The sequence below is a fragment of the Drosophila nasuta genome, chromosome 3 (assembly GCF_023558535.2).
Source record: "Drosophila nasuta strain 15112-1781.00 chromosome 3, ASM2355853v1, whole genome shotgun sequence".
NCBI lineage: Eukaryota > Metazoa > Arthropoda > Insecta > Diptera > Drosophilidae > Drosophila > Drosophila nasuta.
Window position 1 is genome coordinate 32,178,835 of NC_083457.1, and position 72,089 is coordinate 32,250,923.

The 72,089-nt window shown below is 34.7% G+C and overlaps 4 protein-coding genes across 4 annotated transcripts; all 4 read right to left on the minus strand.

The window, feature by feature from the left end:
- Nucleotides 1-5,857: 5,857 nt before the first annotated feature.
- LOC132791036 (uncharacterized) lies at nucleotides 5,858-9,566 on the minus strand. Its single transcript, XM_060799818.1, has 3 exons — nucleotides 9,339-9,566; nucleotides 6,552-6,625; nucleotides 5,858-6,368 (listed from the first exon to the last, which is right to left on the minus strand). The coding sequence occupies exons 1-3, from the start codon at nucleotides 9,354-9,356 to the stop codon at nucleotides 6,137-6,139; spliced, it is 324 nt and encodes a 107-aa protein (XP_060655801.1). The 5' UTR covers nucleotides 9,357-9,566; the 3' UTR covers nucleotides 5,858-6,136.
- Nucleotides 9,567-19,468: 9,902 nt separating this feature from the next.
- LOC132793036 (ficolin-1-like) lies at nucleotides 19,469-20,643 on the minus strand. The gene is made up of 2 exons (XM_060802631.1): nucleotides 19,667-20,643; nucleotides 19,469-19,595 (listed from the first exon to the last, which is right to left on the minus strand). The coding sequence occupies exons 1-2, from the start codon at nucleotides 20,611-20,613 to the stop codon at nucleotides 19,487-19,489; spliced, it is 1,056 nt and encodes a 351-aa protein (XP_060658614.1). The 5' UTR covers nucleotides 20,614-20,643; the 3' UTR covers nucleotides 19,469-19,486.
- A 6,566-nt stretch (nucleotides 20,644-27,209) lies between these two features.
- Nucleotides 27,210-55,366, minus strand: LOC132788501 (probable nuclear hormone receptor HR3). Its single transcript, XM_060795953.1, has 9 exons — nucleotides 55,118-55,366; nucleotides 34,714-34,941; nucleotides 33,495-33,663; nucleotides 33,263-33,432; nucleotides 33,090-33,193; nucleotides 32,007-32,153; nucleotides 31,694-31,937; nucleotides 30,500-30,650; nucleotides 27,210-30,432 (listed from the first exon to the last, which is right to left on the minus strand). Exons 1-9 carry the CDS (start codon nucleotides 55,245-55,247, stop codon nucleotides 30,312-30,314), a joined length of 1,464 nt encoding a protein of 487 aa, XP_060651936.1. The 5' UTR covers nucleotides 55,248-55,366; the 3' UTR covers nucleotides 27,210-30,311.
- Nucleotides 55,367-56,030: 664 nt separating this feature from the next.
- On the minus strand, nucleotides 56,031-56,604 carry LOC132788502 (putative uncharacterized protein DDB_G0275565). Its single transcript, XM_060795954.1, has one exon. The coding sequence runs from the start codon at nucleotides 56,497-56,499 to the stop codon at nucleotides 56,245-56,247; it is 255 nt and encodes an 84-aa protein (XP_060651937.1). The 5' UTR covers nucleotides 56,500-56,604; the 3' UTR covers nucleotides 56,031-56,244.
- Nucleotides 56,605-72,089: the final 15,485 nt, after the last annotated feature.

Consider the following 72,089-nt stretch of genomic DNA (forward strand, 5'->3'; position numbering starts at 1 on the left):
CCAGAGTTGCCAACTCGCTTGGGGGACTCATTAAGAGCAAATCCCAAATTAATTGGGTATTAGACACAATGCATTACGGGCTAAGCGAAAAGTGTTGCTCGTCTCTATGTGGTATGTCTGTTGGCCTAGGCTCAGTCAGCTATAAAATGGGCGCAAATGGGCGTGGCAATTGCCATCCCATAAAAGTAAGCAAATAATAAAAACCGACAACAAAAAAAACGACTGTCAGCCGCTTATTGATTCTCAGGCAGTGTAAAAGCAAACCGACTCCTGAAATTCCCAGACCAGAGGCCATTGGGTCGTAAAAACAGTAATAATTCATATATACTATGGCATGCATAAAAGATATACTGTTTCCTATCATATATATACTATATATTGTGGTATAACATACAATTTAAGATTGTGCAGACGGCGCTTTGTTTACTGTTGTAGTTCTTCTCTCTCTCTTCCTTGAATTATGCAGAAAAGTCAGCAAATTCGAGTTTTGACCAATTTTCTGTTTGTATTTCAAAACTGCAGACAACAAAACAAACAAAGAAACTAAAGCACACCCATACATTGAAGAGCACACTCAAACACACACACATTCACAGGCTCAGAGAGGTTCGCACATAAATTGGCATTTTGCTCGACAGCAACAGTGGAAAGTGCTTGGTTTATTATGGGGTCGGCTCTCTCTCTATTTGTCTAGGCACAAAAGCAGACTACGAGTATTTTCGGACAGCAAATATGTATGCTCTTATTAAACGAAAATTTGCATAAATATGCCATGCATATTTGTAGACTAGAACATGATCTTTAAGTTAGACTTTATGCAAATCGCTGCGATTTCTGTTTTAATTGCTGCCCATGACAGTGATTTCCAATTAGAGTTGGTTTTTTATTAAATCAATATTCAAGTAAATAAACTATATACGAATAGGGGTCAGGGGCTTGGCTTTTTATGACTTTTTGGGCAGTTAACGTTATAGCTGGGAATAAACCAGCTGAAGCGACAGTTCGTTAGCACGGGCAAGGAAGTTGGTTAACCCTTTTGTGGCTAAGCCAAGGAATACAAAAAGTATAAGAAAATAGTATTGAAGTTAGTGATAATAAAGAAAAGGAAAGTGGTTTGGGGTTAGAATACCACGAGTCATCTTCCAAAAGCTCACTTCACTGAACTATCCAGCGAAGATTACTTAGAATTTTTAAAAACAAATTAATAATAATACCTTTAGTTTTCTTTGACTACGGCGATTTCAATAAAAATAATAGTGTATCACTTTTTTGTTATTATCGATATTTTCTAGAATATTGAGATACTAACAAGAAAAAATTGTTTAAATATTTAAAAATAAATGCATTAAGCTGTAATAACTAAATTTTGTCTTTTGTTAATAAAAGAATATATCAATTTAAAATGCATATCTGGTATGCACTGCTATTTCAATGTTTGGAGCTGTATGTGTAAAGACTGCCCCAAAAATATTCATTTAATTTAAGCAAATATATAGAAATTGTACTATAATTAATCCACCTACAATTGCCCATAGCATGCAACACTAATATTAAACACATGATCATTCTATTAAACTAAAGTGTCAGCCTAAAGCTAACGAAACACTGAAATTTCATTCCATTTGCCTGAGCTGAGCTATGTTAATATGCCTTCAATTGAAAGTGCCCGTACATAAGTTTTATTTGAATATCCCACATGCTTATGGGCTAAACAATAAGTAGACGTCGTCAGTAGTTTATCTAAGGGGGTTAGCTACTTGTTTTCGTCCTCGTGTTCTCCTCACTGCCCTCCCTCTCACAATCTGTTACAAGCTATGCTCCTGCTGTGCTTTCCTATTGTTATGCGTGCTATGCGCATTTTTGTGTACAAGTAAATGTACTTACGACATGCCTGCGATTTATTTGACTTTTCCACAACACAACTACACTCACTCACACACATACATATGTAGACATAGTCAAGTGTGTGTGTGTGTGTAAATTAACCCAGTCACGTAGCTCGCTTAGGCGGGCCTAATCAAATAAACGCACCAAATTAAACAACAGCCGCAAAAACAACAACAGCAACAAAAACTAACAAGCGACAAGTAAATATATGAGTTTGACACCTCGACAACAGATTTTGTCGACAGAGACGAAGCGCGAGCAACAAAAATGGCGAAGGAAAGAGAGTGAGAGGAAGAACAAGATCGAGTTAAGTACATGTGTAGAAAAACTACTTCAGGCGGCGCTGCAAAGTATGCTATGATTTTTTACTTCGTTATACCCTGTATAGAAAGTGATTGCGTGTTCATACTATTTAAAGAAAAGTTGAGAATTTTAAGGGACAATCGTACAGACTTTTTTTTTTAGCAAAATCAAAACTATATTAGTTAATGCCTGCATTTCTTTATATGTGCCAAAATATCTATATAGTTATTTTCTTAAGCAAAAGTAAAACTGTTTTATTTATGTGCAATGAAATACATTTATATTTTTAGTATAAAAACACATATAAATATTTTTGTTAGTGCGTGTTAGTAGAAACATAGACAATTTTAAGGCACTATGTATGGGCTTTTCACTTTCAGATAAAACTGAAATTATTTTATTTAATGCTGCACATTTTTAAAGTAGCTAAAACTCTTTATGATATAGCGCCATAAATATATAATTTAGTACATCTAATTTAGTATAGAAATGTAGCGAATTTTAAAGATTTCTACTTTAGCCAAAATGAAACTCTTTTGGTTATAACTTGCATCTCTTTATAACATATAAAATATATTTACAATTGCTTTAGTAAGCACTTTGTATGGTGGTAAAATACTACTATCGAATTGCCACTTTTTATATGAGCCATAAGTTGTCATGCCGTATTTTAGTTCACAATAAAAGAATTCAATAAATAGTGATACAGTTGCGCACGAAATACATAACACAAGTTTTTATTTCTCAAATATTATAGTGGCAGATATTTCTTAATACGTTACCTCAGGATGTTTACCGCTTGCTAGAAAGACTCTTCTGTCGCTTGGGGCTACTTAACTTCAACTATTTCAATTTGCCGCCATATTAAGTATGCGCAGCGTTGGGTAACCCTAGAATAATTTTGCCATAGGGTATGTTGCGTAGTCCTGCTAGCTTTTAGTCTCATTAGCAGCTCATTTACTAGCTGGATTTTTCTTCGTGTTGTGCTCTAATAAGTTGTTGCAGCTGACGTCATATTAATTATACGGCAAGTTGTGCGAGGAAGAGACGCCCAAAAGGGAAAAGGAAAAACAAAAAGGAGACGAAGAAGAAGGAGAAATAAGCGATTGGCTCTTGACGTAAAGATTCAATCGGAACTCAAAATTGAGTGGCACTGCTTGAGTGCGTTTTTGTCTGGTGGCACTTGAGTGCGTCTGCCCAAATGAGCCATCAAACCTGCCTGCTGCCTGCCACATGGTTGTGGCACTCACGATGCCGTTGCCGTTGCCATTGCCGCTTGCCGCCCTGAGCAACGTTGCCAACGTTGTTTACATTTTGTTCTTGTTGTTGTTGTTGTTGATTGTGTGTTCGCTTTTTTTCTCGTCTTTCGCATTTGTGTTGCTCGGTTGTTCGGTTGTGTTTACTAGACGGGCAGCACGTGCTGACAGAGCACACCATCCGTTGACCCCCAAAAGCCCAATCCCTTAGCTTCTGCCTGTGTGTGTCATGGATGTTTTTTGTTGTTATTGTTGCTGTAATTGCTGTTGTTGCTGTTGGTGCTTTGGGTTATGCGCCTGTTCCTGAGGCATGCATATTTCATATGGCCATAAGCTGAAGATGTTGTTGCTGCTGCCGTTTGCCTTAGTTGCTTTAGTTGTTGCTGTCTCAGCCGTGTCTCAGGTCGCCACTAATCGCAATTGTTGAAAGGGGGCAGCAAAAGGCAACAGCTTCGCAGGCACATCATTATTTTTAGCTTCTTCGGTTTGCGTTTTTATCGGTCGTTGTTCTGCCCTTCTTCACTTGACATTGTTTGTTACTTATTTATTTATGTGCTTTAGCTTATTCCCCAACTGCTGCACGTTAATTTCAATTGCTGCAAAGCCCAAATTCTTCAAGATTTGCAATTTTCAATTTGTGCCGCATGAGTGTGGCAGTGGCATAATCAACAAGTCTGTTTATCACTCTACAAAGAGCTATAAGCAGACCAGCTTAGCCTTTTGCTTCCAACCAGCAACTGCTGCCGCCTGTTCGCTGTCGACTTTCGCTTTCTGTGGCTTTCGATTTGTTCCAAATGGCAGCAGGGCTGCGTTTCACTTTTGCCACTGTTGCATGCAACACACAGCCGACAAAGAGCGTTGCCAAATTGAGTGCGAATGAAGCAGAATGAGCTTACTATTTCATAAAGTATATATGGTATGTATGGTATATATGGTATATATGGTATTTATGGTTTATATGGTATATATAGTATATATATCTATATCTATATCTATATCTATATCTATATCTATATCTATATCTATATCTATATCTATATCTATATCTATATCTATATCTATATCTATATCTATATCTATATCTATATCTATATCTATATCTATATCTATATCTATATCTATATCTATATCTATATCTATATCTATATCTATATCTATATCTATATCTATATCTATATCTATATCTATATCTATATCTATATCTATATCTATATCTATATCTATATCTATATCTATATCTATATCTATATCTATATCTATATCTATATCTATATCTATATCTATATCTATATCTATATCTATATCTATATCTATATCTATATCTATATCTATATCTATATCTATATCTATATCTATATCTATATCTATATCTATATCTATATCTATATCTATATCTATATCTATATCTATATCTATATCTATATCTATATCTATATCTATATCTATATCTATATCTATATCTATATCTATATCTATATCTATATCTATATCTATATCTATATCTATATCTATATCTATATCTATATCTATATCTATATCTATATCTATATCTATATCTATATCTATATCTATATCTATATCTATATCTATATCTATATCTATATCTATATCTATATCTATATCTATATCTATATCTATATCTATATCTATATCTATATCTATATCTATATCTATATCTATATCTATATCTATATCTATATCTATATCTATATCTATATCTATATCTATATCTATATCTATATCTATATCTATATCTATATCTATATCTATATCTATATCTATATCTATATCTATATCTATATCTATATCTATATCTATATCTATATCTATATCTATATCTATATCTATATCTATATCTATATCTATATCTATATCTATATCTATATCTATATCTATATCTATATCTATATCTATATCTATATCTATATCTATATCTATATCTATATCTATATCTATATCTATATCTATATCTATATCTATATCTATATCTATATCTATATCTATATCTATATCTATATCTATATCTATATCTATATCTATATCTATATCTATATCTATATCTATATCTATATCTATATCTATATCTATATCTATATCTATATCTATATCTATATCTATATCTATATCTATATCTATATCTATATCTATATCTATATCTATATCTATATCTATATTTATATCTATATCTATATCTATATCTGCATCGAAACTTAGTTGTTCGCTTAATTATTTCGACTTTAAAATCAATATAGAAAGGGCTGAGCGTAACCCACAATGATAATATGCAACTGTCTTAATTGAAACTGACATCGCAGACAGACCATTTTCTGCTTTGTTAACTTCAAGACAAAGTGACGAAATGGGCCCAACTCAATAATGAGATTGAAAGATTGCGACATAGAGAGAGGGAACGACTTCAAGTTGACTTTAAGTTGTGCTTAAATTTAAGATTTATTTCGTTTATTTGTTTATTTATTGCACAGAAAATGTTACGCTTACAGTCTAAACAGTGACAAATCACACCCAGATTTTGTGAGTTTCGTCATACGATTTGATCATTATTTTGGTTTATATGTTGCTTAAGGTATGAGTATGTGATGTCTCAATGTTGATGTTTGCTTTTTGTTGTTGTGTGTGGGCTAGTGTGTCACGACACGCCCACAATTTAGCCACGCCCAAAGGTCCGAACCTTAGACAAAAGGATGCCGCGTACGTCGCTTGGCCTTGATGGGATACTCGTAACCCTCGAAGTCATCATCGAGCTCGTCCTGCTCGTGATAATGATGACTGTGACTGCTGCGATGGTGCTTCTTGGGCTCCTTGTGCTCCTTGACCGGCACCGGGATGGGTAACGGCACTTTCTTTATGACCGTCTTGGTGTGCACATGCGTGTGATGCTTCACCGGCACGTGGATACGTATCCTGTCAAAATGAGGATGCCAATGTGAACGTCAATGTGAATGTGAATGTGAATGTGGGGATTGTCAATGCGAATAGTCATTCGGTGAGTATGTGATTCGATATGTGTGAGTGGCTGCTGTGCGAGTGTGTGTGTGTGTATGAGGTAGGTGGACATGTCGTTAAAGGCGTGGCCGTTACACTTACTTAAGCTTGTCGTTTGATGGATGGCCGCTTGTCAGGACAAACATCATGCAAGTGATAAACAGCAAACTTAATGCCTGCAAATATAAAAAGCAAACAAGTCAGTACGAAGTCCGCTCGACTTTCTGATATGCTGTAAGCCTCTCAAGTCTATTCATATGTAATAAAATAGATGTGAATAAAAAGGTAATGTAAGAAAGTCAGAGCTAAACAAATATATGCTGGATAATTGAATTGAAAAAGTCAATTAAGACGTTTTCATACTTTTTTTTTAAAGGAACTAAAATGATCTTAACCTTAGCTATTCACTCCAGGCTCATCTTCGTGTTTTATTTAGCTATTCGTAATGTTTTATAGGACAAAAGAAAACAGGAATATTTAACAGCACACGAGCTTTCTGGGACCTGCCTTAATCTTGAAGACGCGATGCCAATGCGGCGTATGCGCGATAAAAAGTTTAGCGCCTATAAACAGCACAATATAATTAGCATAATGTCTATTTAGCCGCTATTTGGTTGTTTATGCCGTATTAGTAGGACAGCAAATCTGATTTTGATTGCACCACTTTATTGTAGGCGTGTCACAATATCTTTAAACTTCTTGCTAAGGTCAAAGGTTTCGCTTGTCTATCGATTTTCTTGAGAAGATTTTGCAGTGTTTGGGCAATATTCCACCCGAGGCATATTCAATTAACAGTTTTGTTATGAAATTGAAAATTTGAAAACAGCAAATTGCTCTGCTCATCACTTTCCAACTCATTAAATAACACATTGAACAGTTCTCGGCCATGTGGCCTAAAAGTTTTTATATCAATAGGGCCAGAATAACAGCAACAAAACGAAGCAAAAGCAAAAGCAGCGGCAATAGCAACAGCAGCTGCCTTAAGTAATTTGTTTAATAGATGAACCAAGTGCGAGTATTATGATTACATTAGCTTGAGTATTTCACTCAAGACTTTTGCGCTGCAAATTTAAATAGATATTCTTATAGCAAGTGAGATTCAAAATAATTAAGTTATGCTAGAGTTTCAGTATCTCAGGAAAGTGTTAATAGCACGATTGCCAAAAATGTAATATTAAGTTTGTGAAGAATTTATTGTGGTTAACTTCAAAATATTTGTTTTTTTTTGACACACTTAAAAAGATATTAAAATACTCGAATTTCTGCATTTGAATTGCAGAGATAAATTTTGTGTATCATAAAGAATAATTTAAGTATATCAGTTAAAGAGGAAATAAATTGATTAAATGCAGCAAAGATTATAGTTGAGCTATGGAGATTATTATTAGAATTTATTGGATTTAATTTAAAATTATTATATTGCTATTGACACACTGAAAAAATTGTTTTAATATCTGCATTTATGAATTTGAATGACACAGATAATGTATCTTAAGTAATAGAAGGAATAATTTAAGTACAGCAATTAAATGGAAACTACCAAAGCTATCATGGAAATTTGTAATTAATAAAATGCAAAAAAGAGTTGAGAAATGGAAATTATTAATAAATTGATTGCTTCTGTTTGTGAAGTTTATGAAGATGTTAATTGGTTAATTTTTAATTATTTCATTATTTCTAATACACTAAAATATCTGAGTTTATGAATTCGAATGACAGGGATCAACATTGTGTATCATAAAGTATAATTTAAGTAGAACAATAAAATAGAAAATACAGAAGTTATCATGAAAAATTATAAAATTATAGTTGAGTGATGGCAATTATTAAAAATTTTAGTATTTCTGTTTGTGCTGATGTTATTATGGTGCATTGTTTATGTGACAATTGTTGTTGAAAGTTTAATGATAAATTTTGTTCAGCGTAAATAAGAATTTATGTAGAATAATGAAATGGTTCAACACAAATAGTCATTGATAATGTATATTAATAAAATTCAACAAAGATTATAGTTGAGTGAGGAAATTATAATAAATGATGGCTTAAATGATGATTAAATTTTCTGGAAATGACTTAATGAAGTTTAAGCTCATATGAACTTAAAACAATGACTGAAATATGTAGGCGATATATTAAATTAACATATGACGAGAAACATATTTTCCATATGAAAATTTATATTTTTCCCTTAAAACGCTCAAATGAAATAAATTGTAAACAACTGATGCAAGTCTGAAGAGAACACTTGACCAACATTTGCAGCTTGGTCTAATGAAGTGCTAGTTGTGTAAATCACTTCGGAGAGAGAACTTTACAGGGAGTTAACGCTGGACTGAATGCGTATACAAATTGCAGACACTGTAATAAATAACTTGTAAATCATCGTATTGATTACACGCTCGATTAAAGTCAATGAATTTGCTTTGCGACACAATAAAAAAAAAAGTACGACAACATTTGCAATATTTCAATTTGTTTTGCATTTTTTTCTTTGTTTGTTATTGCGGTTTACAATTGGTTGAATGAGTATGCGACTGTGTGTGTGAGTCTGTGTGTGTGTGTTATTGTGTGTACTTTCTAAGCTGGTTTGTGGCTGCTTTTAAGCTCTTTTCCATCTCATTTCAGTGCTGTGCTGCTTAATAATGTTTTTCCCATAATTTATGGGTCCAAAACGCGTTCGACGAACTCTGCAGTCGATTGTTGTTGTTGTTGTTGTTATTATTGTTTGCCGTTGTCGATTTAAATTAAAATAATGCCAAAGGGAGAAAATGTTGTTTTAATTGCCACAGGCTTTCGTAGAAAAAAGGATAATTGTGCATTAACTTTTTTTCGCTTTACATTTTTTCAATTCACTTCGTCGATGTTCTTGGTTTTGTAATTAACACTTACTCCTTGGGGTAATTGCATTTTGAACACGTTGCCGATTCTTAACACGTTGTCGCCAAACTTTAATTTGTTTATTTATTCTTGCTGTGTTTTTTTATTGTCTTGCTTCCTTTAGATTATTGCGTTTTATTTATATTGTAGTATTTGTTTTGGTTTGATTTCGGTTTTTTGTTGTTATATGCTTTTCTTTTGGCAGCTCCAGCTGCTTCAAACGTAGAAATGGAATTGCATTGGGACCTCGCTGTGTTCGCCGTTTAAATATCAACAAAAAATCGAAGAAAAAAACAGCTTGGGTACAGTGAAACGTGCCGCAGCTCCAAATGAAAACTTTAGCAACAAGTGAGAGTGCAACGGAGCGAGAGACAGCTGCCGCAAAGCGCGAGTGAGAGGGAGAAAGAGAGCAGGAGAGTGTGTGAAAGAGATAGTAATAGCAGCAGCTATAATGACATGTAGTTGCCGCATTGGAAGTAAGTAAAACAAAAACATAATCAACACACACCGGCTGCAAAACTTGACCAGGTTTTTTTCAGTTGCGGCTGAGAGGTGAGTAAGGAGCGCGGGGCAGGGGGATTGGCTTTGTATTTGCAAAGTGCGACAACAAGTGCTGCAAAGCGTGGCAGCAATGAAAATAAAAAAATATTGAAGCAGCCAAGTGTCTAGGCGACGCACAAAGACGCTGCAAACTTGAGAGTTTAGTCTTTGCTTAGATTTTAGATAGCGAAATGGAACAATTGAATTAATTAAGTTAAGTTTATCTGCACTTATATAAATTCAAAAACAGTTATTTACAAAATTTGTTGTACTAATTCGTACATTTATTAAACGTTGTATAAGATTATTACTTATATCTTGCAACAAGTTTAAGTTAAACTCAACCTGATTAAATTAATTAAAGCTATCAAAAGAAAACATACTTTTACATATTATATTTACATATGTAGTAACTTAAAAAAATAAAATATTTCCATTGAAAAATGTAGTTTAGATATAAAAATCTATCAAATTTTAGGCTAAATAAATTTGCTATTTATTTGGAATTCTTCAGAGTGTTTTTTTTTCATCTTATTCCAAATTAGGTTAACGAATTCATCAAATTTGAAACTTATCTCAATTTTTGATTTATTTTCTATTTCTAGAAGTATTTATTTTTTATCGTTTTCTAAATTGGGATAATTTTTACATATTAGGCGTAACTTTAAATTAGATTCATCTACATTGTTTACAAAAATGAAGTTTTTGGAAGAAAAATAAAGATAATATTTAATAGTTATATTTTGTATTTTAAATATTCGGTGAAGTATTTATTTTTAATCTTTAGTAAATTGGAATTACTTAACAAATTGAATTGATCAAAATTTTTTAGAATAATTAAATATTTCAAAAGAAAAATAATGTCAAAATCTCAGAAATTTACGAAACAAGAAATTCTACTTCCATAATTATATATTGTAATTAAAAATCTTTTGGTATATAAGTACAATTTCTACAAAATAAATGTATTTGAATTGCTTAAAACAATAAAATATATCAAATCAAAATTGAAGCTCAAAGTGAGAGAATTAAATAAACCCAAAATTCTACTTAAGTGTATTTAAACGAATAATATTATACAAAAGTGTTTGAAGGTGGATTTGGTAAAATAATAAAGAATATTAAAGAATTACACATAGCTCGTCGCTCTAATTATTAAAGTAACATACATTTTAACAATAATTTCTACAAATTATATTTATTTATTTTTATTTCTTTTTTTGATATTCATATTTATGAAGAGCTTTCGAAGTATCCACATTTTTAGCTAATTATTGAAAATCTCTTGCTCAAGTTTTTAATACTACTTCAAACTAATCCTAAGAATCTTAAGAAATAATTGAAAAGGAAGAAAGTGACTGATAAATAAATGCTTATTGATTTATTAAGCTTGTCATTAAGGCTTTTACATTTTTTTGTGATATCGAAGGGAGGAGTTAGTTTCACATAATTTAAATTGAATAAAATTCAATATTTCGCTAAAAGTTTTCAATATGCCGCAACGCATACCCTGCAGCGCATGAAAAGTTTTGACTGATAGTGAAAATACGACTAGTATTACAACAACGATGGCAACGGCAATGGCAACGACGACAGCAACAGCAATAGCAACAGCCACAGCAGTGGCAGCAATAATTTCAGACGCACAACGACGGCGGCAATCACATTAGCAGGCACAATCTCGAAAATGCTCAGACAATGAGTACGAATGAGTAAGAGGCATGCTCAAAGGCGAAGCGTGGCAAGAGCAATGGGAACCGCCTCAAATACATGCCAACCACATTGTGAAAAGCCGCCAAACGTGTAGCAACAACAAGCGTTAGAGGGAAGCAAGAGGTGGGGGGAGGAGGGGAAGAGAGAAAGAGAGGAACAAGCGTCAGAGCCAAAGTCAAAAGCGTAATTGAAGCTTGTGCCTCAGTTAAACGCAGGTTGATTATGTCTACTGGCTTTTCATGGTGAGCCGCGGCGGCCGCAGACAACGAGCAGCAACGAACAACGAACAACAACAACAACAGCAACAACAACAAAGATAACAAACAACATGTTGGCAGCAGCAGGTTCAACTTGCCACAAGGATTATGCAGCCTGTAGCTGCTTCCTGGTTGCCTAAAAGCCCGCAACCGAAACTGTAACCGTAACGTACACACCAAAAAAAAAAAGCAAAGCAAAGTAAAAATACTAAAAACACTAACTGAAACTGAAACCGAAACCGAACAAATCATTTGATTTTCAGCCGTATTCCATTTGCCTTCCGCCCTCCCCCCCTTGTGCGCAACAAACAAAGTCAACGCAAATTGCGAGCTCTATGGCACGTTGAAATATGTCGCCGTTTGTGGCAACATTGCTGCCGCTGTTGCTGCCACAGCTGTGACTATGAAGTACTCTCCTGCCTCCGCCTCCGCCTCCTCCTCGTTCTCCTCATGGTTACCACGTTGTCCGCCCTCTGGAATTGACAGTTTTTTGACTGTGGCAATTTAAATGTGCAACGAGGCTGCAATAACAACATCGTCGTGATATGGCAATTGACTTGATTGGTATTGCAATTCTGGCCAACGGCGCATTTCATTTAATGGCTAATCCATCTAATACAGGAAGCGCAGCGAATCGTATTTGCATACTTAATGAGACGAGCCGCCGCGGCGTCAAGTGACACTTAATCATGTGATTAATCTAGTAGCGATAATCGCTGAGTACGTTGTACATTGAAAGAAGCAAAGTTTGAATTCAATGATAAAGATTGTTATGATAAACAGAAATTGAACTTAATTTTCATGATTAATTTACAAATATAAAATACTATTTTAAAATCACCTGAAAGCTTCAACTTAACTTGATCATAACTGTTTTACAATTGAGTTAGACATGTTCTATTTTAAATGCACGTGTAAGTTTCTAATTGAGAAAATATTAGATGCTAAAAAATGTATAATTGTAATTAACAAAAACAATGTTATAATGGACTTAATTTTAATTAAATTTTATTTCTAAATTGAAGTTGGAAAATACTGTTTAAAAACACATTAAAGCTTCAACATTAATCAACTTTAAAAAGTAAAGTTCAATTACAACTTGATTATTAAAATTATAAACTTAAGTTGTGTATTATTATATTGCTTATATTTTTTCTGAAACAATAAAAAATAACTCTAAACTTTACATTACTAAGCTTTAGGTGCAATAAAGATTAATTTAAATCAACTTAATTTTCAGCAAATGCTAAATTAATTGTTACAATATCTAAAAATAAAGTGTCTGCTGTTACAGCTTGTTTTACGGGTCATATCATTGAGTGCCTTGAATGCACATGAAAGCAGAGTTGCAGGAAGCTAAAGATCGGTTAAAAAAATATAATTGATGAGTGTTAGCGTAAAAGTCATATTTAATCAAATGGAAAAATATTTAAAAAATAAAATTTGTTTATATTTTTATTTATTTTTAAATACAAATCTTAAAAGTAGTATGCTCAAGATTAAAGTGAGCAATTTGGGTGTAATCAATAAATTATCTAAGCTAATTACATGTTTAATTAGCGCATTGCTTTGTGACAAGTTGTTCATGTAGCTTACTTTACAACTCAATTTGCTGAGCTGAGCTCGCCTTAATCCCATTTTTCTTTTTTGTTGTTTGTTGACATGCATAGCTTAGGCCATAAACTGCGACTTGTTAACTGGTTTTAGACCCATTTTTTGCTTATGTCGAGCACTCGAATTGCATAATGTTCACACAACAATGGCCAAAAACGACACTTTGAGTCGGTCAGCAGCTCATCCGCTGCGATAATTCAACTGCAACGTGAATTTTCCGCACAAATTAGCAGGTAAAATAAAACTACAAGTGTTGCGTTTTCTCCACAAATGATATAACGAGTGAAAAATGTTATAATTATATGTGTTTGTTTGAAATGAGTATTATTATAGTATAGTATAGCTATATAATAATTGTGTATACATATACGAGTATTTGATATGATTTATTGGCCAAATGAAAGTGCCGTGTGCTGTTTGTTTTGGTCATTCGGTGTTTTTGTATTTTCGTATTTTTGGTTGGCAAATATATTTGATGATATAATCGAAGACCGATTCATAGCAAAGTCAAAATCCCAATGCTTGAGTAAACAAATTGCGACCGGTTACCGGTAACCGGTTCGTCTCCGTTCGACTCGTTACTCGTTAATCGTTACGTTTAGCTGGTTACCGGGTCCGAGATGCAGATATGGATATAGAGTCACTGCCGTAGTCCCAGTCCGGGTGCAAAATATTTAGCTCTGGATCCGGTTATGGGGCGTATACATAATGGACACATGGCCAAAGTGTAAAAATAAAAATACAATATTATTAATTGAACGTCGCTGAGCTGCATACACGAAAATCGCTTAAGCTTTGACTTTGACTTCGGACCAGGTCATTAGCAGCAAATTAAGTGAATGTGACAACGACAGCAGCAACGGCAGCAGCAACAATAACAATAACAACAACAGCAACTGCGGAAACAACAACAAAACCACAAAGAGCAGAGACTGAAAGCCTTTCAATCAATCGCTCGCTTGCTCGCTCGTTGCCCGTCAATATTTGTGCAATAAAAAACTGGCGCAAGGCCAAAAGGGATTCGCTCGTTCAATCAATTGGGCCCCATCGGTGGAGGCCACATTTGGCTAACCTGTTGGCCGTGCGGCGCCACAAAGAAACTCATGAATCGTAACGTATCGACAGGCGGCAAGAAAGCCTTTCGCTTTTCAGCGTGGGTAGCTTGACAAGTCTTGTGATTTGCGAAGAGTTCAAAAGTGAACTTGCTTGACAGATTGACTTAAAGAATAATATGATAGCTGCCTATGTATATATCATTTAATATTATTATTAAATTTACCATTATGAAGAACTGTCGCTGGAAAACATTTTTGTATTTATCATGCACCAGTATCAAAATTAGATACATGTTATAATATTAATATTCGCTATCCGTAGAAGGATATTATAACTCTGTGCCTACAGGAAATTTTGCGTAACAAGCCGAGTGAAGCATCTCTGAACCCTCAAAGTAAATATATATTCTTGATAAGCGTTAACATGCGAGACGATGTAGGCATGTCTGTCTGTCCGTTTGTCCCTATAAGAGATAGAGCAATATTTTTTTTCGATAGCATTTGGTATGTTTTCACGTAGATCAAGTTTGTTTCAAATTTTTGTATGGGGTCTTAGTTGATTTGGCTGACAATCTGGTATATTGTGCCGTCTCTGGTATATCCAGTCTAAAATAATCGAGAAATTTGATACACTTTTAAACTGCGTTATGTAATTGTTCTCAATTTCTTCAGATACTGTGTCAACAACAAATATTTTATGTACCACAAAACTGCATTTATTATTATTCTGCCCATTGCGATTCTTTCGACTGCACTCAAGCAAGATGAATATAGAACTGAATAATGCTCTTAAATCTACAAATAAATCAGCTCTAAACATTTAATCTGTGTTAATATAAAAGCAATCATATGTTGCATTAATGATAAGAGATAGGCTCTCACAATATTGTCTAATGATCATCTCTGAGCGAGAGACTTCATGATAACGCAATTTAATGACAATTTATTTGAATTGATTAAAAGCTGCTACATCAACGCTTTTATTAATTTAATATGTTTATTGAATGTTTAGATGAGCAACGAATATGTAGAGATAATATATAGCATAACTTTAATATTAAAGGTTCGTATGAAAAGATATATGGAGGATAATCAAAGTTTAACTCACTTTTAAGTATTTGCACCTCTATTGAGACTTTAGAGACTTACAATTTGATACATCAAAACATACCATACAAAAAAGACTTTTCTATTTGAATTATAAAAATAGATGGTAGCTTTAAATAGTTGATCGATTTATTATTCAGAACGTAATTTCTTATCGCATCAATTATATATGTATATTAATGATTACATAACTGAGTCAAATATCGGAGTTTCAGCTCTTCAGTTGCTCACTTCTTCATCGCATCCTTTGGGGCGAATAAGCATCTTAACTTCTTTCAGATTAATTGACTTCCAAGATAGTTTTCGCCAATTTGGTAAATTTAAATTACTGCATAAGAAAAAAACAAAAATTAATAATAATTTGTATTCCATCAAAAATAACAATTTGCAGTATTTACCAATGAGCACAAGGTTTGAACCACCAGCCACTTTCGTAAAGATCTGAGCAACTAAAATAATCATCATATTCGTCGTTTTCGCTATCGTATGTTAAGAATTTCATGTTTTCGCTGTCTCTCATCGCATCCCAAACAATAGTTCCACTGAATTTACCCAAACTCAGTGCGTATCTATGGTCTTCATCAGATATTTTGAAGTCATCATAACGAGCGTTGTAAGTACTTCCATTCACAGCAACCAAATGTATATAAAGTTCGTAACGCTGCAAACTCGTGATACGATGTATTTTCTCGAGCCCGAGGAAGAAATCACTCTCAAGAGAACCGAAACCGTTGCGGTACGTTGCCCAATCCCTAATGAAATTCTCATCTCCCCCAACTCGTTGTTGTATTACAATCCATCCAGGTCCAGCTAACTGACTATCGCATAAAACATCGAAGAAACCTAGACCAGAAACATTGAGTTGGTGAACGCCAGGAGAATCACCAAAAGGAGAGCAACTTGATGGGAAAATAGTCTTGAGTAATAAAGTCGTATTCAATGTTTCAACTTCAGCTTGACATAGCTGATTATCTTTGTCTTTCTTTATTAACATATTTTGACTCTCATCTAATTGGAACTTAAGTGTTTGGTGTTGCTCTGTAATCTTTTCGATATTTGCATTAAGTCTCCTGATACTTTCATCCTTTTCAAATAGAGTAGAATTAAGTTGTTTTAATTGAACTTCAGAAGATTCTAAGCTGCTGGATTTATTTACTACTTCTTTACATTTATCATAAAGTTTAGCAATTGGTGTTAATTTGTCAATAATATTTTTTTGTAAATTAAACACTGATTCCAATTTATCAACTTTAATTTGACAAGTTTGAAAATCGTTTTCCGCTTTAATTACTTTGTTTTTATACTCATCTAATAGAGCTGCCTCCTTCATCAATTTTTTCATGGATTCTCACAATTTCATGATACTTCTCCATAAGATCAGAATTTAATTCATTTAACTTCTTTTCCTTAATTTCTTTGTCTTCTAACTCATTTTTAACCTGCCTAAAATAATCTAGCAAAGGTTTTACAGTTTCATAGGTACAGCATTTTTCTGTCATTTGTCCCTCGGATTCATGTGTCTAATAAGAAAAAGATGTAAACATTCTTAGCACTCACTGTAATACACTTCTTTATGTTATTGTTCTCACCTCTTCTGCAGTAGCTGTGGCCACCAAGAATATTTGAAGTATTATTATGGAAAAAACTGAGATTATTTTTATTCTACTCATTTTGAAAATTTCGACTGCACGCGGTAAAGATGAATTTGAAACTAAAAGTTTAATTTAAAGCGAAGAACTCAGCTCTGAGTTTCTTTGCCATTTTTGAGCTTTCACGTGATCAACGGATGTGGGTTCAGCTCAATATAAGAAGGCGATAGCAAATAGTGTCAATTTCGAGAACTTTCTGTCGCACGTCTTAGAAAGGCTTCTTGATAAGTAAACTAGAAGTGGCTTATCGTCGTAATGGTGACGCAGGTTTTGGGGGCTAAATAAAATACCATATATTTAAAAATTGAATTTTATTTTCACGACTAATCATGAACCTATTCGTTGAGATTACTCGACTATAAAATTACCCTATAAATATATTTTAAATTTACTTGATTAATTTTTATACCCGTTACCCATAGCGTAGAAGGGTAATATAACTTTGTGCCGGCAGGAAATATATGTAAAAGGTAGAATGAGGCATCTCCGACCCTATAAAGTATATATATTCCTGATCAGCGTTACCAGCTGAGACGATCTAGCCGTGTCCGTTTGTGTGCCTGTCCCTCTGGTTCATACAATAACAGCTACAGTATTTACGATTCGTGAAAATTTGATTGCGATCAGATAAAAACAGTAGAAGTAGAAAAAATACTTTTGTATGCTGCTTTGATTGATAGTCTAATATACTTTGTACTCTTTAGTATATTTTGTACTTCTATTTCAATATACCAAATATAGCCTTCACTATAGTTTAGTTTGTTTGCGGTATATTTTATAACCTATTTATTTTAATATACCAAATATATCAATAGCTATATTTTAGTATTTTTATACCCGCTACCCACAGCGTAGAAGGGTATTATAACTTTGTGCCGGCAGGAAATGTATGTAACAGGTAGAAGGAGGCATCTCCGACCCTATAAAGTATATATATTCTTGATCAGCGTCAAAAGCCGAGACGATATAGCCATGTCCGTCTGTCCGTCTGTCCGTCCGTCCGTCCGTATGAACACCTAGATCTCAGAGACTATAAGAGATAGAGCTATAATTTTTTTTCGACAGCATTTGTTATGTTTGCACGCAGATCAAGTTTGTTTCAAATTTTTGCCACGCCCACTTCCGCCCCCGCAAATCAAAAAAATCGAATAACAAGCGTAAATTTAAAGCTAGAGTTGCGAATTTTGGTATATACAATACTACTATAGTAGTTATGATTCCTGAAAATTTGGTTGCGATCAGATAAAAATTGTGGAAGTTATTAAAGAAATACTTTTGTATGGGCAAAAACGCCTATTTACTAGGGGTCTGAGTTGCTTTGGCCGACAGTCTGGCACATTGTCTATGGTATATTTTGAATGGTGTACTATATCGATATGCCAAACATACCATTCGGTATATTTTTAGTATTTTTTTAGATCAAGTTTGTTTCAAATTTTTGCATGGGGTCTTAGTTGATTTGGCTGATAATCTGGTATATTGTGCCGTCTCTGGTATATCCAGTCTAAAATAATCGAGAAATTTGATACACTTTTAAACTGCGTTATGTAATTGTTCTCAATTTTTTCAGATACTGTGTCAACAACAAATATTTTATGTACCACAAAACTGCATTTATTATTATTCTGCCCATTGCGATTCTTTCGACTGCACTCAAGCAAGATGAATATAGAACTGAATAATGCTCTTAAATCTACAAATAAATCAGCTCTAAACATTTAATCTGTGTTAATATAAAAGCAATCATATGTTGCATTAATGATAAGAGATAGGCTCTCACAATATTGTCTAATGATCATCTCTGAGCGAGAGACTTCATGATAACGCAATTTAATGACAATTTAATTGAATTGATTAAAAGCTGCTACATCAACGCTTTTATTAATTTAATATGTTTATTGAATGTTTAGATGAGCAACGAATATGTAGAGATAATATATAGCATAACTTTAATATTAAAGGTTCGTATGAAAAGATATATGGAGGATAATCAAAGTTTAACTCACTTTTAAGTATTTGCACCTCTATTGAGACTTTAGAGACTTACAATTTGATACATCAAAACATACCATACAAAAAAAGACTTTTCTATTTGAATTATAAAAATAGATGGTAGCTTTAAATAGTTGATCGATTTATTATTCAGAACGTAATTTCTTATCGCATCAATTATATATGTATATTAATGATTACATAACTGAGTCAAATATCGGAGTTTCAGCTCTTCAGTTGCTCACTTCTTCATCGCATCCTTTGGGGCGAATAAGCATCTTAACTTCTTTCAGATTAATAGACTTCCAAGATAGTTTTCGCCAATTTGGTAAATTTAAATTACTGCATAAGAAAAAAAACAAAAATTAATAATAATTTGTATTCCATCAAAAATAACAATTTGCAGTATTTACCAATGAGCACAAGGTTTGAACCACCAGCCACTTTCGTAAAGATCTGAGCAACTAAAATAATCATCATATTCGTCGTTTTCGCTATCGTATGTTAAGAATTTCATGTTTTCGCTGTCTCTCATCGCATCCCAAACAATAGTTCCACTGAATTTACCCAAACTCAGTGCGTATCTATGGTCTTCATCAGATATTTTGAAGTCATCATAACGAGCGTTGTAAGTACTTCCATTCACAGCAACCAAATGTATATAAAGTTCGTAACGCTGCAAACTCGTGATACGATGTATTTTCTCGAGCCCGAGGAAGAAATCACTCTCAAGGGAACCGAAACCGTTGCGGTACGTTGCCCAATCCCTAATGAAATTCTCATCTCCCCCAACTCGTTGTTGTATTACAATCCATCCAGGTCCAGCTAACTGACTATCGCATAAAACATCGAAGACACCTACACCAGAAACATTGAGTTGGTGAACGCCAGGAGAATCACCAAAAGGAGAGCAACTTGATGGGAAAATAGTCTTGAGTAATAAAGTCTTATTCAATGTTTCAACTTCAGCTTGACATAGCTGATTATCTTTGTCTTTCTTTATTAACATATTTTGACTCTCATCTAATTGGAACTTAAGTGTTTGGTGTTGCTCTGTAATCTTTTCGATATTTGCATTAAGTCTCCTGATACTTTCATCCTTTTCAAATAGAGTAGAATTAAGTTGTTTTAATTGAACTTCAGAAGATTCTAAGCTGCTGGATTTGTTTACTACTTCTTCTTTACATTTATCATAAAGTTTAGCAATTGGTGTTAATTTGTCAATAATATTTTTTTGTAAATTAAACACTGATTCCAATTTATCAACTTTAATTTGACAAGTTTGAAAATCGTTTTCCGCTTTAATTACTTTGTTTTTATACTCATCTAATAGAGCTGCCTCCTTCATCAATTTTTTCATGGATTCTCACAATTTCATGATACTTCTCCATAAGATCAGAATTTAATTCATTTAACTTCTTTTCCTTAATTTCTTTGTCTTCTAACTCATTTTTAACCTGCCTAAAATAATCTAGCAAAGGTTTTACAGTTTCATAGGTACAGCATTTTTCTGTCATTTGTCCCTCGGATTCATGTGTCTGATAAGAAAAGATGTAAACATTCTTAGCACTCACTGTAATACACTTCTTTATGTTATTGTTCTCACCTCTTCTGCAGTAGCTGTGGCCACCAAGAATATTTGAAGTATTATTATGGAAAAAACTGAGATTATTTTTATTCTACTCATTTTGAAAATTTCGACTGCACGCGGTAAAGATGAATTTGAAACTAAAAGTTTAATTTAAAGCGAAGAACTCAGCTCTGAGTTTCTTTTGCCATTTTGAGCTTTCACGTGATCAACGGATGTGGGTTCAGCTCAATATAAGAAGGCGATAGCAAATAGTGTCAATTTCGAGAACTTTCTGTCGCACGTCTTAGAAAGGCTTCTTGATAAGTAAACTAGAAGTGGCTTATCGTCGTAATGGTGACGCAGGTTTTGGGGGCTAAATAAAATACCATATATTTAAAAATTGAATTTTATTTTCACGACTAATCATGAACCTATTCGTTGAGATTACTCGACTATAAAATTACCCTATAAATATATTTTAAATTTACTTGATTAATTTTTATACCCGTTACCCATAGCGTAGAAGGGTAATATAACTTTGTGCCGGCAGGAAATATATGTAAAAGGTAGAATGAGGCATCTCCGACCCTATAAAGTATATATATTCCTGATCAGCGTTACCAGCTGAGACGATCTAGCCGTGTCCGTTTGTGTGCCTGTCCCTCTGGTTCATACAATAACAGCTACAGTATTTACGATTCGTGAAAATTGGATTGCGATCAGATAAAAAACAGTAGAAGTAGAAAAAATACTTTTGTATGCTGCTTTGATTGATAGTCTAGTATACTTTGTACTCTTTAGTATATTTTGTACTTCTATTTCAATATACCAAATATAGCCTTCACTATAGTTTAGTTTGTTTGCGGTATATTTTATAACCTATTTATTTTAATATACCAAATATATCAATAGCTATATTTTAGTATTTTTATACCCGCTACCCACAGCGTAGAAGGGTATTATAACTTTGTGCCGGCAGGAAATGTATGTAACAGGTAGAAGGAGGCATCTCCGACCCTATAAAGTATATATATTCTTGATCAGCGTCAAAAGCCGAGACGATATAGCCATGTCCGTCTGTCCGTCTGTCCGTCCGTCCGTCCGTATGAACACCTAGATCTCAGAGACTATAAGAGATAGAGCTATAATTTTTTTTCGACAGCATTTGTTATGTTTGCACGCAGATCAAGTTTGTTTCAAATTTTTGCCACGCCCACTTCCGCCCCCGCAAATCAAAAAAAATCGAATAACAAGCGTAAATTTAAAGCTAGAGTTGCGAATTTTGGTATATACAATACTACTATAGTAGTTATGATTCCTGAAAATTTGGTTGCGATCAGATAAAAATTGTGGAAGTTATTAAAGAAATACTTTTGTATGGGCAAAAAACGCCTATTTACTAGGGGTCTGAGTTGCTTTGGCGGACAGTCTGGCACATTGTGCCGTCTATGGTATATTTTGAATGGTGTACTATATCGATATGCCAAACATACCATTCGGTATATTTTTAGTATTTTTTTAGTATTTTCGGTATATTTTGAAAACGATACCGCAATATTTTGCCTTTATTAAAAATGGGTAGCGGGTATCTCACAGTCGAGCCCACTCGACTGTAACTTTCTTACTTGTTTTTAAGCTACAGCTGCGAATAGTGTATACAAAAATAACTATAATATTTATGATTTCTGAAAATTTGATTGCGATCAGATAAAAATTGTGGAAGTTACTACTTACTAGGAGTCTTAGTTGCTTTGGCCGACAATCTGGTATATTGTGCCGTTTATGGTATATTTTGAATGTGGTATATCGATATAACAAATATACAGTTTGGTATATTTTTAGTATATTTGTATTTTGGTATATTTTTAAAAAATACAGCAATATTTTGCTTTTATTCAAAACGGGTACCGGGTATCTCACAGTCGAGCACACTCGACTGTAACTTTCTTACTTGTTTTAGTATATAAAGTTGAAATATTTTAAGATTAATATCGCACTATCTGTAAATGTGAAATGTAATAAATAAATTATTAGGATATCCAAACAAACGAGTGGAAGTCGTTAAATGATATTCGTGAGTGATCGTTAAAAAAGTAATAAAGAAAAATATAGCAAATCGCCCACTGTAATTATGTTGTTGATACTGTGTTTATTACTGCCACAGCTATTGAAAGCTGAAACGCAACTCATCAAGCGCCGCTCGCCTTCGTCCAGCAGCTCTTGGAGCGTAGCGAAAAAGGATTATCGAATTGTAAGTCCCGGAAGCCAATACATCAGCCAGTCTGTAGTCTGTACTCTGTAGTCTGTAGTTGTTGTTGTCTTCATTTCCTTTACAAATAAATTTTCACTTAACTATGTCGGTCGTGTGGCATGCAACATTCAATAAGTTGCATGGGGCAGCAGCAGCAGCCGCAGCAGCATGCTCATGTCGAATCATACAGCATCGCATCGAAGTTGAAACCGGGGGCATTGTTTGCCGTGGCTCTCTCTGTTTGTGACACAATTTTCCCGTTTGGCTCGTAAATTCAATTGACGGAAGCGCGTTAAAGTTGCAACAGCGGCGGCAGCTGTGGCTCCTCGCAAATGTTGCATGGTCCACAAATTTGTTGTCAATTTATACATAATGCATTTGCATGCGAACTGTGAGTCAATAAAGCTGTTCATACGCTCATTTGTTTATTTGTTTGTTTGGTGCTCGCTGCTTGTTGCTATTATTTTTTGATTGTGCACAGTAATTTATGAGCGTGTTAAGGACACAATCATGTCCTGCTTCGAAGCTCTTGCCACACTGTATGTGTGTGTGTGTGTGTGTGTGTGTGTGCTGACAAGGCCATTGGCTAAGCGGCAACTGGTTTTATATCAGCGTTTTGCTGAGCCAAGTGGCAAGACTTATTTGGCAAGTTCAGCAAACTTTTGCTATTGCCACACACAACACAACACTAGAGCAAAGCAGTGCGGCAAGGCACTTGCCTTGATGGCCATAAATTCAAAGCGCTCTCTTGGCCATAAAAACGTAGCCAAAAACTTCAATCCTCTCCCTCGCCCTCGCCCTCGCCTCGCCCTTTGTCATTGTCGACACCTGCAATATATATGTTCGAAACTGCGACTAAACTTATTTTTGTGTGTGTCTGAAATAAACACCACTACAATAACGTACTTACATAGATACGTATTTCAACTCACACACACACACACACTTTCATTCGCATTCTCGGCCACAAATGAACTCAATGCCACTTAGATTTATGGCCAGTCTCCGGTTGTTGTGGCTCTGTTCGCTTATGACCATTTGTGGTAGTTTGTATACACTTGTCAGACTGTGGCATGTGCCTCATACTATATGTGTGTGTGTGTGTGTGTGTTGCAAGGTCACTCTGATGAAGTCAGCTGCTAGTGATAGTCTTTGGCACTAATGTTTACCTTTAAACCTCAACGCAAAACCAAAATTGTAAGATAAACTTTGCATTTGCCTTTTGTTTTTGTTTATTACGTGTTTGTGTGTGTGGCACCTACTTACTACACACAAGTAACTGGTTCAAGGGACACACACAACCACACAAACACACACACACACACTCGCACAGTCTTGCAGCAGTTAAGCAAGCATAAAAGCACGTATTTAACTTGCCTCAAAGCAAAACTGACGTTTTGGTTCTTCGACAGCAGCTTAAATTAGAATAGCTTAATGGCTTTAATTTAAGTATCGAAATTACTGCAAGAAATTTAATTGATTTAAAAATATAATGTAAAAATTTAGCAATACAAAATTGAATATCGAAATTTTGGTTTTAAATTATTTGTATCAATTTGATATTATCAAAAAAAAATACGCAGAGATGTATTTTGAAATTTGAAAAAAGTCTGCAGATATTTTAATCTTTCTAGTAATAAAATTTATATTATTAAACGCTTTTTATTGCTTATGAATATTTTAAAACATACTTAAAAATATAAACTAATATAAAATAGTATAAAATTAAATTTCGAAATCATTCATGATCTAATGATAAAATTTAATTCAACTTTCTGCATTTGCCACAAATGTCATTTTATATTGTTAAAAATAAAGTTTAAATAAAAAGACTTTCAAAATACATTAATATTTTTTGACTATTATTCACAATCACTCAATGGGTATCAAATATAAAAATGAAAAATGAAATAATGAGCATAAAAAGTGGAGTTTGGAAATCATTTGATAACTATTAAACTTTCTAGTAAGTACATTTTTAAAATGTTCGGTCTAAATAATGCATCTTGGTTATTAAAATTATGCAGAGTTTATCATAAAAAGTATGATTTTTATTGAGATTTGAATTTTGAGCAACAAAATTAATTAAGCAACAGTTTAATCTAAGCAAATTTATATATAAGAAAAGCAGAATGAGGACATTTTTATAAAACGAAATTAATTTTTGCAGTGAAACAAATTTTTTAAGCGAAAAACTTTTCTGAAACATTCCGCTAATGCACTTGAAACTTATCTGTGGTATATACTGTTTATCTCTATATATACTGGTATACAGTAAAACGCCTGATAATAAGTGCATGCATTTATTTCCTACTTCCAACTTAAACTTGGTTTCTTCTGAAATTCAAAAATGCAGTTTAAATTTAGAGTTTGACCAACTTGAAAACGAAGCAGAAATTTAAATCCTTTTCCATTCAAGGTAAATGTAGTATATTAAGATGTCCTGCTGCCATTAGCTTCCCAGTCTATTCATATATGTCAATGCTAACTAATTTGTGCTATTCGATGACTCTTTTTTATTTCCTTGTGTCAATCAATCAGTCGTTTGGAGCAATGCAAAACGGTTGCAGTTAATGCAACGTTTCATTAATTTACCTATTAAAGAGGCGGTATAATGAACAATGCCGTTGTCGTGTTTCGTTTCATTTTGTTTTCTGATTGTCCAGTTCAGTGGCAGCAAATAAACAAACGAACAAATTGAAAATGCCATTAAGTACTTAGTTGATAATTGAAAATGCGAAACAAAAGCAAAAGCAAAAGAGCGGACTTATTCCATCCGCCGCTTTTAATACTCACCTAACGACAAGCTGGAAAAACTGCATAATTAAAAAGAGTACAGAGCGAGCGAGTGAGAGAGGGAGATGGAGTGAGTGAAAGAGCGAGCAAGATATTTGAATCTTTTCATTGTTTTGTTTTTCTTTTTTGTATAATTCAGATTACACTTTATTGTTAAGAATGAATTGAATTATTTAGTTTGTTTGTTTTTTTTCATTTTTGCATTTTCATTTTAGTTGAAAGTTTCATACAAAACTCTCTACGAATTGTTTTGTTTTGTTTTGTTTTGTTCTTCGTGTTGTGATTGGGTTTTTGTTTTTCATTCATTTAATCATAATAATAATCATAATAATGCAGTATGACATAATATATATATATGTGTTTGAGTGTGTGTGTGTTTGTGTTGTTGTTGTTCTCAGGGTTTCTATATATTTCTGAAGTATATATAGAGACACAGCTTATGTAGAGATATATATATATATATATAATTCGATTTACCTAGAAAACAATTTACAAATATATAAAAAACGAATTCATCTAGTTAAACTAAGCATATAAAAAACGATCTATACGCATTGTATATATATTCTTATATATACTATATACTTATGCTTCCTTTTTAGACTTGTTCTTCTTCTTCATTTTTAAACGATCTCTTCATTTATTGTTTTATCTGCTTTGCTTTCATTTTTGTCCAGCTTTTTGTTTTGTTTTGTTTCAAATATTCTTTTTCCACTTTCGGCTTTTATCCAGGAAAAAAATGTGTATACAACTGAGCCATAAATATTATATGGTATTTATGTGCTGTGTTCTTTTTTCGTTTTATGTGTGTGTGTGTTTTTTTTTTATTTATGTTCGCGTTTAAAAGCATTTAAAAAACCATTAAACAAAATACACAGGTGAATAGCAAAATAATAGTTCGAGAAATGCGGCGAAAAGCGAAACAAACCGGAAAACTGAAATAATAATTCCAAATATTGCGTATACGCCAGCGGCAACCAGAGTAAAATTCCAAAAAGGTTTCGGGGCTACAGTATGCACTCGCTGTGATGACCAGCAGAATTGTTATTACATTTTTTGAGGGGTTTTCAAACGCAAAAAAATGGAAAGGAAACTTAACTGAAAATCATTTGTAACTGTCAGTGGCAGGGCTGGGCCTACATTTGCATATGTATGGGTGATTGTATTCGTGTGTGTGTGTGTGTGAGTGTCGAATGTGTGTGTGTGTGTGTCTGCAATGTGCAACAGTCGTACTATGGCTACGCTTAATCATACATCATGAATAAATGAAGTTATTCAGCTGCTTTTTTTTTTGTTTTCTTCTTTTGTATATAATTAATTTCAGTTTTTCATCATTTGCTTTTTCTTTTTTTTTACTTTTATTTAAAGTCATTTTGTGTGTGTGTTTGTTTTTGTTGTTTTTTGTTTATAGAGGGACTTGGTTGTTGTTGTAAATATTGTAACATAATTCATATGCCATTATATGCTAAATTTAAATGTAGATTTTTGTTTACTCATGTGTTTCATCATTATCATAATTATTATTATTATTATTAAAAATTTAACCATTTTTTCTGTTTTCTTCATTTCTTTTCTTTTTGCTCATTTTGCACTAAAAACTTAGCATAAAAATTTAACAATATATATATTTATTTCTTGTATATATATTATATATAGATACTTTTCTTTGTTTTTTTTCTTGCATGTTGTTTTCTTTTCATGTTTTCGGTTTTTCGCATCAACTCAACTGCTTTTACTTTTAACTTTTCCACACTGCAAATTTTGCATTGATCTTTTTTTCCCATTCTTCTTCTTCTTCTTCATCTTCTTCTATGTATTATGTATGTTTTTTCTATGTTTTCTGTTTTTGCTGGTTTGAAAGCTGCTCCCTTGCTTTGTATAAATTATAACTAATTCATTATTCGCTATATATATAATATATATGTATATATATACATATGTGTATATATGCATGTATATGTGTGTTGTATATATATAAAGTATTTACTATCATTTATTTTCTTTTAATTCTTAAGGCCAAAAATGTCCGAACGTAAAGTGTGTGTGTGTGTGTGTGTGTGTGTTGCTATAAATGTTTTAAGGCCCAAAACGAAACTGGCTAAAAGATTAATTAAATTAACGATGATGATGGAATTGCAATTGGTACTGTTCTTGTTGTTGTTGTTGTTTATAATTTGTTTATATATTTATACGTGTATATTTAGTTTATTTAATAATATGCCTGCCTGTTGAAGGGAGGAGTTGGAGAGGAGTTTGTTGCCAACAAATCGATTTGGCTAATTGCAATTTAATCTAAAAAAACAAATGTAAATCAATGTACTTATGGTTTGATGAGGTGTCTTGAGCGGGGGCGGCGGTGAAGGGGGCGTGGCGAGGGGGGCGATTAAGACACACCAATTATCACCTACAAAACGAAAGTTTGTGGTTCTTCTTGTTCTTTTTTTTAACGCTACTTTAACTAATGTATGTATGTATATGTGTGTGAAGGTGTGTGTGTGTGTGTGTGAGGGAAGGGGAGTTTGTGCAAGTGTGTGTAACGTCTTTGTGTAGTCAGTCATTTTATTTGATAAATCAAATCGAGAATCTAATGCAATTATGATGACATCCAATTTGCTTTTTGTTTTTGTCTTCAAATGTAATTAATGTAGGAGAAAGAGAGGATGAGAGAGGGGGCGTACGACAAAAGGGGGCGTGGTTAGGGGACTGTCCGGGTTTTGTTGTGGCGTGCGGTCCATCAGTCTGTTTGTTTGTTTGTTTTCATCTCTTTCATTCTTCTTGCTTATATATTTCTTGTTTTTGTTTTTTTTGTTGTTGGTTTTTTTTCTGTTTTTGGTTTTTTATTTCTTATAAGTTTCGCTTAAAACAATAAACTTGTAACTTGATAATTACGATATAATTTTCATCATTTTGTTTTTTGCTGTTTTTTTTTTGTTTTCCATTCTCAATATTAACTTTATCATTTAGTACAATTTATTTATGTATCTTTTATTGTATTTGTATATCAAAAGTGTTTCTGTTCATTTTTCATCTTCTGTTGTTGTTGTTGTTGTTGTTGTTGCTGTGTTTTAGCTAAACTATTAAAGTCTGTTAATGCTTTTTATTTAAATTGTGTATTTTTTTTTTTGTTTTTTTGTTTTATTCTCATTTAAATCTAATAAACCTTGGAACCGGAATTTTTTGGGGGAAAAATGCTATAAAATAGTTAAACGAAAATGATAAAGGTTTTTGCTCCTAAATGTGTTTTTCTTGTTTTGTTGTTGTTTTGTTTTTTGCAACTTGTTTTTTAAAGTGTTAAACGTAATTGTAATTGTAATTATTTAAACATTAAACATTAATCATAATTATATAAGAACACATTTTTCCGAGATATTCGATTTTGTTTTTTGCATTTTTTTCCATTTTTTCGTTTTTTCGCATTTTGTTTACAAAAATTGTATTTGCATTATGTATAAAAAATGATAATATATAAATGATTATATATATTTATATGTACGTAATGTAATTTTATATTTATATATATAAATTGGTTTTATATATATATATTGTATATATAATACACATGTTTTTAGTTTACAACAAAAGGCAGAGACAACCTAGAGGGTTAGAGCGGTGTTTTATATTTTTTTTTTTTAGTTTTTCTTATTTTTATTTAAGGGACTTTGAACTGAGGAGGAGGAGGAGGAGGAAGAGGGGAGCATATCATGATATCAAGCTGAGCTCAGTTTTACAAAAAAAAATGAAATGAAAATTTAAAATTGCTTGTTCATTAAGTACTTGGCTAGAGGGCGGGGGGCGTGGCTATGTTTTGCTTACATGCTTTTATTTGCTTTGCATAACTGAAAACTATTTTTGCATATTTTCGGTTTTGTTTAGTTTTTTTTTGCTAAAATGCATTTTGACTTTTTGTTTTCTTTTGTATATATATTTTTTTTGTTTTGTTTTCTTTTTGTTGTCTATGAAGCGAAATATTAACTGAGTTACGTTTTAAATTTATTAAATTGTATTTGCTTTTGTTTTTTTGTTTTGTTTTTGATGTAATTAGCCTGTGTGTGTTTTCATCATTTGCATCCTTTTGTTTTTTATTTGTTTTTCTAGAAAAAAGTATATATAATATTTTTGAAATATTTTTGCTTTGTTTTTTTGTTTTTGTTTGTAGCTTTTAAGTGAGTCCTCGGCCAGGATCACATCCTTGGTTGTATGCTAGCTTAAATGATGATAAAGTTTTGTTTGTATTGATGTTGCTTGCTGTTTTGTTGTTGTTGTTGTTGTTGATTATTGTTGTTGCTGTTGTTGTTATGCCGCCTCAGTCCTCCAGCTGCAGTGGCTGCTCCGGTGATGTTGCCGTTGCCGTTGTGGTCGCTGTTGCAAGTATCTGCAGCGGACAACCGGCTGCAACATCGGCCACAGAGCCAGCTGATGTGTCCATAAAGATCGGCTCTGGTTATGTCAGATCCTGTTGTGAATCTATTGAGAATAGCTCCTTGTACAGCGCTGGGAACACAACATTCGGATGTTGTTGCTTAAATTTGCTCAGCGCTTCCATGTGCAAAATCGAAATATCGCTGAAAGTGAAGTGGACAAAAATTATAGACAGTTTGTATTGTGAAATCTGTTAATTCAGTGACTAACCGGAAATTGGGTATGTTATTGAGGAGCGTGTCCAGCACGGTAACATCGCCCTTGAGCGGCGCATGATTCGTTTCCAGCTCCTGCCGTATTGCATTCATGCTCAGATTGAAAAGCCTCTGTATTTCCGTATTGCCGCGCACTCCATTGCGTTCTACAAAACAAAAAATGAATATTCATTTAATATATAAAAGTAATTGTGTTTAAAAACAAGTAAGAAAGCTACAGTCTCTACACATTTTCAATAAAAGCAAGACAGTATGGTATTATTCTTAAATTATACCAAATTAGCTTACTAAAAATTACTCCAATATACTAAAGACTATATGTGGTATATTGATATAATTATTCTTTAAGAATATACCCAAAATACAGACGAAAATATAGCAGATTTTCCAACAAAGCAGCTAAGTCCCAACCGCATGAATTATTATCAATTATTTTTCCCATAAGACATTATTTCTTAACTATGTGAAGTATATTAATATACTTTTACGTTCGGAATATACCATATAGGTCATAATATAACCAAAGCAATTAAAACCTGTCATCATCCGAAGCCTTTTCCCATATCGAATTATTTCTTAAAGAACTTTTGCACATTTTATCTGATTGAAACTTCATTTTTATGAAAAATAAATACTGAAGATATTATTGTAAGTATTAAAAATAGATATATCGAAATAACAAAAAGTATATCGAAGAATGTATTTGGTATATCAATATACCAAATATTGGGTTAAACATATTTTGAAGAGTTAAAAATATACCAGAGTTGAATATATGCCAAACAAAGCTATTGAGATTCAACTGCAGCATACTCGTACATGTTTTCATTAAATATTAGAATATTTCTTAAATAAATTAAATTATTTCTTAAATAATTTTTAGGGTTTTTATCTGATCGTATTCAAGTTTTAAGGAATAATACTGTGGCTACTTTTACAAGTACCACAAATCTAATACCAAAATAAATATATTAATAAAAATATACCGAAGGCTGTATTTTATATATCGATATACAAGATTGTCAACTAAAGCAATTGAAACCCGACAGCAGTTATTTCTTAAATAACTTTTTTATCTAATCCCAATCAAATTTTGTCAGTAGTCACTGATACCTAAATTTTCTGTTGTCACAAAATTATAATACTCTTTTACTCTATAAGCAGCAGAAATATTAAATAGTGATCTCACCTGGCCAGAGCAGCACTAAGCTCTGATATAGCGCCAGTTCGGTTTCAGTCAGTTTGAGTTCGGCTATCGATTTAGCCGTTTGGAAAATGCGTGACACCAGACGCATCTCCTCCGAATCGGATGTGTAGAATGCCTCCTGAGGCAGCATCACATCGCCATACAGTACAGCATTCTGTGAGAGATCTAGCAATCTGGACATGCGAACAATCGCCAGCTCAAATGAGCCCGTCTTCAGCAACAATATCTTGAAAGGGGAATTGAAGCAAATTTAATACAATTTCATTGAAGTTTAATATGTATTCTGTTCACTTACCTGATCATCTTGACTGAGTCGCATAAAGCCCGGTATTAGCTTTGCAAATTCGATAATATTCTGTATCATTTGTGTCAGCTTCTCGGCACAGTCCAGCCAGAGCTCCTCTTGGCCCAGATTTTTGTAATAGAGTATGCGCGATAGATCCTAGTTGCAGGAAAGTTGGAATTTATTATTAATATTTTCGGTTTTAGAGAAATGGTAATTTACAAATTTGTATTAATATTTCATACAATAACTTTCCAATTTTTCAATTCTGTAATCTACTTTAAAGATAGCTTCAATATTAATTTCATCTTCTTTTCAATCTGCATAACTGCAGAAACACATTTTAAAAACGATGTCTATAATTCTGTGCATAATATTCATATAGAAACTATTGTATTTGAGCTATAAACTTAACTTCTATGATTTAGAACCATATGCAAAGATTTTGAGGTAAAGAGAAAATTAAACAGATTTAGTATAATGAAAAAGGTTTCAAAGATTCATTACTGATGCTTAATTGAAAATATAAATAAATACTCTTTTATATTCCTGGCCATAAATAGCTCTATTCTTAAAGTATTTTGCAGAACTCAGCTCAATTCTGGCTATCAAACTACAAATTAATGAATATAGAATGCGTTCTAATATTATTTACACAAGTAGCTTCTTATTTGATGTTAAAGCTTTAGTTTTCTCTCTTAAAATTTGTATATTCATATTTACAATCTATATCCTAAATTTAGAAATAGCTTTTCATTATTTTATCAGTAAATTTATAAGTTGCTTTCTACTATTTTATCATCATATTTTTTAAGTATTGTCCACTTTTCAAAGCTAACATAAATACATTAAAATTAATATCAATAGAGTGCCTATTAAATCTCAATAATTCTCTGATTTAGTAGCTTTAAAGGAATATTCGAATAGTTATTATGTGTATTGTAATTCTAGCTATCCAGAGATTTCTTCTCCAACCTGCACTTCATTTGGATTAAAATGTTGTGAGGCAATCCTTAGAATACTTTGTAGTTCAATCCCTGTTTTAAAGTGAATTTCTATTCCTAATGTCAGCTCGTTCTTCCATCCTCATCTCACCTGTGGCTTTCGGAACATGTCATGCACAGATTCCAGTTTGGTATTTGTATTTGCATGCGCCTCCGCCAGAGTTTTGATCAGCACATCATTGATATCGCCGTCCGCTGCAAAAGTTGATCAAAGATTAGGTGATATTCTAATAGAATTGCATTACGTGATTTCATTTGGCATACCATGACTAATAAATTCGGGATCGATCATTGTACTGCGCGGCTCGTATGTGGTGCTGTCCACATAATCGGCCGAGATATCATATTGCATCGTCTGTTGCGGGGTCACCGATGCCGAGTAGCCATAGGGACTGCCATAGCCGACCTCGTTGTTCGAGTAGCCGCCGCTGTAGCTGATGAAAGAAGGAATCAAAAGTTATAGCAATGTACAATTAATAGACAATAATTTGCTTACCTGTTGTAGTTGTTGTGCTGCAGCTGATCGCTGCTTGAGGGCGTCTGTGTATCGTACACTGAGCTATCCGGAGCGGCATCGCTTTGGGCACGCATCTGGGCGCGATGGAAACGCACCTCGTCCTCCACTTTTTCTCGCTGTTTCTTGGACATTCTGCCGAATTTTACAGCTGCAAAGAGGGGGGAATTAGTTGATGGTGAATCGATCGAGTATTTAATAATAGATTTGATAGAAAAGATAATACGGGTTGCTTGGGCCTTCTACGCGCTAGATAACTATTATATATAATATAATGAAAATAACTTTTATAAGTGTTTTTTTATTACAAAACAATCGATAAACTATGAAGGAATGTGCTCGACTGTAAGATATTAGCTAAAATTTTTCAATAATTGCGAAATATTATTAAATATGCTAAAATACCCCAATAAAACTATCATTGGTATACCATCACATTCCAAATATACCAAAGTTTCGAAAATATACCAAATCTACAGAAGGATTTTGCCGTATAGAATAATTTCCAAATTTTTCATTTCATACAAAGATAAACTGTCATTGATATTCTACTACATTCAAAATATACAAAAAATTTAAAAATATACTATATTAGTAACGAAATTCACAGAGGGATTTTGCCGCATAAAATAATTTCTTGAAAAATTTGTAAATTGCAGTTCACGCAAAAGCAACCGATCATTGGAATACTACTACATTCAAAATATACTAAAGATTTAAGAATAGTAATATGGTAATATTACTAGCCAAATCTATAGAGGGATTTTGTCGTATAGAACAATTTCTTGAAAAATTTCTAAATTTTGTAAGCCACCAAAAAAAAACTTTCATTAATATACTACTATTTAGAAAATATACCATTTTAGCAACTAAAACTCGAGGCCTTAAAATAGTAACAACGTTCGTATTAAACAATTTCAGTGTTTCATGTTTCATTCTTGTAAGTCTCTCTATTGTAGTCTCTAAGAGAACGTGTTCTTATGGACGGACAAATAAGATAAATACACTTTATAAGATTAAACATTTCTTCTGCATTTGTCGTCAAAAAGAAATGCTTTTCTTATTTTATTTAGTATACTAAATCTAGTATTTAATACTTTATTTAATAGAAAAGAGAATACTGGCTGCTGGGCAGTATATAAATGTATTTCTCAGATAAATATTGTGTATCTATGTGAATGTGTTTGCATCATCTTCTTACCATCACGACTCATTCCCAGTTTTAGGCACTTTTGCAGTCTACAGTATTGACAGCGATTCCGATTAACGCGATCCACGACGCATTGCTTATTGCGGGGACACTGATAGTTCACAACGGAGCTCTGCGATCGCCGGAAGAAACCTTTGCAGCCCTCGCAGGTGATGACGCCGTAATGCACGCCCGATGATTTATCGCCACAGACTTTGCATGGAATTATTTCAATTTGAGCTGCAAGTAATGAACAAAAAAATGGTTCTTCAATTAATTATTTTGTTTTTTAAAAGAACATATAAAAACGAATTTTACTTATACCAAAAAAAAACATAGAAATATATATTTAACTATATTAATATTGTATTTAGATTCCATGCGAAACTCTCAATTCAAATTGAATCAATTTCTTAGCGCAACATTTCGTTGCGTACAGTTGAGTTCTGAGTACAGTAGTTATTCGTAAAGTGGCAACCATGTGAAACTGATGACTATATTACACAGTAAATGTTGCGATTGTTAAGTGAATTAGGTTCGAGAGGCCTATTTACATTGTTCCCAAATACTTTGTTCCGCCTGCTGTCTATGGTAAACCTTTCCCGCTCCCCACCCTTCCTTGTGCCCACAAAAATGTGTAGGGCTAACTGTTTGGGTATAGAATTATTCAAAGACCATTAACTGTAACCGTATGGCCTCTTGGCCCCCATGCAAAAGTAATGCAAATTGAAGTTGTTCGTGGCAGACAATTTGCTACAATGCGCCATTAGGATTATTGCTTGGGTTTAGTAGGTTGCCCATTGTCGTCGCATAACAATGCGGGATTCGCCTAAGAACTAAGTACTTATTACGCAATAGGTAAGTGTACACTTTGAGAAATTTGACAGCATAAAACTTAGAACATATTTTCAAGATTATAGGATATATTTATAAGAAAATGCGGCAAAAAAATATATTACAAGAATGTCATATTTAAACATTTAAATTATTATTTGAAATAATAGTCTATATATTTATATTTATCATTTGATTTAATACAAAATACAAATGCCTAAGGATTCTTAATGTAACATTTTTACAAAAATCTTTTTATGAAAGATCAGGTGAACATTTTCTTTAAATTCTACTGGAAGTAAAATATCTCTTCATATTAATATTAATATTTTGTGTTACTCTTTCTTTTTTTAAGGTATTAATTATCAAAATATATATACATATGTATATTGATTTGGAGTTTCATTGCTAAATTTTCTGAGAAACAGGTAAACATTTTAAATATTTTTTATATAATTTTTGCTATTTTTCCAAATTTCTTTGAGAAACACTTAAACATTTTAAATATGTTTTAAATATTTTTTGACTAACAGAATTTTTATTCATTCTTCGTTTTCATATTTTAAAATGTTTTTTAATGCTTAAAAGAATCAATATTAATTTTAAGCCTTGTTATAAAAATATTTTTAGTTTTTTTTGTTATTGGTATCTCTTAATATTTATTTTGTGTATTTATTTATATATTTGAGTATCAAAAAAAGCAATTTAATACGTTGAAAAATGTTTTTAATTTTCTTTACACAATAATAATTATATTTGGTAGTTGCACAATTCACACGAATTTTCGGCGAGTGTAACACGACATAACATAAAATGAGTAAAGTACCTTAAGCCACTTGTTCGGCTAGACAATGGGACTGAGAAGCGACTACAGCGCCAGCTTCAGTTCAACTAAATTGTTGTGCGAGCATGTGTGTGTGTGTGTGAGTGTAAGTGTGTGTGTGAACGACAGCTGTTGGGATTCCCTCACAGCAAAGCAACAATCCTTTTCAACGATGATGTAATTTCTGCGCGGCGGCAAACAAAAAGAGAGCAGCAGACGCATAGCAACAACAAAAGGAACAACAACAACTAAGACTGCTGATCAACTGCAGACACACACACACACACACACACACTTGCTCGCACACAGATGCGCACTTGCAGCAGCAGCAGCATCCGCAAAGAAGAACTGGTTCTAGGCAGCGCTTTTGGGCACAGTTGATTACGATTACAAAAGCTACCCGCACTCCGCCCCTGTGCTGCAGCAGCAGCAACAGCAGCAGCAGCATCGCAACAGCTGAATCCGCATTCATTTGCGCTGCTCTCGAACTGAGGCGTATTGTGTAATCCAACGCTTTGCGTATTTACCCACGAGGATGAAAGATGCGCGCTGAACCGAAAGCAGACAAACACAGACGCAGTCAGCACTGGCAGAGCAGCAGCAGCAGAGCGTCAGCAGCAGCAGCAAAAGCAGACACAGCCTCCGCTGCAGTTGAAAAATGTGCCAAGTCGCTTTGTTGTTGCTGCTGCTGCATTGGGAGAAATGTGTGACAGTTGATGAGCGTCAGAGCGAATGAGTAAGAGACGTCTGTCAGTGTCTGTGTCTGCCACTGTGTGTGTGTGTGACTGACTGAAATGTTTTTCAAGTGTCAATGAACTTTTCCAACACGGCAGTATCACACACCATAATACAAATCATACAACAAACACACACACTCACACACTCGCTTATTCTCATTCTCCATTCTCGTGAGTGCGCGATGCGAATGAAAAGACAAAAACATATTGAAAAGAAAGTTCATAGCGTGCGCTCTCTTCATTCTTAAATGCGCTCTCTTAAGCGCATGCGTTATCACGCTCTTACTGTCGCTCTCTTTCCGCACAGAGCAAATGCAAGCGCAATTGAAGAGCAACACTAAACGCAGCGTGCAGTGCAACAGACAACAGTATTTTTTTTTTTTTTTCGGTTATTTTGAAATGTGTGTCGTCACCAGCGGGCGCTGTTGGCTGTAGGGAAGAGGGTGGGGATTGGGGTGTTCGTTGACTTGCTCGTTTTGTATGACTGTTGTTTCGAGCATCGCTTAAAGCGCTTTAAACTTGTAACGTTCTCAGACATTACAAAATGCCTCCTCACAACGAACGAATCACACACGAACAGTAAACGAATGTTTGCGTGTGTGTGTGTGTGTGTGTGTTTGTGTTGGTAAATCTTTATCTTTATCGGCTTAGCATTAGCTGTAAATGTACGTGCGTGCTTTTTTTTTTGAAGGCGGATAAGAAGAACAACAAGCTTTAAACATGTGTGTTGTACAGCATGTTGACAACTTTACCGTTATGCTGTCGCATCAATATGCAAAAGGTTTTGTTGATGTGCACGCTAAGAAGCGTATTTCGACTTAATGGCCTTGCATTTAACTTAGAGAGGGAATTGAAATCCGTCTGTCTGTCTGACTGTTTACATATTTCTCGATAAATCCAAAACTATGCGAGTTAGAAGCATGCAATTTGGATAATACATTTAAAATTACAAATACTTTAAACATAGCAAAGAACAACTCGATAAATTCAAATTTTAAATTTTAATAAAAAGATGTTCATCTTTACTTTAGGTTGTATTTTAGTCATTTTTAGATTTGTATCGCACAAATTTCATGTAAAACTTCACAAGAACTTTAAAAGACATCATATTCACGAACTAAACACGTGTACACAAAGATCCATAAATGCGTAATTGATGTGTGCTCCATTATTTGCTAAATATTTGTTCAATAATAATAGAAGCAGCCCAACAAGTATTCCTACTCATACTCCAATTTCTCCATTGTCTTTTAGAATTTTATTTGCTAAAGCACAATCAAAAGCAAATAACTCTGTGACATACTTTCGAAATGTGACAAATATTTGCCAAAAATTTATTTGTCATCGTGAAATAACTGTTTGTATTTGGATATGTAGGCAGCACCGCCCACAACCAACAAGACAGATATATTACACGCAAGTACTTTTCGTATTTAAATTTATGAAAAAGATGTTCTACATTTACCATAAGCTATGTCTGACGCACTCCTTATGGATTAAGTAATAATTTGTGTTTTTGAAATGTAATTATAAAATATATTTCTTAATTTATTTTCAATTTTCACAATATCACTGAAAATTTAATACGAAAATCGTCTACGAAAATCATGTCTTTAATGTGCATTAATTAAAATATCGTCCATTGATAAATCCATAAATTTGTCGACTTTGTTTTTCCACAATGAAATTCAGCGCATTAAAGAAAACGCTGAGGAAATGAAAAATAATAAAATAACGCATACGCACCATAAGCATTGCCAGCAAAACGAGTAACAGTTAATTAACTGCTGTATGTGCTATAAGAAAAATGAAAAACGACGCAAGAGAGACTGAGAAAGAGAGAGAGAGAGAGAGGGAGAAAAAAGCGCCGCAAGTGCAAACAGCAATTCGCCAACAAGTTTTCCACAGGCTGCGCAAACGATAATTTAAACGTTGTGCAAAAATGCACAATAAAATAAAATTCTGAATGGGCCACAAAAAAGAATCACACACATGTACAACAGCAAAGAAGAAGAAGAGGAGGAAGAAAATGCGAAAATATTTTTGCATATGCAATTTATTTTGCATGCCTGCGGGATTTTTTCTGCTTCTGCTTCTTCGTCTTTGCCTTCCACTTCATCTGCACTCCGCTGCTGCGTTTTCTTGTCATCGTTTCCCGCTGGGTGCAGCAATAACCAGAAGTCAAAATTAATATGTTCTTCTTTATTGCAAATGCAGGCACAAAAGCAACACAAAACAGCAAAAAAAAAAAAAAAAATACCTACATGCAAACAGTATGAAAAATTAATATGCAGCGACATGTGCGAAAAAAGTACGCAGCAAAAAGAGATAAAACAAAAAGTAAAGTAAATAAAAAACTACAGTGTAGAATATACTGCATATGATTTGCAGTTTTCGGCTGCAACGAGTGCGCCATCAAATAAAACAAAAACAATAATAATAACAATAACAAAAGCAAGCTACATAATAGCAGCAGCCTCAGCTCCAAAAAGCAATCGAGACAGAGCAAAGACGTAGACGCGGAGAAGGGAAGAGAGAGCAACAACAGCAACAACACCAACAGAGCAGCGTTCAAATGAAGTCGCAGTCGCAGTCGCAGTCGCTGCTGCTGTCAGCTATTGCACAAGTTGTCACGAAGCGAATACGAGTTCGGCAAACGAACACGAGCGCAACACATTCGCATTCGCATTCGCAAAAAGCAGCTTCGTAAGTGGGTCAGCGAGCTGTGGGGTCAATGCACCGCCTGCCTGACAGGCCTGAACTGCTGCTGCTGCTGTTGTGAGAGAGTGAGCTCATAATAATAATAAAACAGCGCCAACTCACAACTTTACACAAACACACACACACACATAGCTTTCGTGGCTGCTCTTTGCTTGAACGCGCGCGTGCTCTCTTTGCCTGCCTAAGAAAAAGAGAGAGAGAGAGCGAGAGCGAAGCAAGTTTAAGCTTGCGCTCTCTTATGTGTGCTTCGTTCTTTCGCGTCCGCACGTTAAACATAAAAACTCGTTTGATGGCGCACAGCTTTCACAAGTGAAAAGGGAAGGGTGTAGGTAAGCCGGCTGACTGACGGAAAGAAACATACATACACACATACACATAATAAAAATGCCGTTAGAGAGCGACGTCGACGTTGGCATGGCTACGTAATGTTGGCGCTTTCTTTTTGCTCACACGCATTTGCATATGCTATCGCTGTGTGTGTTTGAGGAAGACGCCGTTAGAATTAGTAAAGAGCAGCAAAAAAAAAAAAATAAAGAAGAAAAAAATTCATTCACGCTGCTTCCATGCTTAATACAGCCATAATAATCAGCAGCGAATCATTATAATAATATAATTTTAATTTACGCGCAGTTATGCCACAAAGTCACAGGCCTAACGGTGCTTTGCAGTCAATGGCCTTTTTTCAAGCTTCTTTCTTCGTTCTTTTTTTCGTATTTTTTTTTTGGCAGTTGCTGTTGATGACCAACGCAGGCATTTTTTCTGTAATGTTTACATTTCGCACCACAGAATTCTCTTCCCCGTCTCTCTCTCTCTCTCTCTTTCTCCGTCTCGCTCTCGGTGTGCGTGCCGCTTGCTACGTGCTTTTGTTGCCAACAAAAGATCTGGCTCATACAGCAACCAAAAAAAAAATATATGTTCTTTTTGCCCAAAAGTTGATTGACCCACGAAATTTCACAGCCAAATGAAAACGAAGAAAGAACACAAAAATTTCACACAAATGATGTAATTTTTTTTCATCTTTGCTTTTGTTTTGTGTGTGTGTGTGTTTTAACTGTTTTTAGCTAGCCTTATTATTAGCCAGTTAGTTTGCATTTTCCTATTTTCCTATGCATAATATAATTTTTATTGTTGTTGTTTTAGAGATGAGTGTGCACATGACGTATGCGTTATATATGTATATATTGTTCTCGAGCAACAAAATCACGTATACGCCGCACGTGACAATGAAAACCGATGCGATTGTGTGTCTGTGTGTGTGTGTGTGAGTCTGAGTTAAGATACATTTTCGTCACATGATTCATACGCACGAAATTTCTCTGTCAAAATGTTTGCATACAAATCGAACATTTAACTTCTTCATTTTTTTTTTTGGCTACCACTTCTTCTTCATTGTCATCGTGCGTTGTCCCGACTTTAAGTCGGCATGTGTAGGAGTATCATAAATATTCATTTATTTCTGTGCATAATAAACAGTTAACAAACCGAAAGTTAAAGCCACTTTCTTTGTCTACATCAAAAGCCTTTCAATCCGCCAATTTATTGTATAATATGTGCCTCCTTCTTTGCTTTTTGCTTTGTAATATTTGCTTTTCATTTGAGTGCTTGTATTTTATTCATACCTTGAGGCATTTCAAAAGAATTCGCTCAAGTCGCTCATAATGATTTTAATCCAGATTTTGATCTTTACAATCGCTTTAATTAGGCTTTATTGTGAGTAAAGTGCAGCTGAGCAATAAATGGTTATTTTTATTGATATTTATTTTATGCAATTCTTGATTGTTATTTAATTTAAATTGTTATTTATGTGACGAATTATTTAAGGCTTAGTTGTAAAGTTTATTTATATTAATAAGTGCATGATTCCTAATTTTTATTGATATTCTTTATGCAATTCTTTGTAGTTATTTGATTTAACTTTTTATTTAAGTTATTTAAGTTCTTTGAAGTATTTTATTTATAGTTATAAAGTTTATTTCTATAAATAAATGCATGATTTCTAAGACTCTATCTAAATATATTTATAAAAGCGCTTATCAGTCTTCACAATGAACTTTTAATACATTTCTATCGCTTCTAAAGTAATCACGAAAATCTTTAGTTTATTTTTTCTTTCGATGAGTTTATTTCGTTTATATTATGACTATTTATTTTATTTAATCTTTTTTATGAGCGTTCATATTATATATAATTATTGCTTTGAACTTTTATTAAGCGTTTTTCTTTTATATTTAATAATTGAATTTTATTTTTTTAAAGCATATTTCGTTTGTATTAATTTAATTTAATTTTCAATGAGTTTCTATTAAATTAACATATGCATTTGCATTATAATCTTTAAGTAACATTACAACTGCTTTTATTTTTCTCTGAACTTTCAAAATTCACGTCTCATCAGGCACTATCTATATATATATATATATATGTATATATTTATAAAACTTATCAGTGATCACAATCAGCTTTTAATCAAATTCTACTGCATGACAAATAAGTAAGAAAATGTTTTGTCTATTTTACTTTATAAATATAATATTCATATTATATTAACTTTTAATTTATGTGTATTTATATTATATTTTATTAACAATTATTTTATGTATGATTTTATGAATATTTGTAAATAATGTAATTATAATATTAATTAGCCAAAAGCTAGAGTTTATTTTCATTTATCATAAATATAATTGTTTTATTATTTTATTTATTTTTTTGTATTATATTTGATCAGCAATTATAACTTTATTTTATGCTTCTTAATGCCTCATATTATTTATAATTATAGCTCTAATATTTTTCAGTCTTCAATGTGGTTTATGATACAAAATCTATAGTTTATTTTCATTTATTATTTGTATATTTATTTTGTATATATTTATAATATATTTCATTTAAATTTAGAGCTTCATTTAAAGCGTATTTATGTTGTATTAAGTTTAATAATAATTTTTTTAATTTTACCTTAATTTTATGCGTATTTAAGTTTTATATGATTATAACTTTCATATTTGTCAAGCAGGCAAAATCTATTGTTTATTTGTATTGCCCATTTTTATATTTATTTTTATTTATAATCATTATTATTTATGTTCAATTTCATTCTAAAGTTTGATATCAAATTACGTATATTTCGGTTCAACTCTGATAATAAATTTAATAATAAACTCATCTCACTTTCTCCAAATAATTGAAATGAATCTATTTAGCATCATCAACTCGTCTTTGATTCTATAAACTTTAAATATATTTTGGCCATTGCATTTTCGCAGTATTGTTGTGAGCTGGTCACTGAAAATGCTTTGGAGTGACATAAAAAAAACGAGCATAAGAATTGTGGAAGTACGTTGACTAGTTAAGTATTACGACAGACCCTCTGGAAAACCCTAAAGTCGACAGACTGCAGTCATTGCTATTCTAATGCAAAACAAATGAACAAAGCCGCAAACAATGGCGCAGAGAGCAAGCATAAAACACACAGAGTGAGAGAGAGAGAGAGAGAGAGAGAGAGAGAGAGAGAGGGTACAAAGTGCAGATCGAGGTGGAGGCATGTTTTGCACCCCATAAAAAGTAGGCCCATGCATTATTTATGCACGGCTTCAAAATGCAACAGCGTCGACATAAATGAAACTCAAAAAAATACAAAAAATAGCAAATGAAAAATACAACAAAAAACAGCAACAACAAAAAAAAAAAGAGAAATACCTTGACAACCTCAAAAGCCACACACAAAGCCACGTAAGTTGACTCTTTTAGCATTACTTTTGCGCAACTTGCAACACAGCAGCAACAACAACAACAACAGCGGCAACAAGATTTACACTTAAATAGCCAATTATTTATGGTATTTTATTTGTGTTGTTGTTGCATAGAACCAAAATACATAATGGCAAAAATGCAGTCAATATAATTTCAGTTTTTTTTTTGTTTTTTTCTCAAGTTGAACACGAACTGTGGCCAAAAGCAACAACTGGCTAAAGCGAGTAACTAACTTGGCCTAAACTAAGCACAACGAAAAGCGCGAAAAATTCTTAAAGAAAATGCAACAAATGCAACGCTGGAAATACAGGTTTCGGTTCTGTCTAATTTCAGAGAACAACGCGGCGTATGCGCAATGCCCAATAACAATGAATGCCACAACTGGCGGCGGCAGCATCAATTGTTGTTGTTGTTGTTGCTGTGGAGAGTAACAAAACATGAAACACGAAAATATTCTGCTGTCATCCGCCCAAAGAAGAGACAACAACGAGCAAAAAAAAGTCGTTGACGTTGCATGCAAATTGTAATCAGAAAAAATCAACCGAAAACTATATACCAAATACATATACATATATGTATGTATGTATGTGTATGTGTATATATACTATATATATAGTAGTCGCCGCTAACAACAACAGCAACAACAAAAACAACCGCAGCAGCAGCAGCAGCGTCTATAAAATACACAAAACTAAAAGGCATTCATTTTGTTTTTCCAACTTTGTTGTTGTTATTGCTGCTGCTGCAACTGTTGTTGTTGTTGTTGTTGTGGTTGTGGTTGTTGTTGTTGCCATCGCTTCCATCATGCAACTGTGCGCACTAATATCCGTCCTTGGCTCGTCTGTTCAACTTTGTCCCAGTTTTTTCGCATTTGTTGGCGGCGCTCGTTCGCCTCTAACTTGTCGGCGAGTTGCATTTTTGTGTGTGCAGCGCATACAGCAACAGCAACAACAACAACGTACACACACACACACACACATATATACATACATACTCCAACAAATATATATGTACACATTCGTCTATTCATTTGGCGCGACTCGCTTCACCCAGTGGGACTTTGACTGCTTCTCTCTTTTTTTATGCTCGTCCCACAGCGCGTATGCTTAATCAAGGTAGTTGTTTTACTTTTTTGTTTTGTGCGTTTTACAGACCTAAAATAGCAGCATAGCTATTGCGTTGACATCCAACTAATAGTTGACTAATTACGCACTTTATATGCAGAGGTTCTGGCTGCATTTTAGCACATGAATTTGCAGTGGAACAGAAAGAGAAAATATTGCCAAGTGCAATGCAGAGTTAGCGTAAAAAAGAGTTGTTCAAGTAGTTCTTCATCTATCTTTGGAGTTATTAAAATTGTTCATTATTAATGATCTTAAATACTTCTAGTTTTTAGCCCTTCAACATAAAATTCCTACACAGAATGAAAAAACGTCGTAAAATCAAGAATATAATATTAAATCAAGATTTGTCATTGTCAATGTAGAATAAAACATTCTTGAATCAAGATTTTAATCTTAATATAAGATGTTTTAATCTGAAATTTTAGCATAAAAATCTTGATTTAAAATTGTTTCAACCCAAAAAAACTTATTTCAAGATTGTTTAAGACTTTTTCAATCTAGATTTTTTTACTCTCTCTATGAGTATTTGATTTATTTTTGATTTGTAGATATTTTCTGAACCAAAGCTTTCATTACAATTTCTTATTTTTGACTAAATTGTGCATAAGAAAAATATTGATGTAAATGTAAATTCATAGTTGAATAAATATTTGCCAGTTGATATTTTTAACAACTTTCAATAAACTTTAAAGTCATTACATTTTAGTAGATATAAACAATAATATCAATATAAGATTTTATTACAATTTAAAAAGCTTTCATAAAGTACCCCAATAAATAAAAAGCTAATATTCTGTGACAATTTAAATAGTCTTTATAAAACTTCCTAAATGCATCAATACAAAATAATAGCTTTTATAACAAATTAATCTGTTCATGTGATAAAGATCAAGTTCGCCTTTATACTTTTTTGTTTCAGTTGAAAAACAATTACTTGTAAAATGTGTTTTACTATTGTTCTAATAAAGTGTTCTTCTTATAAATAAATAAAATGAAATAGTTGTTACTTTGGAACTATTATTATAGAGAACTATATTAAGTAAATAATTTTATTTAGACCATTATAAATGAATAAAACGAAATAGTTGGTGCCCTGGAACTATTATTATGGAGAACATTATTGAGCATAAAATTTTATTTAGCCCATAGCTGGAGATCACTTCATGGGGAGATTTAAAAATCGTTCTTTAATGTAAGACTTCAATAGCAGTTATATTGAGTTTGATTTGCTAAGCAGCTGTAAATATTTTATTTAAATTTTCATAATTATTTACTAATTTATTTTTTAATTTTTCTGCAGCATTCACCCAATTTATCTCCCCACCATCATCTCATCTAACAATTCTAAGAACAAGTTCTGAAGTTGCCACTGGGTCTTTTTTTGTTTTTGTGTTGTGTAGTTCGTCGCTGCATTGTGGGGCACATGCAATCTTTTATTTGCTGTCCATACACACACACCAACACACATACACACATACAAGTAAACCACATCTATAGGTATCTCTCTATCTGCATCTGTCTCTGTCTCTGTCTCTTTGTGTGTGTCAAACTCACGCACATTAAATGCTATGCGAGAGTTGCATAGATAAGATACGCAGCAGCAGCTGCTGCGGCGGCTGTGGCGAGTCTGTGGCAGCAACTGTGGCACGACTTCCCTCCCTCCTCTTCCTTTCCCTCTGCCTCCTCCTCTATCACTCTTGTTGCGTGCATGTATTTTGTATGCTCAGCTCGGCCCCGTGGGGGCCACTGATGCATTGCATTTTGTCTGGCCAGATAATTGCTAGAATAATATTATTGCATCTATGCATATGCATGAATTTGTTCAACTACTGCAGCAGCAGCAGCTTCTGCTTCTTCTTCTTCTTGCACTTCTATTCACATTCAAATTGCATTCATCCAAAATTTGTTTAGCTATTTTCTGCATTGCACTTTTTGACGAGGAGGCCAATAGGTTAAACATATGCTAATTAAAAGTGCTGAAAGCTCAGCATAAAGATAAAATGAGCAGGTTTTTATGTTTCTTCTTTGTGCTGTATTCGTAAACGTTAAATCCGAATGAGCTTTCAATTTTTCCCTTTGCACTATATTCTTAAAAGTAAAGCTACGTTTTTATTGCTTACAGTATTTATTTAGCTCTTTGAAAATTTGAATTGAATTAAAGTATTTTTTTTTTATCTTTTTGTCATATTCGTAAACGTTTTAAAGGCAGTTTTAGCTTTCACATTTCCTCTTTGTGCCACATTCGCTATGATTGCCGAAAGGATTCTATTAGCTACTTTAAACTCCTTCAAATTAAATTAAGGTTTTTTCTTGCATCTTTTTATAATATTCGTAAACGTTTTTAAGGCCAACTTTAGCTTTCATGTTTCCTCTTTGTGCGATATTCGCTATGATTGCCGAAAGGATTCTATTAGCTACTTTAAACTCCTTCAAATTAAATTAAGGTTTTTTCTTTCATCTTTTTGTCATATTCGTAAACGTTTTTCTTGCAACTTTAGCTTAATTTGTCATATATTTTGTGTTATTTCTTAATGATTTTCCTATAAGTTATATATTTTGAGATACAAGTTTCGTTTGTCTGTAATTTCTGTATCTCACCCTCTATTCTTAAACATTTCTGATGGCTTGTAATACGCCTGAGTAATTGCTGTAATCACTTGACACGACTTGACTCGACTACAGCTGAATATACTTCAATTCTTTTTCTTGTCTGTGCAATAGCATTGAAGTTGTGGCCTTATGACACACATTTGTGGTTAGCTTATCTCGCAATACTAAGCACTTAATAAATACTTTACTATATATACTTGCACATTTTCCATATATACACACACATTTTCCTACAGCAGATAACTATAACTATATATACTATATATATAGTACAGTATAGTAGTTCACAATCATTAAACAAAGTCTGTAACACTCCAATGCGAGACGCCAATTCAATGAAACTTTCAATGATATTATCATCGAGAATGTTGTTAATTGACGAAATATTATTATATTGCAAGCAATCAATCTGAATGCTTAACTGTCGACACAACTCTATCAAAAAATAACAAAAACCTCAGACATTCAGATAACTTCTAAAGAGAGTGAGAGAGAAGGAGAGAGAGAATTTGAGGTATTGGGTGTACTTAACAATAGAAAATAGAAACTATGTCTATGGCTTATCTTTATGACAAGTGCTACGAGACATTAGCAACAGGTTCAATGACCTTTTCACACACTCAAACCGAAAAGTGCCTGAAGGGTATTCGGGGGTTAGCATAATAATCTCCATTTAACAGGTGAAATTGAAATAGAAAACAAAAGTTGATATTATGTTGAAATTTAATTTTAAACTATTTATTTTATTGTCTTTTTGCTATACTTGACTTAAAGAGTATTTGCTATTCTGTTTGATATTTGAGTTTCATTGTAATGTCTGGCCGCAAACTTAATGAAAATTTCCATATTTATCGCGCACAAAAGAAAACAAAAACTAATGTGGTTTCCAAAGTAGTTTCTGGGACAAAAGCGAATGAACTTGCCGAAAATTTGCTCTATTTGTTTGCAAACAAGTCGAAAGTTTTGAAAATATTTGCATGTGCCATATATCAATTGGAATTTCCATAACCCAAGCAGCAAAAACCGACAAAAAAAAAACAAAATTAAATTCCTATTCCCATATTTTTTTTCTAGCTTCAATTGCCCAGTTTTCCCCAAAGCACACATTACAAACAGCTGTCGGAGTAATGGGAATTTTCCTACATAATTGTGTGCGTGAGTGTTTGGGGAGTTCAATAATTCCATCGCCCTTACCCCACTGTACAAATATTTGAGACATTTGCCGAAAAACTTGCATATGGCGTGAAAATCAAATTAGCCAAACGGTAAAATTCAAGCGGCTTCTAGATTGTTTTTTCTCTCTCTCCTTCTCTCTGTCTTTGTAAATGGAAATTCACGCAATAATTGTCAAATGCAAACAAAAGGGCCAAATTACTCGCACAGTGTGGCAAAATGCCAAAGTTGCTGCGCAATTATATGCAATTACTTTAATAAGCTATCGCTATGCAGATGGCGTTTAACAAATTATTTGTATTTATTAGTTATTATTTAATCACTAGTTGCAGTTGTGTGTTTGGTTTGTTCCACTGTGTTAACTAATAACAACACAAAACTAACGCTACTCTCGTGCTCTTTTGTTCGCTCTCTTTCTCGCTCGCTCTTCATCAACTTATGCGTAAATAATAATAATACAAGTTGTGAGCTTCTGCTGCTGCCGGCAGCGGCAGAGGCAGCGAAGTAGACAGCAGCAGCATCGTCAAGCCATAGAAAGCATCGCATTCTACATGTGTGTGTGTGTGAAAGCGAATTCGATTGCTAGCCGCCGTCTCAGTCACCCAGCCCCTGCCTCTGGCAACTCGCATGTTGTAATATGCGTTGCGATGACGTCGACGCGTCAACGCTCCCGCATAACATCGACAGCGACAGCACACACACATATGCACGCACGCACTCACGCACTGAACGAAAGCAGGCGTTGAGAGAGTGGAGTGTGAGAGACCATAAGAGAGTGGGAGCTCGACAGAGAGAGAGAGAGAGTAGCTGTGTGCTTTCTTGTGTTGGCGCGTCTCTGCGTGCGTGTGCGTGTGCGGGTGTGTGTGTGTGAGTGCGTATGGATCTGTTCGGGTGAATGACCGCCGAAAATTAAATTTTTTGTCGATTTTAGACTTTTACTATGTTGACGCTGCGCTGCCTCGTCCGCTGCTGCTGATTGTATTGTGCTTTGCTTGCTGAGAGAACTACACACATACAATAGCGAGAGAGTGAGAGGGAGTGATACAACTACAATGCGTTGCTTTATAGTTTGCTGCGGCGTTCGCACTATCGCGCTTAGTGTTTATGGCTGCGTTGTGTGTGTCGGGTGGAGACTGATAGAGAGGGAGGAAGGGAGGGAGCGAGCGTTCGCTAGCTGGGTGGGTGGCTAGGGAACGACCTGCAAGCTATGTGCGTGTGTGTGCCTAGACTACACAATCAGCAGCAGCAACAGCAACAGCAAACGCAACGCAGGCATTTCACTCGACAACAACAACGTTGAGCGACAACTTTTTGTTGCTGTTGCTTTGTTGTGTGTTTCTCTTTTGAATTTTTGACGGTTTTCGCTTGCACTGTGTGCCGCAAGGGCCTGCCCCCGCCTCTTAGAGGGGGGTGGTAAGCGAAGGGGGGGGGGGCTTATGATCGCCAGCCACTTTCGACAACGAATCTTGCGTTGCTTCTGTTGTTGTAGTTGTTGCTGTTGCTTTTTTTTTGGCCGCTTTCTGTTTACGCCGCATTTCTTTCACTTTGTACCGTACTATCTGTTTGCTGTTTCTGTTTCACATTTTATTGTCGTCGTCGTCGTCGTCGCCGCTCTTTTCTTTTCTTTCTTTTTCTTTCTTTCGCTTTTTTTTCTTTTTTTGTTTCTTCTGGCTGTATATTTTTATGAAGTACTGCCAAATGCGAGAGTCGAAGAAGGGAGAGGGAAGGGAAGTTGCCTGTTGCCTTTTTGGCAAAACTCAAAGTGAAAATTTCAATAAAAAAAAAACTTGCCATCACTTTTGCTGTCGTCGTCTTTGTTGTTGTTGTTGTTGTTATTGTTGCTGCTGCTGTCGCGGAAGTCATAAAGGCAAATCGCATGCATATTTCGTTGAGTTTTGCGAGCGCTTTAGGGCCTCCCCTCCCCTTCCCCCTTCTCTCCCTTCAACTTCTCCTTCTCCTACTCCTTCTTGTCTCCCCCTTCCCATTCCAACCTTCCCCCCTGCGGCGTGCACACGCAACGCACGCAGCTAAAAACAGTTTTAGTAGCAGCTTTTTGATGGCTTTTAATTGTTCGACTTTTTCGTTTTTTCGTGGTGGGGAGGGAATCCGAAAAAAAACAACCAACAAAGTGAAAACAAGTCTCAAATGAAAATGAGGGAAAATGGGAAAAACTAACATTGCGTATTAACGAAGTGGCAAACACTCTAGGAAATCTTCGCTTTTACGACCGTTACAATAACAAACAGAAAATAAATATAAAACTTAAGGTCGCTTGGCTTGAGATTTTGGCTGGGAAATGCAGATGAAAACTACCTTTAAAAATGACATAAATCTTTTCCAAGTAAACTGCAAACTCGATAAGTGTAAAGTCATTTTAATGAGTGGGAATTTTTTTAATTTGTGATGCTCCGAGAACACAAAAAGTTTTAAGTTGCTTTTTTCCAATGAATTTCCTAATGCAATTATGCATAACTGCAGTTTTTATTTCAGGCAACGCATTTTTTCCAATACTTTATAATAATGCAAGTAATAAAATAGTTTTTCAATAAAAACTGTTAAGTTTTCAAACTTTTCAATTAAAAACTAATGCAAATTTCATAATGGCTTTTTAAGCATTACTCAAGAGCTTAAAAATACCTCATTGAATATTTTAATGAAAACTGTTAGATTAACAAATTGTACTTTAATATATTTATCAATAAATTATGTTTTAATAATATTCGATACATTTTAAAAGCTTTAAATAGTAAGCTAACATGATAAAGCAGCTTTTTAATGAAAACTGTTAAGCTTACAAAAATGTGAAATGTTTTAATATTATTCGACATATTTTAAAATGCTGAAGCAGCTTTTTAATGACAACTGTTAAGCTTACAAAGCTCATTCTAATGCTCAATTAATGCATGTGATCTTAATAATGCAAAGCTTTAATGCAAAATGTGCCGCTTAGGAATTTCCCCAAGCGTTAGTTGAGGTAACAAAGTCAATGTTTATGCTTGTAGATATTAATGTGAGATTAATGCGTTCTCTAATTAATGAGTGCTCTAATGTAGGCATATTTTATAGCTTGTATATCGCTTGTAAACGCACAACGTCTAATGCTAAATATTTAGTTTAGGCCCCGCAGCTCACGCAACTTTTGTGCTTTGATTGACTTCCAAGGGTGGTTTGCCTAATGGGGTGTGAGTTGGGCTAGATGATGGGGTTGGCGTTGGCGTTTTGGGGATAAAATGACCATTTGCCGATCCAAAAGGTTTACACAGACACAACACACACAAGCACACACAAGCACACCCAGGAATAGAGAAGGCGAGAGAGAGATTGAGGGCTGGCGATTAAGATTTATGACGGGCGTCCTGCGTTGATAGCCCAGAAATACGCATTAACCATAAAACCAAAAAGCCTGACAAATGCTCATTATTCATTTGGGCCGCTGACCCCGCTAGCGAGAGGTCAAAGAACGCAATGTTCTGACCCCGCCAGCTCTCTGATAAGCTGGCCCCAGGCGACAAAATTCGAAAATGGGCGACCAAAAATGCTTCAAAACGAGGCGAGGAATAGCTTAAAGTTTAGCTGCATTAATTGCAAGCATATCAATCAAATTTAGTACAAATATATATCATTATATATATATGGATTTCATATCCTATTTGCTTCTTAAGCATCGCAGCTAAAAATAGTTTTAATTTGACAACGCATCGTGTAATAAACAATAATAAAATGCATAAAAATGTCAAAGAAAACGAGAAAATTAAGAGTGACAAACATTATTTTTTGTGTACAAAGAAAAGCGAGTGTACTCGACTTTGAATTACTTCACAATTTAATATTTCGTGAAATTTAAAGATGATATAAAAATAGTTCTATTTAGGTGCATACAAATTTCAATGAAAACGTGAAAATTAAGAGTGACAAACATTATTTTTGCCCACAAAGAAAAGCGAGTGTGCTCGACTTTGAATTACTTCGCAATCTGATATTTCGTTTATTGTGAAATTTGAGATATAGAAAATTGATTTGTAAGGTTTATCAAGATGTTTATATCGGTTTCTATTTTGATTGTTAAATTTAGTTAGAAAAGCGTTAAGAGAACTTTTATTATGTTTATTCCTCAGCTTTAGAGTTTTCATGGAATATAGAAATATAGAAAACATGAATTAGATATCATCAAACAAAGAAATTCATATAAGGCCGCAATTTTAAAAGTTTCTTAAGACAAAATGTTTCTTTTTATAATATTATTTTTATAATTTTCCTTTTTTTTAATTAGTTGGATTTTTTATTATTTTAATTTTTTTTTTGTATATTTTGTATATAAGAAATACATACATATAAATACCATATTACAGGGTACACAAAAGTCTATGCCCTCATCGTAATTCGCATTGTATATTTATATAAATTTATTATACAGCCAAAAATTAAAAAAAAGAAGAAAAGAAACGCAACAAATAAAAAGGCAAAAGAAATTGTTGGCATTACAATATCGCTTTTTATTGCTGGCGCGCGAATTTTAATTTGCCAGTTGCTTGAACATATACGTGAGTATGTGTGAGTGCGAGTGTGAGTATCTGCACCTATTGCAAATGTATCTACAAGTCGCACAAATGTATCTGTGAGTCAGCGATGGCAACACAAATGTATATACAACAACAACAAAAAAAAGGGTCTCTTTTATGAAGGCTTATTGGAGGTGACTCGTCAGCAAACTGATTGCCATGTCGAATTAGTTTAATTGTTAATGCAAACACAAAGCGCAACAGAGATAGCAGGAGTGTTGAAAAGAGACAGAGATACATGTGTGTGTGTGTGCAATAATGTTTCGTAATTCAGCTGTTGTTATTGGCTTTGCTTTGACTGCGTTGCGTCTTTCTTCATTTACGAATTTCATGGATTTCCCTACAATAATTCCGCTTGCTGTTGAGAAACTCAAACTCAACTCTCAAGTGACTTTCACTGCCAACGATGCGACGGCAGCAACAGCAGCTTAATTTATTTCGGCAACCTGGCTTCCTCTCGCTGCCAAATCGGCTAATCAAGGCAGCCAAGCTGAGCAAACTGACTGACTGACCGACTGACTGACTGACTGAGTGACTAACTAACTTAATATCAAAGCAGCCACAGTTTAAGATTGCTAACGTATCGTTGATTTCATTTGGAAGCTAAGCCTTTGATTGGTGAAATGATTAAAATATATATTTTTTTGAGTATTTATTTTGTTATAATTACTAGAGTTATTTTATGTTATATTTCATTCCATTTCTTATAGTGTACATTGTTCTTTAGTCATTTACAAGGTATCCACAGTTTATCAGAAGTTAAGCTACAATTTCATTTTAGCGGAATTCAGTATATATTAAAGTATTTGAAACTTTATCCTCTTAAAGGAAACTATTATCTTTTACAGGATATCCTGATCCTGAGTTCAAACTTAATTTTGGTTTTAGCGGAATTTAAATGTGAGCTTTCTATGTAGCTGTTATTTGATCATTAAATTTATTTAAATATTTATTAAAATATTTTAAATCTTAATGAAATTCTCAAAGGGGAAACTTTTATTTATTACAGGGTATCCTGATCAGTATTCAAATTTTATTTTGAATTTAGCGGAATTAAAATTTGAACTTTAGTTGTAACAGAAATTTGATGACTGAATAGAATAGAATTCTATTTCTTAGTGAAATTCTTGAATAGGAATCTTTTATGTTTTATAGGGTATCGCTAACTGATCAGAATTGAAAACTTATTTTCCGTTTTAGTGGAATTCAAATTTAAGCTTTCATTGAAACTGTAATTTTATTATTGAAATCATTAAGATAGAAATCATATACCATAATTGTATTTTATTTCTTAGTGAAATTCTCAGAGTGAAAACTTTGAACTTTTACAGGGTATCCCCAGCTGATCAGGACTCAAGCTACACTTTCGTTTTAGCGCAATTCAAATGTGAGGTTTTATTGAAACTGTATTTTTATCATTGAAAATATGAATGTAGAATTATCGAATTTTATTTCTTCTGGAAATTCGGAAGGAGGAAACATTTATGTTTTACAGGGTATCCCCAGCTGATCAGGATTCAAGCTAAACTTTCATTTTAGTGCTATTCAAATGTGAGATTTTATTGAAACTTTAATGTTATCATTAAATATATTATCGAATTTTATTTCTTCTGGAAATTCGGAAGGAGGAAACATTTATATTTTACAGGGTATCCCCAGCTGATCAGGACTCAAGCTACACTTTCGTTTTAGTGCAATTCAAATGTGAGGTTTTATTGAAACTGTAATTTCTTTTTTTATGAATGTTTACTTTATGGTTTGTTTATGCTTATAGTAGTAGCTAGTTTTAGAGCTGCAGCATTTGGAAAAATCTTGTATCATTTTTTTTTGTTGTTGTTTGCGGCTTACATCATCAGCTATTAAAATTGCAATTTTTTTCATTTTATTGCGACTATTTCAACTTTAGCTATCTACCGAAATGGCAATAAACTTTGAAAGTAGATTTAAGCCCTTTTATTTGTAGATTACCAAAAGCTTTCTTATCTTTAAAGATGTATAACTAAAAAAAAAAACTCACACCCTTAAAGTAAGCTCTTATTGCTATATTGATTGATTGATGGATTGATGTGTGTGTGTGTTTACCTTTAATTGAACCGCTTGAGTTATTTTGTCCCGCTGGCGATTGCACGTTGCTTTGACCCAAGTTATTTGCGTGTGCTTCCAGTTTTGAAGTGACGCTGCTCCACATGTCAAACATACGTTGCGTATACATAATTAAAAGGACGTCTAAGCGCGCTTGCCACCAAAACTTGTACTTGTTATTTATTTAATGCGTGTCTTCAATTCGAATTCGAATTCTTGATTTCTTGATTTCTTGATTTCGAATTCGTTTCTCGTCTTTAGCTTGATCCTTTTCGTACACACACACAGCTACATAGCCCGTAGATGTGTGTGTGTCAACTTAATTGCAATCGCTTAGATACAAAAAAAATGTTTGCAGCAATTTTCCAGTTGTTGTTATTATGTAACTAGGCTAAAGTAAACGCTTTTCCGATTTGTTTTTCTTGGTTTTTGTTTTATTTTTTTTATTGTAGAGCTGCACGGCGTAGGATTGCCCAAGGATGGGGATTATTTATTTATTTATTTGTTGTATTTATTTTGAATTTTTATTGCACTTTGAAGTTTTGTTTTTATTTTGTTGTTTATTATATATGTGAAATTACTAATATCACAGTGGGGGGGCAGGGGGCGTGTTCTTAGCTGCAGTTGCTGCTTCTTCTGCTTCTTGCCAATCTATAAAGTTTATATGTATTGTATAGGTGTATATAACTATAGCTATATATAGATATATATATATATATGTATATATATGTTGTTTTGTGTGTATATATAGTTCTAATGTTCTGTCTTCAGGCCTGTAGGTACTAAAACTTGTTTATTTTTTTTATTTTTATTTTCTGTATTTAACTATTTGAATAATGCTGCTGCTGCTTCTTCTTCTTCTTCTTCTCCGTTCTTCTTTGCTTTGCTGATTATTGGTTTATTCCTTTTTGTGGTTGTAAACTATTTAACTATGTAATAAGACACTTGTTCGCGTATATATTTATTTTAGAAATGTTATATATATATTTAACTTTTTTTATAGCAATTTTGTTGCTGCTTTGAATTTTTGTCGTTTATGAATTTGCTGCTTCCCTTTTCAGCGGCTTTTTCAGCACTTGCAAAATGGTGAGCTGTCGCTTGTTGTTGTTGTTGTTGATTTAGCACTTTCACTGCGATTTGGTTGCTGTGATTTTTAAGTTGTTGTTGTTGTTGTTGTTGCTGCTCTTCTTCTTGCTGCTACTGCTGTTGTTGTTGTTGTTGTGAGTGTTGCTGTTGCTGCTGCTGTGATTGTTGGCAATGCTGTTGTTGTTGTTGTTGTTGTTGTTATGCTCATTGTTTTGTCGATTTCTCTGTTTTGTTTGATTCCAAATCAAAATTTCCAAAAATACGAAAATTTCACGACAATTAATTCCGGAAGACATTTAGGGGCATTCTTCAAAACAGCATTTCAAGTGAATTTTGTTGGTTTTCTTTTACGTTTTTGTTGTTTTTTTTTTTGTAATAATTACTTTGCAAAATTTTTTGAATTGTTGTATTTTGTTTATTTAAACACTTTGATGTATAAAATGGTTTGGCCCGTTATATAAATGCTTTTGCTGCGCGTTGTTAGCCATGGCCAATGCATGGCATTCAGCATATTGTTAATTTAGTGGGCGTGGCACAAAACACTGCCTGCGAAATCGAACAGATCAATTAGTGGGTGTGTGTGTGTGTGTGGGTCAAAAAATCCTCCACACTCCTCTCTGTATGTGTGTGTGTTTGCGTTATGTGTGTGTGAATGAATTTTTCCAATAATTGAATTTGCCTTTAAACAGGGGGGGAACAAAAACAGACATCAAACAAGCCAAACAGGACATGAAAACTGTGTCGGGACGAGCAAACTCAAAACCCAGCCCCCTTCTTCTCCCCCTCAGCAACAACCCCAACCACTGCCCACAAACAAAAAAAAAGTATAAAACAAGCAAATGCATGAGAATGTAACATGAACATGAAAAATCGATATAGAAATGAGATTTAAGGGTGCTAGACAGCCAAACAGTGGCGTCTAGCGTGGGGGAAGGAGAGGCGGGAAGAGGGGCCCGCCTAGTCATAATAGCAGCATAGGCTGGAGTGTGAGTGCGACGAAGAGGAGGAGGAGTAGGAGAGAAACGAGCATGGAAATGCAGTTCACGAAGCAGCAAACGCAGCAAAAGCAAAAGCAACAACATAAATCTCACAACGAAAGCTCAGTTCGTATGCGACCGAGCAAGAGAGTGAGAGAGAGCTAGACGAAATGGGAGAGAGGGAGTGAACGCAGCAATAACATGTGCGTGAGAGTGTGAGTGTGTGCTTGTAAACAGTGAAAAAAGTTCTATGACCCAAAGCTTCAGCATGCCGGCAAACGGGCAAAAGCAATGAATATAAAACATTTTTACTTCTTCTTCTTCCTCCACAACTAGCAACAACAAGGAGTTGGCAGAGCAAGCGAGACAGCCACATAGCTTAGTCAGGCGGCGAGTGTGGGTGAAGTGGAGAAAGGGAGACGCAGATCGAGAGAGAGGGGAGGTTAGTTTATTGGAACTCCAAATGCGGAAGCCAGCAAAACGCAGACATGCAAATACGTCACCAACAAACTATAGTTGTTGTTGCTGTTGTTGTTGTTGCTATTGCTATTGTTGCCGTCGTCACCAAAGCGACAACAACAGAAATTGTGCCAGCAGCGACAACAGCAACAACAACGAGAATTGTAACTAAAGCAGCGCCAGCATTTTATATTGTTGTAATGGAGAAATTTACATATACAAAACGAAGCAAGCAGAACACCGACGTCGCAGTCGCAATCGGAAACAGTGGGAAGCGCTAGGCAGCGCTAACGGGGCAGCAACAGCGTCAAATAAACTGAAAAGAAAATGAAAATGAATAGCAACAACAACAACAGCAACAAAAACAAGAAGAGCAGCGAATGAAATTCGAAAAAAAAATTCTCTCAGTGTGCGAGCAGCGAACACGAACACGACAACGAACTTACTAACGGTACTAAGCCGGTCAAGCCCGAAAAAGGGAGGCGGCAAACACAGCGAGCACAGAGCTCCAACAACAACAACAGCGACAGCAACAGCAATAAGAACTGACGACAAAGTTACATGCTGACTGCGCTGCCCCGCTGTCGCAGTACGTTGACGCCGAAAAAGACCAATGACCTATGCTAGAGCCACACACACAAACACACACAATCATACAAGCAGACACACTTATACATGTGCATAGGCGCTGCTGCTGTCGCTGCTAGGCTTTTTCTGCTGTCGCTGCTGCTGCTGCTGCCGCTGCTTCTTCTTCATTTCTTTTTTGTTGTTGCTGCCTTGCCTTTACTTTTCCCCCCCTCGTTCGCTCGCCCGCTTGGCGGCTGCGTCTCTAGGGTGGTTGTTGGGCTGGCACACTTATAGACGACACATAGAGTGTGTGCTTAGCAATGTTGTTCTACTAACGTTAATGCAAACAGTTGACGCTGACTGCGACGCTGACAGCACCAGCAGGAGTGTGGGAGTGCCAAGTGGCGAGAGGAGGGGTGGGGTGGGGGGTTGCACTGTGGGCGTAGACAGCGCTGCTTTAGGTGCTCTGAACTCAACTGAACCGAACTCGACTGGGTGACTTACTGTGGGGAGTTTTTCTTTTTTTTGTTTTTTTTTTTTACCACCAACTGGAGTCGACTGCCAACTATTTAGACGACAGTTGCAGTTGCAAAAAGAAACTGTCTAGTTTTATAATGACAACAACAACAACAACTACAACTATAATAATGTCTGATAATCATAACTGGGCACAATGGCCAAACAATTTGCATTGTCTTCTACCTGGGGGTAATGGGCGGGAAGGCGTGGCTGCCACACAATGTGCCCTCCCCATTATGAAAGATTATTGCTGTGAACTTTTAACTGTTGTCTGACTGTTGATGATGAGCCATATTTGCATACTCTCAACTTACCTCGACTCATCTTATCTCAGCTACAAATTTTAGTATAGTTTTTAGCGCTTTCTTTATCGCTATACAATTATAACTCTTTTTTTGAAGTCTACCAGCATTTTTAAAATGGAATTCATTGGGGAAATTGTTTCCGAATTTACGGGATTTTCCAGTTCCTAGTCATACATTTCAATTGGATTGACGCAAAGATCTGGGTTCTCCCTAAAGTCATCTGGCATTATATCAAAATTTTTGATTTACAAAGAAAACTACCGAAAAGATTAAGCTAAAGTTTAATCTATGTGGATTGCTTTAGACATATTTCACTTTTCTGGAAATTCAATGATTGCAGTTGGTTTCAAGTAAACAATACAATACTATATTGAGATGAAATTTAATCTATAAAAAATGTATTAAAATTCTTTCAGGTTTTTTTTTTAAATATACTCCAATCCGATTGGATCCAAAAGATTAATCAATTCTATAATATCTATAAGCAAAGAAGAATCTTCGTAAAATTCCATATTAAAGGCCCAAATTTATAGACTTTTAAGGGAGCTTTTAAAGTTTTTAGAAGTCAATTGAAGTGTTACATTCTATTTACTTCGAAAGGAGCTTGAAAGCTTTTAGAAGTCAAATTTCTAGACAATTTAAGGGACAAACTCGCTTCAGTTTGGAGTTAAAGCAGAAAACTAAATTGTACAATCAGATAAATACCCAAATACTAGTGTTTAAAGGCAAATTCAAATGTTAGAAAAAGCTTTGAGATAACAATAAATGATAGTATTAATAAAAAATGTAGCAACAGTGATGAACTGTATATAATCCATTAGTAATCCAATAGTTAATCCAAATTGTTCAGCTGAAATACAGTTTTTCTTGTGTTTTTTCTGTTCAAAAGTATTTTTTTTATAGTTTATCCAATTCTGGTTTTTGTTGGTATTTTAATCCAATTAAAGCTTGCGGTCAAATTATCCTTTTAAAGGGGAGTTATTTTCTTTTTTTTTATAAGACACACACACATGCACAATGGAGCAAACACACACAGAGTAATTTATTACACAATCGTAGTGATTGTGGAAAGCGGGCGTGACGTGTTGGGGAAGGGAAAATGCTCCAAAAAGTTCATAATAAATTTTCTTGCATTTTTTGTTGTACGACTTTTTGGAGTCTGTAGCAATAAATTACGTCACTTGCACTTCCGTTTTGTTGTTGTTGTTGTAGTTGCAGTTGTTGTAGTTGTTGTCGCATCGCCAACGATGTTGCAGTTGCATTTAGGCACGATTTGGAATTTGAATGCACACTTTAGACTTGATTTGTATTCTTGTTGTTGTTGTTGTTTGCTATAATTAATATTTTGTTTTGGTTGAAACCGAACAACTTCACAGATGCCACCAACAGCAAATTAGCCAGGCATGTTGCAACATTTGTTGCTGTGCATTTGAATTATTTTTTATCTATTGCTGCTGCTGCTGCTGTTGGTGTTGCAGATGTTGCTGATGTTGCACCCGGGACACCACCGCACCGCACACCGCACACGAATATTTGGAGACGAAGACGAGAGACGCGCGTGTTGTTGGAACAGTTGAAGAAACGCATACACGGATAGACAGAGTGACAGAGAGAGAGAGAGAGATACGACGACACACACACACACTTAAATCATATATAATATATTTATATATATTTGATTTTTTGTATTCGTATTTATATGTATTTATTTTGTGAAACAACAACAACAAATAATTAATAATAAAGATACAACGCGCAACGCATCGTTACCGCCGCCGCGATACGCTCAATACGAAGTGTAGCTGAAGACTGCCTCAAAATGTTATCGAGTTCGTTGTCCAAGTGGCGCGCCGCATTGCGGCCTCCTCACTGTGGCAGCAACTCACAACACACACACACGCACGTAACTCAAATCAAAGAGAGCGCGCGCCAAAGAGCAAAAATATATTTGTAGCCACGTTGCGCTCTCTCATTTGTGCTCCCTCTCTCTCTCTCTCTGTCTGTCTGTCTATCGTTCGCTAACCCAAGCAGCAAAGCCAAAGCACTCTGTTGATGACGACGACGACAACGACGACGGCGACGTCAACGTCGCTGCCTGCTGAGTGGGTATATGTGTCTCTGTGCCGATGACTTCTTCAATTTTTGTGTTTTTTTCTTTCAGCATTACGCTTTGTGCCGTTCATTCGCTATGGCAACCGCTCCACTGGCGCTGTGTGTTGGGGCGAGAGCGTCGTTTGTGTATGTGTGCGTGTGTGTGTGTGTGTGGGGAAGAGTGAGCAGCGCGCGCTTTTTCCTAATCAGCTGTTGTCGTTGCTTGCTCTTTACATTACGAGAGAGAGTGCATACTCTCTCTCTCTCTCTCTTTACACAAAGCTTTGCGCGCTGCAGGCGGAAAAAGCTGTGTGCCATATTACTATTACAGCATTTTGTTGTTTTTACTTCGAGTGCGTTTTTTGTTGTTGCCGATTTTTCGTTCATTTCCTTTTTGGACTGCGCTTCTCTTTCGGCTACGTCGTCGTTGTCTACTGTCATTTCCATTTGAAATTCCCAATTAGCAGGTCAATTGCTTTTTAGGCCAAACTGTGTGCATTGCAGTTGACTTCTTTCCATTCTTCCTCCCTTCTCTCTCTCTCTCTCTCTCTGTCAGTCTGTCTCTTTCTCTTTCTGTCTGGCTTTGGGCTTTATTGTTCATTCCTTCCTTGCCATCATCCTGTGCGCCATTTAATTACAGCTTTAGCTTACTTTTCCTCAACGACTTACTTATGCATGAAAATTGTTTCTAATGGCTTTGCGAATTGCGCACAAATGCATTTTTTATAGGTTATGCACGCCCAAAAAACCAACAACAACAATAGAAAAACAAAACACATGCGACGCTTCACAACACTGGTTGCCGCACGCATTTTAAAAGCCGTTAAGTACTCGAAGTATGCAACTTAAATTGTTCTTTCAATTATGGAATTAAATGCGCATTCATAAAGTTTTAATTGTTATAAGCCTAGGGAAAGCTTTTACTATAAAAACTTTCAAAGTATCCTGAATGTTTATTACATTTAGTTTGCTTTATAGTAAAGAGGATGTATTTTATTCACTAAAAGAGCGCCCGATTATATATAATAAAGTTGTGCCTATAATTATTATTAATTTTTATAATTATGGTTTCTTTACCATTAGTTTATTGAAATACCCCAATATCAAAAGGAAAAAACACTAAAATAAAATAAGAAAAAATTATGTGTCTTTAACACAATTTTCTAAACTTTTTATAATCGTAAATATTTCCATTTTAATGGGAATAAAACGAGGATTTTTATTTAATACTCTATAAGTAGAAATTTTGGAAAATATCTTGAATTTTTCTTGACATTAATCCTACGCAATAACTTCACTTCCAATAGATGAAATGTCATGAAATTTTTAATGGAAGTCGATAAAGGATAGCAGATTCTAACGCACTAGTTGATATATAGATGGCGCCACTAGATGGCGCTAGATTCAAAAAGTCCTGTTTACTTTGGAACGCACCATGTATAATTATTTTCGAAGCTTTTAAAAACTTCAAGGTTTTGAAAGATTTCCCCATTAAATTGGAATTTTAATTTATTACAAAAATATTTCATGATAAGGCTTTTAACAAAAATTATAAATTTAAAGATTTGGCAAAGTTAATTGAAACTATCCATCATTAATTCCCATCAAAAAGTATTGCTTAGGCTCAGTAAATTAATATATAATTTATGCTAAACTTTTAGTTAATTTCGTAGATTTATTAAGGCCGTGCTGTCAATTTACGATTATTTAATTAGCATTTCCAATTCGCTAAACTGTTGTTTATATTCAAATATTATCAAATATTTTGCAAAAAAGCCTTTTTAAATAATATGGATTAAAACAAAGAGAAAAAGAAAATGACACAAAATTAGAAATCATATTTAAAGCATAATCAGAGCAACAGTCAAGGTAAACCGGAGTCAAAGTTCAGTCACAGCAGTGAAATAATAATATAAATATTGAGTCTTAGCTTAAGGAAACTTCGATTTCAAACGAAACTAAACGAAACGAGTCGAACTTTAAGTATCGACGACGTCGACGACGTTGCTGATGATGTTGCAATCCGACTTTCAGTTTAGTTTTGCAAAATTCGCAACGCGCGCAAAGCAACAAAAATGTTTCGTAGTCGCACAGAAATACGAAAAACGTTAATAAATTAATATTTTGTAGCTAATTTATGTGTTGTTATTGTTGTAATGCATACAATTAACTCTGCCGCAACGCACACACTTGTATACGTATCTGTATCTATGTATTTGTATCTGCAGTGGTATCTTTTATGGGACAGCATAAAAAAAAAACTTTGCATAAACGAAACAAACAGATGAACACACACACAAAATAAAAGCAAAAAAAAATTTAACTCGATATTACGAAATGTCTAACAAACTATAAAGATTGGCGAAAAAAAAAGATCGAAAAAAAAGAGAAAAAAAAACAATGTGAATATGATAATGAAACCTCTGCTACGGTCGATTGGAAAGAAACCTCATGCGGCGCTAGCTAATGGACAAAGTTACAGGGCCCCCTTGGAGGGAGAGTAGTAGAGAGGGGGGAGGTGGAGGGGGAGGGGGAGTTAAACCCTCGGCAGATTCATGCATGAAATGCAAACGTTGTCTGGCTGAAATTATAATGAACTCAACTATAGCCAATTCATATATACATAACTCTACACTCGTAGCGCCGATGGGGGACATCTCTATATACAACATATATTATCGCAGAAGTGATAGTCGCTTCTTCCCTCCCCTTCCCTCTTGCCACCACCTTTGTACGGGGGTTTTGCATCTTGTGTAATGGGCCACGCGATCAATGTACAACTTCAGGGTCGCATCTCAAAGATACAGATACATTTCTGCAGCTTAGTTTAGCCACTTGCTGCTAGCTTAGTGCAAAAGACCTTTCGATTATTTCCCTTTTTGTTTTTGGCCAAATCTAATATGGTTATTAATGCGTCGCGCGTTCCACATTGCCACAAACAACAAAAATATGTTTTATATTCGCGTAATCTTTATCGTAATATATGTTCGATTAATTATTAAGTCATGTGACTTTTTTTTTGGCAATTTTATACGCGCAAATACAAAATAGTTTTGAACGTAATTAAAATTAATGAAAGATTTTTTTAATAATTTATCTTCCAATTTCGAAACAGTTGTAAAAATTTCATTTTAAACAACTTTTTTTACTAGTTCTCTACTGTTTAAAAAGTAGTTTAAGTTAAACGAATTTAATCAATTTCTCTAACTTAAATCAATACTTTTACAGCAGTTTAATAAGCTGTAATTAATCTGAAATTGTTATTCCTAGAAGCTATACCATCATCATAAATTCATAATCTTTTAGATATTTTTCAATTAGATATAATATTATTAAAGTATGTCTAAGTATTATAATTCAATTTGAAGTCCCCTCTTCAATAATTTATAGCAAATTAACATAATTTTCATTGTTATTAAGAACACTTCAACTTTAGTTTAATTTAAGTGAATAGATTTACATTTAAACCAGTTAAAGTAATGATTAGTTTACAATTAATATAATTTTAATAGTTATTTATCGGCAACAACAGAGCTGAAATTAATAATAATTGATTCTAAAGTGTAGAATATTTTTGCTCTGTTAACTAACAGCAGTTTCTTTAACATTGTATTAACATCATTCACGTATGTTGAATTGAATCAGTCGTAAACAGTCAAATATTTAAAGTATTCGCCGGTTTTTAGGAAAAATTTTATATTCAAATGGATTGACTAACAGCATATTTTAAACTAACAACTAAATTTGTCCTGTTTCGTTAACATTTCCTTAACATTTTAATATAAATTTAACAGCGACAATTCTGTCAACATTGGTAACAAGCTAAGAGTGTTAAGTTTCTCTCGTATTTTTGCTGTTAACTAACTGTTAATATGATAATAAAACAACTTCAATTTTAAATTACAAATTCAAGTTGGATAATTTCTCTCTAAGTTGAAAAAATATCTAAAATTCCCAATTTTATATTGAACTTTCAAAAATAATTATAATTTTCAATTATTATCATTAAAATATAAAAGAAAAGTTTAACTGCATCATTTTAACTAACAGCAATTTCATTAACATAGCTTGCTTAACATTTCCGCAGTCCAAAAAGAACTGAAATTTAAAAGTCTCTTCCCATTTATGTTGAAGATTTCAATCTTTTAGCAGCCCTCATTGAAGTGCATTCGAGTCGCAGCCTAGAGCAACACTCAGCAGTCAACGCGTTGAACTAGTTATTGATATGATCTATGTGAAGAAATTGCGTTAATCAATCATCAAATGACATAAGCAGCAGTTTAAAAGGCTAATGAGCCGCCTGCAGCTCAAGTATATCAACAAAACACACCAGACAGACATCAAATGTAGATCAATCTTTGTTTTGGTTAAATGTTTTCATTTTTTGGTTTTTAAGAATGAAAACCCTTTTGCGAGGCTCCGCCCAACGGAAGCCTGAGGCACAACTCGACTTTGCGACTCGACTCGACTCATTTGTAGCTGAAGATCAAAACTGACAACTGCTGCCCGCCTCAAGCCGCAAACAGTCAAATCAATTTCCAGCTTAAGCATATTATGTAGTCTCCCCTCGAACTTCGTTTGCTGAGCGTGCTCTCATGCTTCAGCTCATTAGCATTTGTGAAGAATTGCTGGCTATTGTGGACTGAATGTATCTATAAGATACACACTTGTATCTGAGCTAACTGTATAGTTTGTAGCTGCTGCTGCTGCTGCTGCTGTGGCTTTTACCGCTAAGGTTCGTGCTACGGTAAAAACTATGAGCCAAAAGAATGTTGTGCGGTGCCCACAACTGTGACTTGACTAGCCAAACACGCTGCTCGCCCACAGAGGGCGCTTTAAGAGGCAGCGCGGTGGAAGGGGAGACAACACTACCTGTCAGTCAGTCTGTGTATGTGTATGTGTGTGTGTGGCTCATTTGTGCCGCAAGTGAGTCAAAGAGCCGTAAAGCGAATGTGTCGAAGCAGCAAGAATCGCACAAAACTAACAGCACCTAATGATAAAGAACAACTCGCCTCAGTCAACGGCGACGGCGACGCTGACGACGACTGCGCTGCCTCTGCTGGCTTTGCGGCTTATTTAGTATGTCAAAACATGTTTTCTTGTTGTTGTTGTTGTTGTTGTTGCTACTTTGCTGTTTGTTTGCTTGTTGTTGTTTTTTACTGCTGCAACGCGTCGTCGTCGTCTATGGAAAGTGGGACACAGCCGCAGCAAACGTCGCGTCGTCGTCGTTGCGTCGTCGTTGGAGCTGCCACAAAGGTGAATAGCCAATAAATCGACGCTTGTAAATTGAAATTCTTTAGCACGGGGTGTGTGCTGTTGCTATCTCTGTCTCTGTCTCCCTCTCTCTCTCTCTCTATCTGTGTCTCCTTCTCACTCTAAAGACGCACTTACACCTGTTGTTGCAGCGTCAACTCGAGTCGACTCCACATTGCGGTGGCAGTGTCAGAGGCTCTGTGTTAATTGTGGTCCGTGCTGCTTGCGCAATGATTTCCAAGCGCTGCTTCGCTCTGCTCTTCCATCATTTGCATGCCCCAAACACAAACTTTGAGTTGTTGCACGCGAGGCCACAGTAGACACTCTGTGCTACAGTAGACACTTTAAGCATAGATCACAGCTCAACTATTGATAGCATAAAGTTTAATATGAAACTTTGTCTGCGAAGCAAGTGCTTTGCTTTACTGCTTACGGAACGTTTGCGAATAGAGCACAAAAAGGAAAGACAGAAGAGTGGTTGTTAGGGATATCATAAAATTCTACTAATCATAGACATATTTCGAATACTTGTTGTGATTTTTAGAAAGTTAAATATCAATGTACCCATAATGTAACGTTTGCGATTTATAAGAAACTTCTTCCGCGAAGCAAAACGTTTGCGAATACAGAACAAAAAGGAGAGAGTATTGAGAGGTTGTTAGGGATTTTTGCGGAATTTTAAATATTGTTTTATAATATCCTACTGAAAATGGAGATAAATATATTTCGAAAACTTGTTGCGATTTTTAGAAATTTTAAATATCAATTTAACCATAACACAACGTTTGCGAATATTTCGAAAAGAGAAAAGTGAAAAATTAGACAAATATAGAGATTAATAAGAAACTTTGCCTTTAAAGCAAGTACATTGCATATGTTTTTACTGCTTACGGAACTTTTGCGAATTGAGCACAAAAATGAAAAAGAGAAGAGACGAAATTGACTGGTAGTAGCTCTTGAGGAATTTAAATATCATTTTAGCGTAATATTCTATTGGACATAGAGTTGAAGATATTACGAATGCTTTTTACGATTTTTGCAACGTTTCCGAATGGGAGAATTGCGAAATTAGAAAAGAAGGATTCCAAAAATTGAAAAATATATTAAAACAATAAAAAACCTTACTTAATTAATATACTGCAAAAATACAAAAATATACCAAATGTTGTATATGGTATATTTATATACTGCTACATTAAAAGTTAGATACCCCCAACCCATAAAAATATATACCAAATGTTGTATATGGTATATTTATATACTGCTACATTAAAAGTTTGATACCCCAACCCATAAATGAATTTAATGAAAAATACTAAACATTTACCGAAATACCATATGTATTTGGTATATTTATATAGTATCATACAATATTTAAAATATAGTATAGAGTACAAAATATACCAAATTGTTATGCAAACCAATATAGACTCGATCTATGCAGTAAAGTATTCGACTAGCATATACCCTTTATAGACTCTGTGACAAGTTCGTTAGATGCGAAGACATTGCAATATATCAAAGCAAGAAAATAAAAAAACTTTGCTTCAAATCTCAGTTTTTTATATAATGCTTTGTAAATTACGTTATATGGCGAGTTTAGTAGCTCTTGAGGAATTTAAATATCATTTTAGCGTAATATTCTATTGGACATAGAGATGAAGATATTACGATTTTTCTAAAGTTTACGAATAGAAGAATTGTGAAAATAGAGAAGTATATATTATACATATGTATGCTTACTTTAAATTAAAGTTACCGCTAAATTTTGATATTATTTTATAATGTTTTTGTATTATATTTTATTATTATCCGTTTTTTTCAAAGCAGCACTTCAACAACACAGTTTTGCATCTCAAAGTTAAACCTTTCGATGCAATCTAAGAATTGTTATTATCAAATACGATCCCTTGAAAACACTTCGATGTCAAGCACATCCATTACTTAATTCCCCAAAGTAATGCATCTAAATTTCACTGTACTTTGGGGCATAGTTAAATTGTTTTGTTTACTGACCTGTCATGGCTCCATTGCTGCTGCTGCTGTCTCTGTCTCTATCCCTGTCCCTGTCTCTGTCTCGTTCTCGTTCTCTATCCCTGTCTCTGTCGCGCGTTGCTGTCGCCGCCAACGCAGCAACAGTTGTGGTTGCTGCGGTTGTTGTTGCCGTCGTTGCAGTGGCAGTTGCTGCTGTTGCTGTTGCTATTGTGGCTGCTGCCGTAGCAGTTGCTGTTGCTGTTGACTTTGCCGCTGTGGTCAACAGCAGCGGCGGAGGCGTACGCTCGCGTCGACGCGTGGGCGTGGCTGTCTTGCGATTGCTGTTGTTGTTGCTGTTGCTAATGTTGCTGGCGTTGCTGATGTTGCTGAAGCTGCTCAGGCTGCTAAAGCTGCCAGTGCGCGCCAAAGCGGGAGGCTCTGAGATGTACTTCGATTGCTGCTGCGAGTGTTGTTGCTGCTGTGAATGTTGCTGCTGCTGCTGTTGCTGTTGCTGGTGTGTTGCAGTTAGAGCCAAACGTTTGGGCGCTGGCTCTTCGAGTTGCTCTGGCGATGCGCTCGCTATGATTGTTGCCCCCACCTCATCGTCCTCATCCAGATCCTCCTCCTCGCCCGTCACCGACTCGAAGCAGACGTCGAGCAGCGTGGCGCCTCCGCCGGTCTGCAGGCCAGCAATATCCTTGAGATCAATCCAACTGGCGCCCAGTTTGTCGGCATCGCTGAGTGGCAAACTCAAGACACGCGTATCGCCCTCGTCGACAATATGAAATGCCTGCGTTGGTTCGATCTTGACAATGATCGGTTGGCTGGCTCGATGATTGCTCACGATGTTGCTGCTGTGCGTCTGATTGTTGTTGCTGCTGCCGTTGTTGTTGCTGTTGTTGTGGCTGCTGTTCAAGAGATTCGCCATGTTGTCATCGTCATCCTCATCGACGGCAGCCAATTCGCTGAGCTGTTGCTCGATCTGCAGGTACGTGGTTGTTGTCGTCGTTGCTGCCAGATTGCTGTTGTGATTGTTGTTGCTGCTGCTGCTGCTGCTGTTGTTGGCATCGCAAGTGACACTCGCCAGACTCCGTATGGTTGTCACCGGCTCCCGCTGGCCACGCACCACATCCAGCTTCAACACCGTGCATTTGTCCGTCTGCTGATATTGATGTTGCTGCTGTGGTCGCACATAGGTTGCTGTTGCTGCCGCCGATGTTGTGGTTGTTGTTGTTGCGCTTGCCGCATCCGTTAGAAAGGCCAGCGGCGGCGATGTGGCTTTGTTCGATGTGCTCACACAACGTGCGGGCGTGGCAGCAACCGATGCAGCAGCACCAGTGGTTGTTGCTCTGGCCACAATGCTGGTTGCTGCTGGCAACGGTATTATCGATATCGAGGGCACTTTGCTGCGCAAATTTGCCACCGCTGCCGCTGTGGCAGCATCTGCATCCAGATAGCTGCCAGTTGTGGTTGTTGCTGTTGTGGTTGCTGCTGCTGCTGCTGCTGCTGCTGCAACGGCGCCAACTGTTGCTGGCGCTGCCTGCTGTATCAGCAGGAGATCTCTTGGCCTATCCGTTGTGAGGGCCGTTACCTAAACAATTGCGATGCTTGAAAATGCTGCTGCAACAATTACGTTGCAACTTTTCGCTTCGTTTTTGTGCGCGTTTTTTTTCACCAACTTAAAAATTGCATTTGGTTTCTCCTTTTTTTTTTTTTTTTTGGTGTTTGTCTTTTATGTTTTCTCCTCCTGGGGGATTGTTGTTGTTGTTGTTGTTTTTGTAGTACGAGTGTAGAAGCACAACATCAAAATAAATTGAGAGATAAATCAGCCTTACAAAAGTGCACTTAAAATCGCGTTATGACGTTTTTTGTTTTCTTCTTTTGTTTTTTTTTTTTAACATTTACAACTTTGCCACATCAGAATTTGTTATCAATTGCTTTTGGGTTTTGTTTTGTTTAATTCAAATTAGTCTTTACTTCATTCTTTATTTTGGTATTTGTTCTTTTTTTTGTATTTTATTTAAATACTTATTTCTAACTTTTTTGCTTTTACAATACTTTTATTTTCGTTCATTTATTTATTGACTTTTTCCATAGATATTTTAAATTTATTCTTTCATTCATTTCTGTGTTGTTTTTTCATATTTATTTATTATATTTCTACATGCATTTCATTCATTTCTCTGCAAATTTGTTTTGTTTATTTATTGATCATATTTCTACGCGCATTTCATTTATTTCTCTGCTTTGTTTTTGAATATTTTTCTTATTATTTTCAATTTCTCTTTGCCTTTTATTATTGTTATGTTGTCTCTATTTGTTGTGTATATTTTCTTTGGGTTTGCACTGCATCGCGTGGAATATGCGTCGTATACTTAATTTGCTGCAGCGCGCTGCGTTTTGTTTTTATTTTGTGCGTTTCCTGTCAGTGTTTTTTTTTTGTATTTATATTTTTATTTTTTGGTTTTTTATTGCACAGTAAATCAGTCGCGTTTGTGTGTTGTTGGTGTTTGTTGTTGCTGTTGCTGTTGCTCGCTGCCGAAATGCATTTGATTTGTTGCAATATGTTTGCTCCTTAGATTGGGCTATTGTGCTGCTGCTGCTGCTGCCGTTGCTGCTGCTGTTGCAAGTGTGTATCTGTGGCCGTAACTGGCAAATGCTGCCACAATTGCTGCTGTTGCTGCTGCTGATGTTGTTGTTGTTGTTGCTGTCATATCCTGGCGCTGCAACGTGCTGTTGTTATTGTTGCTGTTGCTGTCGCTGCCGCTGCAAGGCTGCAAGGCGCCGTTGGAATTTGTCACTGGAAGTGTGTCGCTGCCGCTGCTGCCGCTGGCGTCGCAGTCGCTGCTTGTTTTCCACATTGCGGCACGCAACCCTAGCAGTTGCTGTTGCTGTTGTTGTTGTTGCTGCAGTTTGGCCAAGTAAATCGGGGAGCAACAACAAACCACCCCCGCAGCCGCCAACCACCGCACAAAGCGGCAACAACAACCACCAGCTGGTGGCTTTAATAATCGATTTTTCAGCACGCACACATATGCAAATCCCTCACTCACACACACACTCGCACACACACACAATGTTAATGCACTGCTTTCGCTTTTCGAGTTTTGCAATTAACATTTAATATTCAAATGCATTGCAATTCACAATTATTATTGCATTTTCTGTTTAATTTACAATTTTGAATTTATTTAATTGCATTTTATTTTGTATTGTATTTATCGGTTGCAACTGCAACTGCAGTTTTCCACAGGTTTTTCCATTGTTTATCACACACACTTTGCTGTTTGCTTTTCACATATTCAATTCAAATATTTTCATTTCATATTTTCTAATTTATTTACGCACTTTAATTTAACTAATTGCACTTGAAGTGTTTTTCTTCTTCTATGTGTGTGTGTGTGTTTTATTTTTTTGTATTTTTTGTGGTTGCGCTTTGTTGGCCGCGTATCCTTTTGCGTTGCGTCCTTTGCAGGAATGTGTCCCAAATTCAAGTGCGCCACAAAAACACATTTCACATTTCGTTGCCGCACTTTCCGTTTCGCCTTTCAGCAGCTCGGCTCAGCTGCTTGGAAAAAAGGACTCTGCCATGGGAAAAATTCGCAATGCCAACCACGATTCTCCATCTGTGTATGCGTGTGTGTGTGTATGTATGCGTGTGTGTGTTTGTGTTCTGCATGCAGTCGAAAAATGGGGACTCGCTGCGCTGCTAAATAGGGTTAGTAGGCATAATGCCAAGTG

Coding starts and splice junctions, on each gene's coding strand:
- LOC132791036 (XM_060799818.1), bottom strand. Junction 6,369..6,551: donor CCATCAAACGACAAGCTTAA/GTAAGTGTAACG, acceptor TCATTTTGACAG/GATACGTATCCACGTGCCGG.
- LOC132793036 (XM_060802631.1), bottom strand. CDS start 20,613: ATGAAAAAATTGATGAAGGAGGCAGCTCTATTAGATGAGTATAAAAAC. Junction 19,596..19,666: donor TTCAAACCTTGTGCTCATTG/GTAAATACTGCA, acceptor TTTCTTATGCAG/TAATTTAAATTTACCAAATT.
- LOC132788501 (XM_060795953.1), bottom strand. CDS start 55,247: ATGTATACGCAACGTATGTTTGACATGTGGAGCAGCGTCACTTCAAAA. Junction 30,651..31,693: donor CTTAGTGCTGCTCTGGCCAG/GTGAGATCACTA, acceptor TTTGTTTTGTAG/AACGCAATGGAGTGCGCGGC. Junction 30,433..30,499: donor AATAACATACCCAATTTCCG/GTTAGTCACTGA, acceptor CTTCACTTTCAG/CGATATTTCGATTTTGCACA.
- LOC132788502 (XM_060795954.1), bottom strand. CDS start 56,499: ATGTCTTCCGGAATTAATTGTCGTGAAATTTTCGTATTTTTGGAAATT.